This window comes from Lygodium microphyllum, chromosome 1, assembly GCF_053477565.2.
Source record: "Lygodium microphyllum isolate KBCC chromosome 1, Lygodium_microphyllum_v1.1.10, whole genome shotgun sequence".
NCBI classification, from domain to species: Eukaryota; Viridiplantae; Streptophyta; class Polypodiopsida; order Schizaeales; family Lygodiaceae; genus Lygodium; species Lygodium microphyllum.
This window is the reverse complement of record NC_141135.1, coordinates 52,605,654-52,677,742: the sequence shown is the minus strand read 5'-3', so window position 1 is coordinate 52,677,742 and position 72,089 is coordinate 52,605,654. Positions and strand designations below refer to the sequence as shown.

Here is a 72,089-nt window from a genome sequence, read left to right as displayed (position 1 = left end):
TGCCTGCTTTTCAAATTGACATGCATGACATACATGGCCAAAGTCATTATACTTGAATTTGGGAAATCCAAGTACCACTTCCTTCTGCTGCATAGATTTCAGCTTTTAAATATTAACATGGTCAATCCTCTTATGCCAAATCTCAACATCCCGTATATAGCACCCTCATCATGTGCAAGCATGGTTGCCTTAAGTTGTGGAATGGATGCATCCAAGGTAAACATCTTGCCATCCCATCTATCTCTAGAAATTAATTTGCAGCCATTACGATATTCTTCAATAAAGTATCCATCTTTGTTAAACCTCACTTGCAGGTTCTGTTCTGCCATCTATCCAACTGACAAAAGATTTTTTCTGATTGACGGTGTTACGTGAGCGGTGATCGAGAGCAAGCCTCACTCACAACCTAATAATGAGACGTTAAGGAGTGCCGGTTGGGGTAATTAACTTTGTCGAATGCACAACACAACTTGAAATATTCAAATATCTGATAATACACCACAAGCCACATATAAAAATAAGACAAAATGCAATGCCTCTTGAAGCTCAAAACAACTAAAAACCCGAATGTGGGTAGAGCATCACACAACCACAACACAACGAAAATACCAACAATTCAAAAATAAACCAAATGAGATATATTTTCGTACCTTAACAACCTTGAGCCAATGCTCGGCACTTTGACACCCCAAAGCTCCAACTTTTAAATTGATATGACAAAAGCTCACTCTAGCATGCGACCCTCCACTCTCCTCTCTCACAAAATACAATTGTAATCAAGGGGGAAGGCCCTTAACTCTTCAATCTCCTCTCCTTATATAGTTTTCTATCCACACTCACACACATTAGGCTTTTTGCTTTCAACTTTTGGCTTTTGCTTTTCTACTACTTTTCACTATTTTCGTTTTTTCGAGCTCTATGCGTGTTTGCAACTTGTTTGGATCATAACTTCGTCATTTGAACTCCAAATATAGTTGTTCGGGTACTCAAAATGATCGGAATACATTTGGTCGACAAGCAAGCGCGGGCAGAATTACAAAAATCTATCAAAATTGAGAAAAAATATTGATTTTCGTAAATCACATTATTTTTTCTTCATATTTTATCTTGGGCCACTTATTCACTTCGTTGACCTATTGTTATTGTAATTACATACACTTTCACCACACATGTCCTCTTTTTCTTCAAGAAATACTCGCTAACGATGTAAAACGTACAACCTTTTTCCTTTGATCCTTAAGTCTTCAAAATGAATATTCTCTGGATATGAACCTGTTTTTTATGCAATGTGCCCTAGCAGGAATATGGTTTTTTGAAATGAACTCCGTGCCCAATCATTCATGATTTGGAAAAATATGCAATGTTGGATCCAAGATGCAATCAACAATCCATGCTCACACAAAAATAATGTATGCATTTGAAGAATTGTGCCTAGCCTATCTAGATGTGATCGTGCATCATGCGAAATGCAAACAAAATTTCTTGATCAATTTAAAATTCCTTATCCTCACCTCTCAACTCTCATAAAAAAGATATAATATACTCCGCTCCACCCATCCAAAATCTCACAATCACTCTAGAAAATGATGGTCCTCAAGATATTGACTAGATAAGAATAACCCATCTCACAATTGGTGACGTCCTTTACGACCCTCTAACTCACCCAACCTCCTTACACACTCAACCAAAGGTTCCTAACTTTGTGATGAGCATCCCAAACATCGTGTGTGCAAGAAATGTGTGTGCTCAATGATAGGTGTTCACTCATGTGTGTGTGCATCTAAAACTTACTGCATATAGTTGCAGTGGACCTCATGCTGTGCAAGTGCTCAACGATGGTGCAAAGTGTGCATAATCTCAATCCATGGCATGGAAGTATTTGATAAGAATAGGAGACGACTCCCGAGTGCAGTGCATCAACAAGTGCAATGTGAAGTACTCGTGAACCCATAATCCCTGTGATGTGTAAAAGTCTCGACAAGAAAACATACCTAGCTCCTCAATGTTTGGTAGCTATTAGCAAACACAAGTTTCATCCTGTCCAAAAAAAATACCAAGCTCGACCAAGGCTATCAAGTTTCACACTCAACAACTCAAACAAAATGACAGAAGCAAATCCTAGGCCAAACAAACACAAGAAATCCAACTACGAAATAACAAAACAAACTGTCACGCAAATAACTAAGCTAGCAAAAATCAAACCTAACTACAGTTTGACTAGGGGTTTGAGTTTTCAGAAAAATGCTTGACAACGGTACATGCAATACATCATGCACACTCTTTTTCTTGCCATCAGGAATCATCAATGGAACAATTCGTGTGTGCTAAATGTCATGCTGGGTGTCATCCCCAGTACACCCATAACCATGTGAACCTTACGACCAACTCATCGAACCATTCTCTGTGGGGTATCATATAGTTACAAGCCCCAGATTCAATGTACCATCTCTCATCTTTGTTCTGCCTAGATGCATTCTTGGTCACATGTTGCATGGCAAACAACCTGTGTCACTGTGCTCATCATGAGCACCCTTAGAAGATGCATAATTACCATGTTGTTTGCCCTTAGCCTTCATATTTACCTACTTCTTATGAGATTCCTTTGCAATGTGCTCATATCTGCCCTAATAATGGCAATCCTTGTCCTTGTTGGATTGATCATTCGACTACCAAGATCTACCACCTCTGCCTCGGGGTGATCCCCCATGCATCTGAAGCCACCACATCCACGCTGGCCCTGTGTATTTGTGCCATGCCAACCACTCTGATGTTGTTTTTGTTAACCCTCAAACGAACGAAGGTGAAAAATCCAAAAAAGCTAAAGCAGAAGACAAAGACAAAGGCCAAGGCAAAGAGAAACGGAAGACAAAGACGCACAAGGAGAAAGGTCCTAAATAAGGGAGAAAGGCGCGCAAGGAAAAGCGCAAGTCAATACTTTAGTAAAAGAGTGCAAGCGCATCATGGTTTGATTCAAGGAGTGCCGGCCTCTCACCCGTGCAATTTGTAAATGTAGACGGGCGGTGGAAAGGAAGCTAGGAAGATAGAAGGACAATGGGAGAAAGCGCCTAGGCCACGACGCCATGTAAAAAAGGGAAAAAGGGGATGACTGCCCAAAAGGGATTTAGGGTTTTGTATATAAAGTTGAAAAGTGAATGAGAAGCTCATTCTTGTGTGTGGCAAAAAGTGGCTCTCCTCTTCTTCTTCTTCTTCTTGTTCTTGCTTGCTTGAGCTTGTGCTTGAGAGAGGGAGTGTGAGAGTGTGAGGGAGTGAGTGTGTGAGGGTGAGGGACCAGGGAGGAGAAGCTCTTCATCTTCTCCTATCTTCTTCTCTTCTCTTCTCTTCTCTTGTCTTGCTCACGGCAATGAAGCTTAGAGCGTGGAGCTTGAGGATGGAGCTTGCTTGAGGCTTGCACTTGGATCGTGGAGCTATCGGAGTGCGCGGGAGAGGAGGTAACTCGATCGGCATGGAGGTAAGCTCACTACACCCATAGATATGGACAGCACGTTGGCTATGTGAGAGGTAGCCATTAGTGCTCGGCTTGGAACGCTTGAAACAATAAGCGGTCCGAGGGTCTTGGTGGTTGAGCGAAAGCTCCCACATTTTGGTTCCGTTGCCGGGACCAACGGATTCAAGCCTTGAGCACTTGCGCGCTTCGAATTGAGCATTGGAGTAGGGTTTTCCTCGAACCGGTGCTTGAGGTAGATAGGTAGGAAGTGAGGGAGTTTGAAGAGGTATTCTATCTCCTTAGCAAGTAGGTTTTTGATTTGTTGTTGAATATTAGAGTAGGACCATTCATCTCCATCTCTGGTTTTGATTTTTGTTGATTAGGGTAAGGTTAGGATAGGAAAAAAGAAGGAAAACAGTAGGGTACTATAGGTTGAAACAGGAAAATAGGGACACAGATCCAGATTTTTGACTGGAAGAGTATGAGGGACTAACCTCTGAGGTCACAGTAGGTTGGAATGGGGCAATAAGAGGCCCAGGGAACCAGGAAAGGCCACATTTGACATCCTGCCCTGTGAGAAGAGAGTAAGCTTGAGAGCCATGGAGAGAGAGAGAGAGAAAGAGAGACCTGCGGGGAGATTGTCAGCATGCTGGTCGATTCGAGTGCCACACCATTTTCAGGTACGACAGGCATTTCCCCCTGTTGCTTTGTATCTAATTTGACGGCACGGCACAATTTGGTGAAGTAGACGTCAGCCTAGAGGCGTCGCGTGCAATTCGCGGGCCGTCGGCCGCGCAGTCGGACGAGTTTGTCCGAGTCCCAGATAGGATTGCCCTATCTTTGGAGTCGGATCGTCCGACTCTGAAAATTGGACCTCTCCAAAAAACCGTCCAACTCTGAAATTCGGACCACCCTCCCGATCCGATTCCCAGAATCGGACCACTTTTTCGATCCGATTCCAAAAATCGAACGTGATCAAAATCGGACCACTGGGCCAATCGGACCAATCCAAAATTGGATGTCCGATTCTGATAATCGGACATCTGAGAATCGAACAGAAAACTATCAAAATTGGACAGGTATCTAGAACACAAATTTTGACTCATCTAAACCCCGAAATTGACCCCAAAGGCCATGCAGAGCTAATGGCACATCACAGATCCATCATTGGGCTGAAACTTAGAGCAAGTAGTTTAAAATTTGGCTATAAATGGTCCTCCAAATTGCGCATGGTGTTTACCGTAACGGCCCTATGAGCCGGGGGGACTGTCCCCCCGGACCCCGGTAGAGGGGGCCCCCCTCCGCACCTCCCCCAAGTAGATTGGAGAGAAAACTCACGCCGTTGACAAGTCCTCCAAATTAGATCCCAGTGTAGTAATGGCTCTACACGAGCATGGATTCTCACTTGCAAAAGAACAACAAAAAGCCCATACCCAAGAACAGAGATCCTAGAACCTTAATGGGCCAATCTAGCCAACAAGGGAAAAAGGGCCACACTACAAAAACACATACGTGTTGCATTCAGACTGCAACTAGTCAAAGCGGAAAGCAACAAGATCAAGCTACAACAACGATAATGACTAGATATTATGACAGTCCTGATGATAGATGCTCCTTGAATAGCACTGCACTGACGATCCAAGACATCAGTGGAGAATCCACATCTGGTCATGCAGTTGGGGACTCAAGGGCATTTTTTAGAAGGCTTAAATTTACAAGCCAAGACTTGGAAGATGAAGACATAGTACCACTTGCTTATCTTAGGGTCACACTCACCGCGAAAAGAGAGCATACTATTGATGCTCTGATTGATGAAGGAACAGATTTTAATATCTTGACCTATGAGGCATGGACCCTACTAGGCCAACTAGAGCTCACACCGACTAATGCAACTCTTAACCCTTACGGGGGACATCCACAAGCACTCATAGGAAAGTGCAAAATCCTTGCGACAATTGAAACTGAAAGCTTTCCTATCCTATTTTATGTTCCTCCAAATAGTGCTAATTACGGGAAGGAAACCCTCCTAGGAAGACCCTTCAAAACGGAAACCAAGTGTGAGTCTGACTATGTAGCACAGAGGGTACATCTGACACTACCGGGTGTGAGGATAGTCACAACCTTTACCAAGGGTGACCTCATCAAACCTCGAGGAAAAGCCAAGGAAGGTACTGACATAACAGTCAAGCCTACTAACGAGAGCAAGGACTTGTTGGAAAAACTGATACAAGCATAGGTCGAGCAATGAGAACCAGTGAGTGAGGCCATGCCAGAAACAAGAAGGTCAAGAGACAATACCAAGGACGGGCTTTGGACTTACAAATATCGTAGAATACCCCAAAAGAAGCCCAAGCCTTATAGACGAAGGCATTGATAGAGAGCTAGCACAACACAGCGATGGATATCCAAGGCATTGATTCGTGCTCAAGGGTATTACACAAGTAACCGATGGATTTGGATACCAAAACCCCCTGCTAAACCACCTCTATCAACTGAAGGCCAGGTTGCATTAGAAGCAATGAAGCATAGGAGGGAATCTAAGAGAAACTCTAGGTCTCGAGGTAAGAAACCAAACATGAGTATTCGAAAGAAAGAGCCTCAGCCTAACATGCTTAATAAGCAGATGTCATACGTAGCCATTGAGCGTGCACAAAGGGCATTAGTGCCCAAAGAGCCTTTGATTTCCCAAGAGGATAACAGGTATCAAAGGCACAACCTTACTCATGGCAAGGCTAATCGCTCAACAAAGCAAATGGCACGATCGTCTAATAGCCTCGAGCAAATCATTCAACCAATGCTAAGTCCACCTAAGAGTCCTAGATCTCCTACACTCTCTTTTTCCAAGTGGACACATGAAGCACTACAACAGTCATCAAGGGCGACTGCTCAATCCCAATCTCTATCTCCATCTAAGCTTCCAAATGTCCAAGAGGTGGGACATGACACTAGCCATAGCTCTCGGCCCAAGGATATGCCTATGCAACCTAATGTGACTAGATCAAATCATGCTGGATCTACACAAATGAATGCTCAAAGGGCAACAAAAGACACGACCACTTTCGATTGCCCTAGGGACCTCACACCGCAATCCACTAAGAGTAGCCATCCCACTGGACTAGGCGTTACTACTTCCAATCAGGGATAACAGCCCTTGGCCGTGACAATGCCCCTTGCAGAGCGTGTCCTTAGTAGTCTACCTATGGAGGAGGTGTCGCAACCAACTTCCTTGACAACTCCAGCACTTCCAAAGTGCCTAAAGCCTAGGCTGGAGGAGTTAAATACAAGGGAATTGGCTGAAGAGCTGGACTCTCCAAAAAGGGAGGCAGTTGTACCCTCACAACCTGGCAAGGCTATTCAGCAGGCCATGGCTATGTCCCATAAGGACACGCTAGAGAAAGAGAATGCTAAGGCCCAAACAAGCACATCAACAATTGACCTGGTCCAGGGTCCTGAGTCATTGAGAGATATACCTTCATTGACCAAGAAAAAGAGGAGAAAACAACGAAAACAATAGCAGCTGTAGGTGGTTGTGGACCCCAAGAACATTGAGATGAAGAGCGCTGGAGAGCTGAGGAATAAAGCATCGAGTCCATCGTCCACTGAACCAGTCGATGCCTCTCCTAATAGTGGTGAAACCTCATACACATCCGTGTGCTATGAAAAATCAAAGCAGTCATTACCATCAACAACTGCTTGCAACACTCAATCCACCAACAATAGAACTCGCATTGACCAATCAAGAATGGACACAACGCTATCACAACAGGGTGACAAATCTATACCAGTCACATCCAAGGAGAACCATGATGCAATAATGAAGCCTCAGGAGAAATATGGAAACTGCAAGAGCATAAGAAATCCTAGTGCTGGCCAAACCTGCTCGTCTAAGCCTGAGCCCCTAGCTATGCTAAAGCCTAGGCAAACTTCTAGAACCTTGCATGAGATAGCAACCGAGCAAGCCCTCATTGAACATAAAAGTGTCATAGAATGCTTAACCAAGTTGGATACTAAGCTCAAAGTGTTCGCACGTGTCTATGTCCTGGCAGACATGGGCGCATTCCCTAAAGAGCAGCTTGAAGAATACTTGCCATTTCCCTTGTCCTAGGAAGAGCAAGAACATCTTGATGAGCACTATAATAGGCTCATATATGAACGCATGCTACTCATCTCTGACAAGGAAGCCGACGAACTACGCTTAACTGTAACATTCAATGATGTGCTCTGCCAACCAAATCTCTTAGAGATCGAGCAACTAAAGCGACAGTCGGAGGGTCAAGTCAATTTGAACAACGTTGGTGTGAAAAAGCCACATTGCAATGGCCGAACTAGGAGCCCAAATCATGACAGTCTCCGAGGAGCGATTTGCCAAATGGCGGTCTCAAAGAGACCCAACCTATGTGGCACCAATTTCCCTTCGAGTGCTAACTACCATTCAGGGTATGGACTTAGCTAAAACTAGCCAAGTGAACTCTCTTTTTGATAAGGTTCTCACTGAGGAGTAGTCGATGTTGCAAAATATCTATCGGTATTGAGTAAGCTGCCACGAGTACTAGATGTGTGTGCCACGCTCCAGTACAATCCAGAGTTCTACAATTGGCTTTTACCCTCACGATGTGACAAGGATTTGTAAATATGTACATTAATAAACAATAAATTTTGTGACCCTGTATAGACAATATCAACACACACAAGCAATGATAGTCAAGCGCAGGGAGAAGAGTTGGGTTCAACAGGCTACGCTCCTCAAGTCCTCCTCTCACCACACATTTATAAGTTGGGTGACCATTCCCGCCTCCATGTGGAGGGCATGCAACCCTCATTACCACCATAGGATGCCTTGACCAACATCTCTGAGGGTGTAGATAGGGTATTGTCCCTTTCTGTATACCTTTTCCCTAAAGTTTGATGGAAATGGCCAAATAAAATGTTCACAAGTAGGATCAAGCTTCCAAGTAATTGATAAATAGTAGAAGAAATAAGCAAGTATATCCATGATGAAAGCTTCAAAGGAAAGCTTGAGAAGGGAAATAAAGCCATGCTTCAAAAGGATAAAAGAGAAAATAGCCTTTACCAAGTCGAGTGAGCCCTATTTTGACCTTCTTCCTTCAAAATTTTCTAGTAAAGTGGCCATGACCTACTAAATGTTAGATCTTCTCCATTTCCCTCCAGATCTTGGCCAAAAGATTCAAGATAGCCATGGTTTACTATAGAAAATCTTGTCTAGTCATCACAATCATGCAAAATAACCAAGCAATGACTAGGTCTTCTCAACTATTACAACCAATCTTCCATGTTTGGAACCAAACCTTGTCAATATTGAATTTTCCACTGAAATCTCATCAACATAATAGCTTTTTATGATTATGATTAGCATTCACTGCATCAGTATGGCACATTTTCAAAATGGATGTATCCTATCAATGTTGATTCCCAACTATTGCAATAATGTATTGTAAGGGTCCAAATACATTATTGTTAATAATGACACTTTTTCTATTCTTTTTTTAAAAAAAACTTTGGGGCTCCCAAGAAAAACCAAAATTTTAGGTCTCTCATGATAGGACCTTTTCTTGTAAATCCTAAATTATTAATTGGGCCTCAAGATCAAAGGGTGGAAAAAAAAATCAAAGAACGGATTGGCAAAGCTAGATAAAACCATTGAAACGCTCGAAGACTTCTCTCTCTCTCTCTCTCTCTCTCTCTCTCTCTCTCTCTCTCTCTCTCTCTCTCTCTCTCTCTCTCTCTCTCTCTCTCTCTCTCTCTCTCTCTCTCTCTCTCTCTCTCTCTCTCTCTCTCTCTCTCTCTCTCTCTCTCTCTCTCTCTCAATTGCAAGGATTCAAGCACTTCTTATGTCTTGCACTTCTTCCAATGCATTATCAAGCCTACCATCTATAGGATGGAGGGGAGGGTTGACATGAGTGGTTTCATCTATAGGGAGACTAGAGGGGTCTCCAATGTTCTTGGACAATGGGATCCAAGATTTCATTGACTACATGAAGCATGCATTCCACCACCTTCTACATTGTCTACTCCCTCAAGCACTAGGGAGGCATCCTCTATGGCTTCAATGGTGCAAGTGAAAGAAAATGAGTGACAACTAACAATGATATTAGCTCTCACCCTCCTTATTGTAATGTCATTTCTCTTCCTATTTGGTGTTTTTCAACACCACTATACAAAGAAAATATTTTATCTTGACTCCTCCACAAGATTGAAGTGGGTGGGCATTAAGAATGATGTTTCATGGCTCTATTCAAGTGTTCCTCATTTGTGGACTTTCTCTTCTTGTGGCTTCTCTCTTCCTCCTCTATCCCTTTAGGGTTTCTATATCCACTATCCATGTTCCTTTTGTCTGCCTGCTTGTCATCCTCATTTGAGGTGGCTTTGTTGATCTCTTTTGGAGTCTTCCATTAGTCTCCTTGACCTTTCTAGTCTTGTGGGTCAACACCACATGTTTTTTGGGACTCACCCATGGTTGTAGAAGTGGGGTTAATGATGGCACTTGTCAGTCCCTCAAGAGCAGTCATGATGTTCTTGATAAGGGTATTAATGAATACTATTAATTTAGCACTGCTCTCTATGCTAATCTACTTCACCGTCAATCATTTTAGGATGGCTTGGACCTTGATGATTTATTCCAAATATTTTTTAGCTTATGCTTCTTGATGGCCTTGGTCATTAAATCATTCATAAAGCTCTTGGGGATCCTATTGGTTGAAGCATTGTGGTAGATGTATATAAACAAAGTATGGAAGACTTGAGCGACTACTATGAGATATTCATTAGCAATCTTCATCAATAATGGTAGAGAACAGGAGCCCATCATTATTCAATTCCTTACTATCTCCCTAGGTGGCTTTCACCACCATGGTCTTCTTTGGCCTACCATACATTTTAGCCTATCTTTTTAATCCCAGGGATGAATCACCAACGTTGAACCCAACCCAAACATTTGTGACATCTACATGAGTGGTCAGAATTGTGATGAAGCATCTACCTAGGCCATGCATGCAATGTAGAAGACCTTAAAAAAACACATGTCAGCTTGAAGTGGGTTCCTAAAGCACACTTGGCAAAAAAACAATACTATGAGGGTAATCATTACAAATAGATACCCAATCATATCTCTCAAGTCACCCAAGCCCAACAGTTGATAGGTTGTAAACCATGACATAGGACCTCATAGAAACACCCCACAATTGCCCAACCACCTAGGCCTCCTATAGAGAAAAACTAGCCTAAAGTAAGCTATCTAGATGTATAGACCCTAGCCAACCCAATCTCCACCCAAGTAGAGTCAATCTTGTGCACCTTCATGGCCCATGCCCACACCAACGTGATAGGATGCAACCTACCCAACCATCAACTCACATTGAAGAGTGAGAGCTAGATTTTGGGACCCGTTTTTGAAGTGTTTAAGCCCATTCTTAGAGCGAAAAAGTGGCCGGGAGGCTTCAAGGACCAAATTTTCATACAAAATTGAACAATGGCGAATGGTCAAGCTAAACTTTTCTTAAGTAGATTTCAATGCCAGGAATCCAACACAAGTCTCCGTTTGTCGATCAGAGGTCATTTGACCCCCCATTTAATCCCTACAAGGTTTAGGACTCTAAAGTAGCTATGTGATTCGAGAGCCCAAAAGTACGCGATCAGATCGTGGATTATAGATTTCGACATTACGAAGTGAGCCGTCCAATCAAATCGCAATTCCGAGTCCATTCGCCCCTCCAAACAGGTCGAAAACCCTTGCAAAGCAATGTGAAAGTGGTTTTTTCAAAGTAGACATTTAATAAATGACATGAAATAAAATGTAAATGAAAAAAAAAACATGCCAATTCTTGCTCAATAGGAGGAGGGGGCCTTTTTTGTTTTGCATCCCATTTTTGGATGGATTTGTGCCTCTTCAATACACCCCGATCAAGAGAGAGAGAGATGGAAGCCTAATTTACATGCCAAGAGCAAGATTTTGACTATAAGCATGTGAAATATGATCAAGGAAATGAAATTCTAATTTCTTAGTCTTTCTCTCTCCTCTCTCCTCTCTTATGAGAGAAGGGGGTGGGGTTTGATAAAAGATGCTGATGGAATGATGGTGTTGGAGCTCAAAGGATCATAGATCGGGCTATGGAAGAGTGTCAATGGTCAAGAAAGAGCGTTAGCAACCTCCCAACCTTGAAATATGAGTCTCAAAAAGCATGTTTTTATGCGTAAGTAATCGTTCTACTTGTTTTATAATAGATTTTAGTTGAAATTGTTGTCTTTGGTTGTTAATGTTGTAATCTATGAGAGATGCTAAAATAAGAAAATTTAGTCACATAATAATTTATACATAAATTTGGAAAACTTGCAACTACGCAATTTTAAGAAAAATTGTCAATTGTGGAGTTTTATGGTGTCTATGAGGTTCATGTGGAATAAAAAATGATATAAAATTAATTCTCAATATACATGATTGGTCCAAACCAAAAAATCAAGAAAATATCATATTTTATGCATAAATAATTAAGAGAAAATAAAAAATGAAACAAATAATTTTTTTACATTTGAAAATTGAGAAAAAATAAGATTTATTAGTGTGGATGTGTGACATGGCTAAAGCATGAGGGATGAGCCTCAATTCAGCCTTTTCTTTATGTTAAAGTGGAGTCTTTATCACTTTTATAAAGAAAAACACATAAAAAAATGATTCCTACACATTTCAACACATGCATAACCTAAACAGTAGGGAGAATGAGGGGTTTTGAGGGTGAGTAATTGTTGATAAGATTCTAAATTTTGATCTTTTGCTTATGCATGGCATATAGGACGTTTATGGTTTAAGTTTAAGGGGGTCTAGCAGTACAAGAATGCTTGGTGCTAACCCTCAGCAACACAGCATTACATGTAGATTAAAATCATTGAAAGAAATGTCTTTCACCTCACAACGTTGATTTCTAAATGATCCAATGATTGACCATTGTAGTTCATATACAATTGCATTACACACAACTCATGGTATCATTACTGGGTGGATGCATTGCAATTGTATTCATCCATATGACCTACATTGAGTATGTGAGATATCCTAAGGTGTAGGTTTAGATGATCAGTTTCCTTAGGGACTATTTAGCGAGGAAAATATATATATCTCCTAGAACATTTGAAAACAAGAGTGGAGTTTGTGACGTACATGTTATTTGTGTTAGCGGCGCATTGAGAGGCCAATCCTCGAGGTGTAGGAGAGCCACAATGGGGCAGCGGCACTCAACCAAGGGGTGCCTCCTCTATCTATGCTTACGTGGTGTTTTACACCGATATGTGTAGGGACTCCCTCTGAGGAGTATGGGGAAGGCTTAACCATTGGATTACAATCCAAAACAAACACAAAAATTATGATAGAAGTTAGGGCAGTGTGTCTCTTAGACCCTCTTGGCCATGTGGCCAAGAGGGTGTGTTCTTTGAGTGTAGAGAGGCCCGGCTAGTGCCTAGAGAGTCAGTGTTGGGCCCATTTTGGGTCCAAAAAAAGAGCCAACAAAGAAGCCTATAAACAATGGGGTTGAATGCATGGCCCTCACTCTTGAAGCATGCTCTTAGGACTCTCATGAGTTTGGCATACAAGGTTGCAAGTCCTTGAATGATAGGGCCCACCCCTAACTAGTTGGCCACAATTGCCAACTCAGTTGAATGCTAACACAATCGGTGTCAATGATGTATCTATTAGATTGCCATCTCTTCAGCTAAGTAAACTAATCTCCTATCACCTAACTCATTTGCCCAAAGGGACAAATGTTTGAAACACTTGCTTGGGCCTATGAGATGACTGATTTAGGAATCATGAAACACCAAATGGCCATGTACATAGATGATTGTTTCCACATTCATATCACTTATGTGGTTGGTACTTGCATCAGCATATCGTTCTAGTGATACTTTACAATTGGACATCAATTAGTCCATCTACTTGAGTTATGGAATATCTATCTAGTCATATTTCTACTCAGTGTGTTCATAGTATGGATTGCTTGTATCTTCTGTATGTTGTAATATCTTTTTATTTGGTAGAGACTATTATAGTTCCCATTCCAAAATCCATGAAATTGTAAGAAAGAGTTTATCTTGGTCTACCAAGATCTGGGGTCTTACTTCAGTCCATGCAAAGACTTCCTTAGTTTCCATACCATGTATAGATGGTTGACATCTACATATCCTGGTTGTTGTTGAATGTAAACTTCTTCATGCAAGTCTCCATTTTAAAATGCATTTTTACATCCATTTGGTATATGGGCTATCCATAATGAGTAGCATAAATAGGCTCATCAAGAAGTGTCTAAGAGTGATGTGAGCCAATTGGGCCACAATCAAAAAATAGCACAGCCTGATTGAACTAATTGAGCTAGATCCAAAGTGTTAAATATAAAAAGCAATGTTAAAGTGCAACAACATGGCACAAATGGAGCATACTATTTGCATCGTGCCATGAAAATTTAGAGATCATTGTTTGCAATGTGCACATAGTAGTCACAAAATTAAATCACCCAGCAATTACATGACTTGTATTAACTTCCCATATAAATCCACTAGCCGATGGTGGCTCGATCCCGTGCAATTTGTGATATTAGTATAGATTCCCATGGCAAAACTAAAAAGATTCTATTTTATCTCCATAGGAAATGCATGCAATAACATGTGGCAAGTAATTAGGCCAAAAAGATGGCTAGATGCCCAAGAGGGAGGGGGGAAACCCTAAAAAGGTGTATTTAAAGGATGAGAAATAATAGAATATGCTATTCATGTATGTGCCAACATGATGTACTTTTTTTCTTGTTTCCATTGAGAGAGTGGGTAAAGAGAGTAGGAGATTGAGAGGGAGAGATTGACAGTGAGAGTGAGGGACTAAGCATGTGAAACATTTCATCTCCTCTCCACACTCTCTCTTGCCAAATCTATGCTCCTCTCTTGTGCATGAAGGCCACGGAGAGCCAAGGATCGAAGAACACTAGCTTGGATTGTGGAGTTTGCCATGTGTAATTGGCATGCTCGATGGAATGCCTTACAAACTCACTACAAGTGAATCATTGTATTCCTAGAATGTACAAGGGGCTAGGTGAGAGATAGCTACCATACTTCATGTATTGAGGGCCTTGAATGAATAAGAGGGTGTCCAATGTCCCATTGTTGAGCCCATGGATCTTCTAGTTCTTCAATAATTGTCAACTTGTTGTTTCAATATTGTTGCCTTGAGAATAACACACACCATCCACTTTGCATGCATTCACTTGATAAAATTTGAGAGCACATGCACTCAAATTTAAGAGAATTAAATTTTTGAAAATTCAAAATTTGAACTCAACTTCTCACCACTTATTGCCTTATCAGTTTGTTAGCATAGTGATCTATTATTACTTCCTCCCCACACAAAAATTATTGCAATGCTCCCAAGCATTGCAAGGATGTTGATCCAGTGGTGTGTATGTTTTTTTCTTGAGTTTATTTTAATAGCTTTTATTATGTATAACAATTGGAATGAGGTAATTATTATATACAAGTTAGTGAACTATGATACATTATTACTCCATCGAGGGTTGAGGCATTGGTAGAAGTCAAGATTATAATGAAGTGTAACATAGATATTGACAAGAAGTTGTTATAATGTAATTTAGACTTTGAGGGTTTAGTATGAAAAGGAAAATATGCCAATGTAACAACCTTCTATTCATTTGACAAATGTTGATTTCCTACAATTAGCTCCAGCTTGGCATGTGTGCCAAAAATAATTTATTGTACCTTTCTTCTATGTAGTCATGGATACCTTGTGTCAAGGGATCAATGGAAGTTAGATCTATGACATGCCATGATTTTTCACTACTGTGTCTTTTCTCTGTTACTGGTTAGAAGTAGATTAACTAGTTAGAGAAGGTCTCTTTTGCATTTCTTCTTGAAGGATATGAACAAGATCTAGAGCAAAATGGATATCATACCATTTTATTTGGACATCATCAAATCTAGAGAAAATCCTAAAAGCTTGGGGTCAAAAATGAGGTTATAGGAGGTTGGAAGAGACTAAATGTTCCACTACTTTTCAGAGCAAGGTTTTCCCTTTCCCTTAAATCTTCTCTTCAAGCCTCTTCTATGATGGAACTTGTTGATTTCTCTCTTCTAAAGCCTCTATGGCTTTAATAGCATCTTGATCCTCCTTTCTTTTTATCATCGTATGAAGCATTTTGGTTACCATTCTGGCTTGGATCTAAGTCCTAGTTCCCTACTAGAAACTAGCACATTTTGCACTAACACACAAGTCTAATATGTAATTAATATGTCTTCTTCTGCATCATTTAGTTATTGTTGAATCCTAAGCTTTGCTATTGGTCATGAAGAGCTTCTATTGACCACATTGAAGGACATATTACTATTTTTAAGCAAGAAGCTTCATCCTTCAAGTTGTAATGAATAGGGAACATCAACCATTATTCTCTGAATTGTCCATTATTCTCATCTATTTGTGGTCGTATGGCTTGGTACTAATCATTGCAAGCATTTATGTTCTACAGTGAATGCTATTCGATGGCATTATCTACTCCATGAGCATTATACTTTTCCTTCCCAAGATTTTCAATAGGGGTAGCCATGGATTCTTAGTAAAAGCTTGTAGGATCTTGAAGACTTCTTGAATCTTTGATTCTATTTTCACTCCTCTACACTCAAGGCTAGTCACTAATCATGGATTGACCATTTCCCCTCTTATTTAGAACCATCTTATTCATCTAAACTCTATGGATAGTAGGGTACTCTCAAGTATTGCTTGAATATTAAAGAAATTTTGAAGAAAAGCATACAATCTTGTCACGAGAAGTCTCTTATAGTAGTCAATTACAAGCATCCAGTAAGACTCAAGCTTGAAATCATTATGAGATGATTTTTTTCCTTCAAATGTCACCCTAATTTGTGGATTTTGCTCCCAAAATCTTAATCTCGTAATTTTAAGCAACTTGGAGTATGGAGGTCTAGGAGAAAGGAAGTCTTCATTAGTGTTGATCACTCATTGTGCCACTGAAATCAAAGCTTCAAGTCATCAGCAAATATTGGTAGAGGTAAGTTTCAAATTCTTGATTCCTCCTTGCTATCCAATTGTTGAGCCATATTACATTTTCTTGGAGGTTTAAGAATTTGGCCTTTCAATGCTTGAAATGCAACTTCTTCATTTGAATGCTTGATTCATACAAATTAGTAGCCAAAATAACCTTTCTTAGCCTCTTACTGAGTGCCTGTTAATCTAGAAATTCTTAGCATCATTGGTCCATTTTTCTTTGCTTCAAACAATCATTGGTTTTCTTGAAAATTTGAAGAGATACTATCGAATGTAAAAGAGGTAAGAGATGAATTTGTAAGTCATTGATTATCCTAGCAAATCGCTCTTACACGAAGCATTTAATCTCTTCAACTTCAACCCTTTTGTATTTCATGAAAGATTGAAATGGCTATTTCCGGCACATACATCTCATAACTATTTGATTAGCCTAGTATGACCCTTGCCATGTTCAATACTGTGTGAGGAAAAAGTGAATGCCATGCAAGATAGCAAGACAAAAGAGAGGTGACCCTCCCTACTATTTATGATCCTAAAGGGCTACACAATCCTGGCCCAAGAAGTGCTTTGCTAACCCCCCATGATCCAAAGCCCAAAAAAATAATTGTAAGTGCAAATATATCATCTACTTGAACATTGGGGCTAATTCAATCATCACTATAGTAGTAAATCAATTACCCACAGGGATTAGAAGCATAAACATGGCACAAAAGTAGAGTATTACAAGTTGGGGCTATGTACATATATTACCAGAGCCTTGTAGGGATATTATAGTAATAATTTGGCAATTGCAAGTTTAATACCCCTTCCCCGCAGGTGCCTACAATCCTCTCAATAGGTACTTCAATGCTATTACAAGATATTTGCAGGTTACAAGGGTTTACAGGTTGAAACATGGCTAAAACAGAGATCTAACCTATTTTGGACAGACTTGAACATTTGGTTCCAAAATAGGGTAGAATCATTCTAATAGAAATTAGAGGTTATAGTTTACTAGAGGGCTCATCACCATCATTTTGAGACAAAATCTCTTTGTTTGAGTATTGAAATCAAAATTTATTGGCAATTACTAAGCTACAAACCACTAATACAACTCACTATGGCACCATCATTTTTAGGCCTAAACAAAAGGGACAAAGCAATTCGAAGGTACATGATCAATTTGAAGAAGTGTATGTGAGTCTAAGATAAGAAGAAGACTATCATGGGTGTGATCCTTTCTATAAATATTTCTATGGACTAGTAGGGGTAAAGGCGTATGTGTCTACACCACTCTATATTTACTACACAAATCGTGACCACACACCTATACACTACAGAATGTGGGCTCCCATAACTATCACTTTATTCTTTATTCTTTCAATAATAATTGAATAAGGGAAGGTTAGCCACACGTTGTGACTATTGGAGTTCCAACATATGGTATTCTTTATTCTTTCAATGACTATTGAATAAGAAAAGGCTAGTCACACATTATGACTGTTGGAGTTCCCACATACGATATCTCTCTATCTTTCTCTCTTGCTCCATCCACCATAGCTCTTGCTTTTGCTATTATGCTTCAACTTGGACTCTACCTTTCAACTAGTATTAGAGTGAGTGTTTGAGGAGCTTCTTCATCCTTTGCTTTAGCTCGGACTCAAAGCTTTAGCTCAAGGTTTCATGGTAGCCATTGTTTCTTCCTCTCAAGGTATATATTGAGTCTTTTCTTCTCCTAGCTTGTTCTAGCTTGCTCTCAGCTTGTCAACGAGATTTCTAGGGCTTAATTGAGCCTTGTAAGAGCTTATTCAGCTAAGGAGTAGCCATTCTATCCATTTTTTAGTGGTTATAGAGCATGTTGTAAAAGTTGTGGATAGTTTAGTAGTAGCTTGATAGCACTTTCACATTTTGGCCATAATTTTTGCTTATGATATCAAATACAAGTTTTCTATAGATAGAAATAAAGAGATAAAGGAGAGCTATAGATTTGAGTACTCATGGAGTTGATTCTATATAAAGTTTGGTTCATTGTTTTACATAGAACAAAAAAGTTCTAATTTGAAAAGCAAATAGTAAATTCCCTAATATATGTTTGATGCTTCATGGATTCTATCTTGGTATCCAAATGGTATGGTCATGCTTTGGGATGCTACTTGGATTGTTTAGAGGTTAATTAGCTCAACTTTGTAGAGGTCTATTACTATCATAAAGGTTTGAACAACAAGTATATAACATTGAGCTTCATGCTTTGAATGTCTATTGTATCTACATGACATTTTGAGTTTGCTACCCATACTTGGATTGACATATACTATTGTCTTTCTTTTAGCATTGTCTTGGAGAGCAAGCATTGTACGTTGGTAGTCTATTGCTTGCAGTTGGTGGACAGCTCTATACTTTGGTATTCCCTCCTATTTTACCCTTTTACAACAGTCCATTCTCTTAGATTTTGCATGGGTATATTGTCATTATGGCTAGTTCTTCAAATGATAGTGCTATTTTCAATATTGTAGAGGCTTGACAATACAAATTTCACCTCTTGGAATGTGTAGACATAGCAAGTATTGGTTTAAAAGAAGTAGGTTAGACCCTTGAAAACTAAGAGTGTAAAGCCCAAAGGCATGGATAAGGATGACTAGGATGAGTTGGATGAGCTATGTAAATCCACCCTTATACTCTCATTGTCTAAACAAGTTTACTTCAACATTGTTGCACCTTTTGAGGATAATGCCTAGCAATTATGGGAAAATATATGCAATCTTTATGACAAGCAAAGTTCTACATCGTAGATATATTGGCCAAAAGAGCTTATGGACCTTTGCATGAAGAAAGGGACTAGTTTATCCTCTAATTTAAATGAATCACGTTCGATTTTTCAACCAGTTGACTTCACAAGACATGGAGTTCAAGGATAGTCTATTTCCATTATTCTTGCTTGTAACACTTCTCGAGTCATGGAACACTTTCCATACAGCCATGTGTGCTAATATACCTCAAGATGGCTTGAAACTCTAGAATTTTGAGGGTGCTTTACTCACAGAGAAAATAAATAGAAAGAATGTGAATGAATCATGTACTTCTCATGCATTGACTGTTAGGGGTAGATGTGATGGTAAGAGCGGTAATGACCACTGTGATAGAGACTTACAGAGGTCTCAGTCTTGCACATACTCTTGCACTAAGTTCCATCTTTGTAGGTCTTCTTTAAGATATCATTATTGCCGGAAGAAGGGTCATCTTCAACTGCAGTGTCATAAGATATGTGATGATAAGTGAAAAGGGAAAGCCCATGGAAAAGTGCATGAAAAGTCAGATGATTGTAGCATTGTTCCTAGTAAGTCTAGTGTAAAGATTGAAGAGATAAATATAATGCAACTGATTCAGCTAATGAGTACATCTTAGCATCTTCCTCTCTTAATGCTTCTCAATTGACCAATGCTTCGCCTACCTATTCTCAATGTTGGTTGCTTGGTTAAATGGCTTCCTTTTATGTTACCCTACATAGGGATTGATTTTAGTCATATCGCAGCATGACAAGTTCTATGCAACAAACTTGATATTAGATATTATTGGCATTGAGGATGTCAAACTACAAATTCCTTCAAGCGGCTCTTTTACTCTACATAATGTGCATCATGCACAGACTTTGATCAAAAGCCTTCTATCTACTAAATAGTTCGATGGTGTAGGCCATTATGTATCTTTTGGTGATTGTGTATGGAAGATTACCCATGGGAATCTGATCAAGCAATCTATACTTTTGGATATCTATAATATTGTCGACCACCCAATAGGGAGTTAAGTCAAGTTTGAGTAATTAACTCCGTTACTTTAGCATTAAAAATTTGGAAATTTGAAAGGTTGTCCCTGATCCCCATTGGCCCTCACCACTTGTTATCACTCTTGACATATGGTTAGCCATGTAATGCTACTTTCCATTCCTCACAACTATGTTGAAATTGAATTCTAGGAGAGACAACGACCATCTTGTGATGTGGCATGTGGCACATGGTTTGTTTGATAAGTATACTAAGGCTTGATGATTCATAAAGAAGGTGAAGGGGTTGGCTAGTGTAGTAATGATGGAACTTATTCACAATGTATACAATGACAAGCCCCTTGTGTTCTATCATGGATTAGTTCATATCCATGTTTGTGAATTGTCAGCTCATGAAGCTCATTGGAAAATCCATATTGCATTTTAGGCTAGCAAAGCACTGCTCCAATTTTGATTTACATACATTCATGTGCACATGGAATGCAAGTTCCTAGTCTGGGGTTTGGAAGATAGATGAATAAAATAAGTTCCTTCTTAAGGGCCTCATAGCATTGTTTATTGACACTCTTAACTCCATTCCCAACTTACTAAGAGCTTGTATAGCAACATGGAAATTGTTTCATAGCTAAGCACAAAAGCATTTACACTAATTGGTGTTTTTGAGAAAGCATTGCACACCCTTGATGTTTTTAGGGGGTGGCAGCTCCAAGATGACTCAAAATTTTAATGTCTTTGAAGTAATACCATTCTTGGAAATGACATGGCCTAGAATGATGCTATGTTTCATTCAAAATCGGAACTTGAGAGGATTCAATTAGAGAAATGTCATTGTCAATACAACACTATCACATTGTCCCCATCACTATAGCCCTTTCGCATTGTCCTTATCACTACAGCCCTACCTTCCCTTTGCCATTGCTCTTTTCCTCATCATTATAACCTTATCGCAATGTCTTTGTTAATTGCAGTTGTCTCCCACCACAACATCAATAGGGATGTCTTGCACACCATACACAACAATGCATCCATGTGCACATGTGCAATGTACTTACCTTGCATGCCATAGTACATGCGGTTGCATTTCACCAGTAAGCATTTCAACTAGTTGATTTTGGCTAAAATTTTGACCTATCGAGCCTAAACCTTCTGTCTTTTTTGACGTGCCTCATCCTTCTCTTGTATGAGGGTGTACCTTTTGTCTCTTACATCTCCCCCATTGTTATTTGGGATTCACCCTAATTTGAGCACACTGACATTAGCATTGCAATTGCCTTTCCTCTATCAGTGGTGATCACACCTTGAATGTTGAATATTTGCAAACCAAAGTTCATGTTGCCAAGCACTTGTGATCACCATACTCTCACATCTAGCTTGATCTCTAGCTACTCACACTCTCTAGGAAGCATAATCTCTATTGCACAAGAGCTAGAGGATTACCCATGCACGTAATACTAGACTTCTTATGAGAATTGTTGGTTTGCTAGCCATAAAGACAATGGTCACAAGAATAAAAAGATTAGTAATCAAGAGGTAGAAGATACTGCAAACAAGTAAGTATTTTCATTCCCTTTAATGACATGTACCCAAGGCATCAATGCCATAAAGATACATATGTTATATTAGCCATAACCAAAAACATGGCCAAGATCCAAATACAAATAGAGGATAGAGGTTGCAAACCTTGGCACCTGAAGCAAAAAGCCTAAATTTCATGCCTTCTCATCAAGACTAGGCCCTATAAATTGATTGTGGGATGGTCACACAAACTCGGACAAGATGATCTATTAAGAAGATGTGTTTCTGAGCATGAAATCGAAGTCCTACATGAGGCACATGGGGAATAACACAAGGCCACTTTGAAACTAGCACTATAGCTCAAAAAGTGCTTCAATCGTAGCTTTGGTGGCCAAGCATAGTCAAAGATACAACTCGATTTGTGAAACATTACGATGAGTGCTAGCAACTAAAGTACCCATCAAGAAAGATAAAATGGAGCTAGTAGTGGTTGTCTTAACACATTAACTCTTTGAGAAGAGGGTAATTGGCTTTAGGGGACTCATTACACCTATATCCCAGTACTCACAAGTATGATATGTTATAGTCACTATAGACTATGTGAAAAAATATGATGAAGTGGGTAATTGGCTTCAGGGGACTCATTACACCTATATCCCAGTACTCACAAGTATGATATGTTATAGTCACTATAGACTATTACCCAATTTGAGAAGAGGGTAATTGGCTTTAGGGGACTCATTACACCTATATCCCAGTACTCACAAGTATGATATGTTATAGTCACTATAGACTATGTGAAAAAATATGATGAAGTGGGTAATTGGCTTCAGGGGACTCATTACGCCTATAGCCTAGTACTCACAAGTATGATATATTATAATTGCTATAGACTATGTGAAAAAATGTGATGAAGCAAGAGTAGCACAATGATGCTAGAACTATAGCCAATCTCTTGTGGGGATAGGTCATTTCTTGGTTTGGTTGTCCCATAGAAATTACTAATAATAAAGGCATATACTTCATTAATGAAGTTTTGGTGAGCCTACTCTCTCCATTCCTCCATTATCCACTACAAGTCGGCTCCTTACTACCCACAAGCCAATGGTGGCCAAGCCGAGTCAACCAATGATAGAGGAATAAACTTTATTAATCAAGTTGTGGAGAATCTACTCTCTACATTCCTCCATTATTCACCAAAAGTTGGCTCCTTACTGTCCACAAGACACTGGTCAAGCTGAGTCAACTAATGATATTATAATTAATGTGTTGACCAAGGCAATTTTGGATCATGGGACAATTAGGAAAATAAATTCATGGTAGTATTAGGGGCTCATTGAATAGTGTATAATATCACCATGGACAATATATATGCTAACTTCTAGCATAAAGACCATCATTCTCATATGTTTCCTTATTCTTAGCCTATGCATAGCAATCCAAGAATGATTGGAAGGAATCAAAGGGCTTCAATTGAGCACCTTTTCATGTAAGAATGCCTTCTAGAAACAATGCTTCTAGCCTCCCATGTCTTAATTATTGAGAAAGCCTATAGAAAAGCTTAATTTGAAAAACATGTGAAATGCAAGACCTTTGCACAAGGGCACTTAGTTCTCCTTTATTTGCTTATGGACACAAAGAACAGCTTAAATTTAGAGGGTTGGGACTTTGGTGGTGGGTGGGATCATGTTGCATGGTTTTGTGACAACACATCATTGCTCTATGTTGGTCATAAGTTTACTAACATTGTAGGTAACATCAAGATGATGAGTGTCCTAGTTCTATAAAAATTGATCATGAGAGGCATACTTTGTGTTAACTACAAAAAGAAATGTTGGAGCGCAATAACTTGGTGCAAATGGAGATATTATATAGATCGTGCCATGACAATTCAAAGACCATATGAATGTTGGTATGATCATGTCTTGGTATCTGCATGTGTTGGTATATGTATGCTATGATTTGAGAAGCTTTTGAGCTTGTATTGCCCTTGTTTTGGCTGCGTATTGGCTGATTGTTATTAGCAGCTAGAAAGATATTTGGTTGATTGTTATTAGCAGCTAGAAATATCTTTGGCATTTGTACTTGCTGTACATATACTATAGTGTGCCTGAAAGGTCATGTATGGACTCCTGCATATAGTGGCAAATGTTTAGGATGTTTTGGGGCATGTTTGACACAAAGCAATCACATAAATAAATCACCAAGTGATTACATGAGTTGTATTAAGTTGCAATGTAAATTCTCAAGTTGGTATCAATCCCCTACAATTTGTAATTAGTGTAAACTCCTAGGGAAAAATTGAAAAGATTCTACTCTATTCTCACCATAAGGAAAAGCATGCAATATAAGATGATTGGTCATTGGACCCAAAAGATGGTTGGATGCCCAAAAGGGAGGGGGGAAACCCTAACCCTGAAAATGTGTAAAAGAATGTGAAAGACTAGAAGAAGCTATTCATGTGTCTACAACCAAATTGGTATACTTGATTTCTTATTTCCATTAAGAGAGTGTGTGAGAGATTTGAAAGGAGAGATTGAGAGTGAGAGTGAGGGACTAAGTGAGAGAAAGTCTTTATATCCTCTTTCACATTCTCTCTTTCCAAATCCATGCTCCTCTCTTGCATGTGGAGAACATAGAGGATCAAGGACCAAAGGGCACTAGCTTGGATTGTGCAGTTCGCCATTTGCAATTATTGTGCTCGATGGAGTGCCTTGCGAGCTTGCTATAAGTGCATCATTGTATTCTTGGAACTTGCGAGAGGCTAGGTGAGAGATAGCTATCGTACTTTGTGGATCAAGCCTCTCGAACAAACAGAAGAGTGTCCAATGTCCTATCATTGAGCTTTTGGAGTGTAAGATTTTGATTTTGTTGCCAAAACAAGGGACATGATGACCATGTAGTTGGTTGCATGCATTGCATAGCAAAATAGGATGAGTGCACATGTGCCTAATACAAAACATTGCAAATAGTTAGATTTCATTTGTGGTTGACATTGAATGTTGGACTTTGTTTTTTCTATTAGAGGAAATGCAATTTTTGTTTACTTTAATTTTGGGACTATCAACCTCTAGAGAACAATAAATTGCACATGTCTATACTTACCCTCACGCAATGCCTATCAACTCGCTACAATGTGCAAACTTTGATAAGACCAACTCACTTGTCCTCAAGCACCTAATTATGAAGTGATATCTTACTTCTATGTGCTTGGTTTTCACATGAAACACAGGATGCTTTGCCATTATGATGGCACTTTAACTATCATTATGCATCAAGGCCCAAGTCTCCCCCTAGACAAGTAAGCCATATGGCTTCTTTGCATGCTTTTATAAGTACAATATACTCAGCTTTAGTAATAGATAATGCCACGTGCAAATGATACACCCATGAGATTGCACCACCATAAAAGGTAAAACATATATTGTGGTTGACTTTCTATTGTTAATATTCTTTCCATAGTCTGCATTTGTGTATCCAAGTACACCAATACTACTACTCCCAAAGGATATGCACATATCTCTTGTAATACTCAAGTACCTCAAGATGGCTTTCACTATTTTCCAATGCTTCTTGCTAGAATTTGACATCTCCTTAAGTACCTCAAGATGCCTTTCATTGTTTCCCAATGCTTCTTGCCAGGATTTGACATATATCACCTTTCTACTCCCACTCCAAAGGCAATGTCCAAGTGAATGATAATCATAGCATACATGAGATTGCCTCCACATGATGCATATAGAACCTTTTCCATTTCTGTCCTCTCCTCATCAGATTTGTGATAATCATCATTACTAAGTTTCACATATGGACATAATGGATTACTAAACTGCCTTCCCTCCTCCATATTGAAACACTACAACACTTTGCCAATATAATCCATTTGTGACAAATAGAGAAATCTCTTTGTTCTATCCCTAATTGTGTGCATGCCAATAGCATGATTTGCATGTCCCAAATCATTCATTTCAAAGGTTCCCATTAACCTTTTCTTCAGGGCATCAATCTCATGCTTGTTTATCATCCACATAAATGTAAGCACTTTCAAGTTGCCATCTTTAGCCTTTCTAGTGTATAAGCAATAGTTTGACTCACTTCTCTTAAAGCCATTAGACTTCATGCACAAAGGCATCAAACTTATTGTACCATTCCTTAAGGGCCTACTTTAACTCATAAAGATTATTTTTAGCTTACAAACAATATTTTATTTGTTGTTTTCCCCCTCTAGCTACTACATGTAGATCTCATCATAAAGATCAATGTGTAGAAATGTGTGTCTTGATATTCAATTATACAAGAACCCTATCATCCTTAGCCAACAAGGCAAGCATAGTGCAAAGAGTAGTCAAATTTTCCATAGGTGAAAAGATCTCATCAAAGTCCACACCTTTTCCTTGCTTAAATCCTTTGCTTGTTATGGTAGGCCCACCATTCTGTACTGTGCATTGTGCACCCATCGTGCACTAATAATGTAGCATCACATCGTCAACCTCTTACTTTGTAACATCTACATTCAACCAAGAAACCACATCTAAATGTACATGATTTCTTCCTAATCCAAAGAACAGGTCCCCAACATGGCCTATATGTGTATCGATTACATTGTGGCCCAAAACCCCAAATAGAATGCATGGCACATACTGATTGTTCTTTTAGCATTACTAATTAGTTCCAACAACTTGTTTAAAGAGCCTCACAATTTTTCCTCTATCATGTGAAGGATGTAAATTGGAAAGAATGTATGTTGTTGAAAGTTGTGATCCATGCACCACAAGTGAATACTCTTGAAACAATAAGACTATTCCCAATGTCCAATTATTGAGCTCCTAAAGTCCAACAACAACTCATTTCACATTGCTCGAGTTATCTTCATGTTTTCTTTGTGTCATGTGTATAGATTACTAGAATCAAATAATAAATATTAGCTAAGTCCTAATCCATTTCTTACTAGTGTTGAGGCTCAAATTACACTCTTAACCTTTGTATGTATGTAGGTGCCTTATTTAGTATATATGAAATAGCTTGTGAATGTCATGTGGAGGGTGGATGTCCTGGTTGTAACTCCTTGTATGCATCTTTTCAGATCTATCTTAGATATGTAGTTGAAATCCTTCAGGATGGCACCCTATTAGGGCTATAGATGTTGTAACTTGAATGTCTATCTCTGTTTCTTGAAAATCTAATGTCATTTAATATGGTTTCTTCATTCGAGAATATATATGATTAGTAATATTCAAGATAGTGGTTGTTGTTGGTTGTCTATGATGTGACTTGAAATCTTGTACTAGTTTCTTGAAAATTCATTTTCTATCATTTTCTCATTCAAGAAGAATGTTGACTACAATATTTTCAAGAAAGCATTTTCCTTCTACTGTCTACAATGTAACTTGAATTTTTACACTATTTTCGTAAAGAATATTTGTTGTTTTCTATCATATTTTGATTCAAGAATCTATGGGTTGAATTACGAGTATTTAGGCAGATTTTGCTATTGGCTATTATTCTTGTTTTGTTGTAGTAGAATAGGCCAACACACTTTGTCGATCCTATGTGGTTCATGTTGCATTACACTCATGATTTAGGTGTCAGGGCTGGAACAAATAAATTTGCAGGAGCAACATCTAAAAGCACAATATTGTAACATCTAAAGATTTGGTGCAGCAGAGGATTCAGATCTATTCAAAAAATATTTTAGACATGCATATAAGACAAATTAGTCAAGTTTCCTCCTTCTTGAAGTTCTTGCAGTAAGTTCTATTTTGATGCTCTAATTTCAAGATTCATGCAATGGAAACAACACTGTGCTACACTAGTTTAGTTAATAGCTTGAATATCTCAATCTATTCAAGAGTTCTTAACGCTGTGGATTTAAAGCAATCTAGTCCAAGTTGAAATCTCAGATTTGTGAGACAGCCACCAGTAGTTTCAAGGGTTCATTTTGGGAGTTTAGGCAGATTCTTGCAAGTCATGTAGTTTCCTACAATTTAGGTAGATTCATGCAATTCAAGTAGATTCATGTAATTCAGATGTTTAGGAGATGGCAAAAAAGAATATGAAGGAGACTCATAAGAAAAGTGCTACCAACACAGAAGGAGATTAGAAGAAACTTCAAGAAAATGCAATAATAATGAATGGATTGGCAAGAAATACTTCTCATTCTAAGATGATGAATAAGAAGATGTAAAAGAAGATAAGATAAAGAATAAGGAGAAGAAAGGATTTTGCTTTACCAAAATCAACCCTAAGGGAGTAATCTAAAGTGCAAAAGTGTCACGGATTTGCAAAGATGACAAAAATAACCTAAATTGTTGTAGTTTCAGGTATATATATATTAAAAGAAAGAACCTGACTTAGACTCTGAACCACCAAAATGTAATTGATCGTAGATGGAAGTTTCACAATATTTCTCCAATTTTCTTATTGTAGAAATACTAATATCACCATCTAACAAATATTGAGCAAAAAAATCTATTGGCAAGTTAATGGTGTTAATGAATGTGTTGTCACTCACTCACTCACACACACTCTTTCATGTGCATCAAGGGATATGTATGAGTTCTATCTCTCTCTACAACTCTCTCTCTCTCTCTCTCTCTCTCTCTCTCTCTCTCTCTCTCTCTCTCTCTTTGGTGATGAAAGAAGAGGGCACTTCAATGTTGATGAGTAGAAGCTTCAAGGGATGCAGCATGCACCGAGGGCTAGGTATGGTCTTTACCTCTCTCTACAACACACACACACACACACACACACACACACACACACACACACTCTCTCTCTCTCTCTCTCTCTCTCTCTCTCTCTCTCTCTCTCTCTCTCTCTCTCTCTCTCTCTCTCTAGCAATGAAGGAAGAGGGCATCTCAATGTTGACAACTAGAAGCTCCAACATCCCTTGAAGAGCTTTGGTACTCCTTTGCCTTCCATATCCCTTCAAATATTGTACTTTTTAAATGCTACCAACCTCTTGATAGTAAAACACCCACAAAAAAGTTCTGCTTTTTACGCCCAAGTTTGTATGTGTGTGCATCTCTCTCTTCATGGAATGGTAGGAGGGCATTTGACTATCTAAGGAAGGCATAGTGGCACATGATGACAATATAAAATCTACAAGGGTTGCTATCACCTATTTAATCACACAAGCTTGGGTGGAAGTCATGTGATAATCATCACACAAACATATACTCACGGTCCTCCCTCGTTCACTTAGTCACTCACTCACTCTGTGTGCGTGCCCCTACACCTTCAAGGCATATAGCAATTGACTTGAACTAAGCCAATTCTTTTTCCCTTTATCCAAGTTGTAGATAGCTATGTGAAACCTTGTCTTTATGTTGGCAGGGGTCTTCGTATCCCATGGAGATCCTTGTGGCATCAAGAGCATGAAGGTAGCAACATTTCATCTATCATAGAATCTTATACATGTCATCATCAACATGGACACCTTGGATGTCATCATGGACATGGGTGCACAAGGCGAGGTGGATATAATAATTGAACAAATAATTGATGTATCTCTCATGTATCCAACATTACATAAGAGCTCCCCTAACATGACATGAATATTGAAGTCAAACTTAGTATTGTGTCTTCATTGCAAGCAAAACCTTTGGATATCCCTTTTCTTAAATGAAGAAAATGGATTCGTGAGGCTGAGATAGTTTTTAATACATGGAAGGGAACAACCTATGATAATGCCTCCATGGTTTGAGCTTTCACAACAGTTATCTCCACCAATGATACAATCCTCTTCATATTGGGTTTCTTCATCTTGGGTGATGGGTCATCAGGTTCCACAAACCTTCACAATGCCTAGCACTCCATGTTAACATCTACAAATGCCAATCGGCAATGTTGCTACACCCTAACCAAGGTAGCTAAGGCAGATTCATAGTTTGCTCATTGATTCTACTACTACATGAACTTTGATGGGGCTCATGTTTTTTTTACTTTAGATTTTGATGGGCTTATATGTTTCTCATTTTAGCTTATATATTATTGCTTGACATTGCTCGGTGCCATAGGAAAGGAAGGAAAGAGAAAGAGAAGCCAAATTATTTATAATTTGCGGTATGTTGGAAGCAAGAGAATTTGGGATGAAATTAATGAGATGTGTCTTTTAGACCTAGTAATGTGAAGCAAGGCCTACTTCCATCTAAAGTATCTTCATAAGTATATGTGTGAGCAAAGTGTTTAATGTGATATGAGAGAGAGAGAGAGAGAGAGAGAGAGAGAGAGAGAGAGAGAGAGAGAGAGAGAGAGAGAGAGAGAGAGAGAGAGAGAGAGAGAGAGAGAGAGAGAGAGAGAGAGAGAGAGAGAGAGAGAGAGAGAGAGAGAGAGAGAGAGAGAGAGAGAGAGAGAGAGAGAGAGAGAGAGAGAGAGGTGTAAATGCAAGGTTGACTAGCTAGTGCTATGTTTGATGTTTAGTGTACTCATATGATGTTGACATGCATTGCTTTCACAAGTTCACTACATAATGACGGGTAGGTGATGCACAAAATGGTTAGCATGATTGACATTGTGTTTGTGCAAAAAACATCTTAATTGGAGGGTTGTGAATGCAAATACTTAGTATATCCTTCAAGTTATTTTTAATGTGACTGCTGTAAAGGTATTGCTCTCAATAAAGTTGCTAATGTAGCCCATCAATCCCATCCTTTTTGCTTAAACTTGGTTGACATTGTGTTTGTGCATAAAACCTCTTCATTGGAGAGTTTGCAAATGCAGATACTTAGTATATTCTTCAAGTAATTTTCAATGTGGTTGCTCCAAAGGTATTGCTCTCAATAAAAATACTAAAGTAGCTCATCAATCCCTTCTTTTTTGCTTAAAATTGGTGGATTATTTTTCTTATATTTATATTTATGGCATACCATGTTTTCTTGGTGATTTTATGGGCCTCACGCACGTGTTGATTTAAACAAATTTAAGTTTGAGTAAGCCTTGCATATAATTTCATGTCATTAAAGGTGGAATGAGAGAGAGGGGGAACCTATATTAGATAAAGTTGTCAAAACATGGTAGAAGAAGTTTATTAGGCTTAATTGATTATTAAATGCACATCTCATCACACCTAGGGCTCATTATATGAAATAGAAAAAAATGCATGCAAAAGAGCTTCTACACTTCGAGGGCCTTGACCTGGTGACAATGGGGGTTTGTGGAACTATAGTATAAGTTTAATATAGTGTCAAACAATCGAGCCATGTAATTAGGCCATCTAAAATTCTTTATACGAGTGTGGTTGTCCGTCTTTTGTGAGCCGATTACTTCTTATAAGTGGGTCAACTTGATAGAAATATGGAAATGCCAAACCTTGAAGTTGAGTGTTATAGGATGCATACAGCTCAATTACTAAGTAAAAGAAAGATGATGTTAGGTAGCTCATTGGAAAATAAAAGATAGAAGGGGTGACAGCATATAAGGTGTCATCCCTTTTACAGGGCGACTCATTAAAAAAAGGGCCGTAGGAAGAGCGACGCAGCGCACAATCGATTGGATACAGCGATAACAAGCATTTTGTAATACGATTGAAAACACTCTCGGCGTGCAAAACCGCCTTAAGAAGAAAAGATAAAGCGCGTGAAGGTCGCTAGGAGAATTCATGAGGCCCCTCTGACGCAGACGCCCTCGGACCTCCTTCGCTCAGAGTAGGTCCAATGGCGACGCAAGTTCTCCTTCGCTCTCAGTCTCGGGTTTGACGCCCTTATGCCTGCCAGTCCAGTTGAATCTACCACTGCCGCCGGCCGTAGCCATAGACTCGGTCAGGATCGCCACGCGAGTAAAAACAATAGTAAGATTGCAGAGCTACCTCATCGAGCTAAAAGTTCTCCAAAAGACAAACCCTATGCTGCCAACAGAAATTCAGCTTTACTCTACAGAAACCTGTTAACGGCAAGACAAATCATATGCTGCAAACACAACTTCTGGTTTATTCGACAGAAAACCTGTTAATGGCACTGCTTGGAGGTAGATTTCAAGCCATATACCATCGCTTGGAGGTAGATAGAGCCATAGATCGCAGGGGACCTTGATCATTTGTTAGCTATATGGTAGGTAGACTCAGATCATTGTCTGCAAAAGAGATGACATGGCTTTTCCATAGAGCATACCATGTGTGAACTCAGATCATCGTGCAAGAAAGATGACATGACATTTGCATAGAGCCTCAGTGTCTGGCTTCCCATGCTAGGCCAATGCAGGGTGGTAGTGCGTTCCGCGGTGGGGTCGGCAATGTGGTGCTGGCCCCTGTCTCAGAAGCGCTTTCTCGCCTCATTGTCCAGATTTTCCAAACTGCCATTGCTGCTAAGGATGTCCTGATTGAGAAGTCGAGCTTTACGGACCTCGCCAGGTATTTAGAACGAATTGTGCCTGTCTTTAGGGAGTTGCAGGACAAGAATGTACAGGAAATCACACCGATGATGGTGGCCTTGGATTCCCTGGAGAAAGCAATCCGATCAGCTGATGAACTGATTAGAGAATGCTCCACCAAGAGTCGGATCTACTTGTTATACAACTGTCGTGACATAGTTAAAAGATTGCAAGAGATTACACAGGAAATTGGTCGATGTCTTAGTCTCATTCCAATGGCCACACTGGATGTCTCACTGAGTATCCAAGAGAAGACTATCCAGTTGTGCAAGCATATGCAGACTGTTCAGTTCAAGGCAGCCATTGCTGAGGAGGAAATTATTGAGAAGATCGATGTGGGTATAAGAGACAGGCATGCAGACAGTGATCAAGTCAAAGACTTGCTTTTACAGATTGCGAAGGTAGTTGGTGTATCCAATGACCCGGCATCCTTCAGGCAGGAAATGGACAAGCTCACAGAAGAGAAAAATGACGCATTGCTTCGTAAAAGTCAGGCAGAGGCAATACAACTTGAGCAGATCATTGCTTTTCTCAGCCGGGCAGACAGTCTACATTCCGCCACTGATAAAGAAAGTGATTATCAGGAAAGGCGAATTCCTACTGCTCAACCCATACCTCCTTTGCAGTCATTCTATTGCCTCATCACACAAAAAGTGATGGAGGATCCAGTAGAGATTAATTCAGGTCATACCTTTGAGCGTACTGCGATAGAAAGATGGTTTAATGAGGGGAATAGAACTTGTCCAATCACTAAAGTGGAGCTAGCTAATTTGAGGATGGTGCCTAACATTTCTCTTCGCAATTCTATCAAGGAATGGAAGGAGCGGAATGCTTTCATCAGTATTGGTGCCATAGGATCAAAGCTCCGCTCAGACAATGAGGATGAAATTTTGAGTGCTATGCTAGAGTTGAGCAGATTATGCGTGGAAAGATCTATTCACAGGGATTGGATACGTGCAGAGGGGCTCATTCCAGTTATTACACAGCTGCTATCGTGTAATAAAAGAAACATCAGGAAGGCCACATTGCATACTCTTCGTAGTTTGGCTGTTGACAATCCTGACAATAAGGTTTGGTGATCTATGCATATCCAGATGGAGGTTTTGTACAGTTTATTGACTGAATCTTATCTGCATGCTGTACTGTGTTCCTGGAATGGACAGGCTTAAAATGGTAATCTCAGGTTTTTGCATGTGGATCAGGAAAAAATTGCTGATGCTGGTGGTATACCACATATAGTGCGATTGCTTTCTCGTGATGAAAAGGAAGGCAGGATGGCTGTTGCTTTGCTTCTGGAGCTCTCTAAGGAGGCAAAGATTTGTGAGCAAATCGGCAAAGTTCAAGGTTGTATTCTTCTGTTGGTCACCATGTCAAACAGTGGAAATCAAGTGGGAGCTGAAGATGCAAGAAACATTTTAAGCAGCCTTTCCAGTAACAACCAAAATGTGGTACAAATGGCAGAAGCAAACCATTTTAAGCCACTTGTGCAGCAACTTCTTGAAGGTGTGTTGGGTTTTCGATTGCTTTAGAAATTCATGAAACATGAAAGTGATGCTTTTCCATGACATTAGTTTAGACATGATATAGCAGAAATCACAGAGCCTGGCCATTGTATTCACTAGGAATAAAATTTCAGCTTTTGCATGAGTACCCAGAAAGAGAATTGCCAGGAAAGATATAAAAATATATAGTCGCAGCTTACCGTGTAAAACTGACAGTCACTTATAAAACAAAACACGAAGGATCCCATAGACATTGAAACAGCTGGTGGCAATGCAGCTGGATGTATGACTTGCAAATACCACAAAGCCCATTTGTTAGCATAGCTAATCATTACATATTTGACTGCACTGGTTAACACTGTGACTAACCCCGGGCCACTTTCCCTATTTTGGCCATTTATATCTAAGATCAGCATAAGCAGTTTTAGCCCCTTAGGCTGACCTGAAATACAACATTTTTAGAACTTCAGGGTGACATGTTCCACTCCCTCTGTTGTACACTTCTGTTTGCAGAACACACTTGTAATCTGATGCTTAGTCATTGTTTCTCTCCTCCCTTACCTCTTATATGTTGCTGCATATGGGATTGTGTGATTTGAGAGCAGTAGTCAGTGTCTTTCAATAAGATAAGATACCTCTGCTTTGGGAATACATGCACATTCACCAACAAGTCCTTAACGTAGGTGGAATATGTTTAGCTCAGTTCCTTTCAGATTCAGGGTTTTATAGGCCACCTTATTTCTAGACTGCTTCCACACCATTTGTGCTTGCATCACAAATTACTACTGTGGTAGTAGGTTGCTGTCAGTCCTTGAAAGCTTTCCATCTCCATCCATGCGTGTTGAAAATCTTGTTTGATGTCAATTCTAAGAGCTAGTGCCTCCCATACATAGTGCTCCACATGCCACCTACAGAACATTGTCAAGGCCAAGCACACATCCATCTCTCAAAGCGACCTTAGGCAAAGGCCAATTAGTCTCTGATTTATCTTTGGAAGTCACTTTTGGCTGGTCCAGCAGATTGAGTTGTGTTGGACATGGAGGTCCATCAATTGCGAACATTAGATGAATTAACAAGGAATTCACCCATGTGTTAGTTTGTGCACAACATTTGATTAATTCGAATTAAATGAACCGTAATGTGAAATTTGTTTAAATTGTTAAATATGGGTATGGGCCAAAGCTTTGGGTTGGGAGACTTATGGTTAATAAATTAATGGCAGAGTAATCACATTTTAATGACAACTTTTATCATTAAATTGAAAAGCCAACAAAATGCTGGAAAAGCAAGATAAACACATGCAAGGCGCAAGATTGCAGCTTTCTCCACACATTTTACTAAATGAACGGCTGAGTAATTCAATATTGACAGCAACTTTTATAATTGAGTTGAAAAGCTGACAAGATGCAAGAGAAACACATGAAAGGTGCAAGAATGCAGCTTTCTCCACACATAAAGGCTATATTTGGGTAGATTATGGGTGCCAATGACATGTCCATCTCCTCCTATCATTGGTTGTGTGTCAACCAAGTGAGAAATGAATTTGATGATTTGATTAAAAGGAACTCTATTCTAATAGCCCTAGCTCTTGGCATAGCGACCATTGCACTGATAGTGAAGGATTTGACATCTGGTGTGGAGTGAACACGTGTATGGGCTGTGGTACAAGGACAGGACAAAAGGAACTTGGGAAATGTGCATCTCCAAATGAACCTTGAAATGTGTAGTTTTACCAAGGTTTAATTATCATTTCAAAGTTTCCCCTAGTAAGCAGCTCAAATAAGTTGTAAAGCAAGAGAGGTGCTTAAGTTTGGGCCAATGAGCAGCTTAGAAGTTGATCATTGGTATTTGAGGTTGTAAAGAAATGGTATGGCAAACACAGACAACACAAAGTGTACAACACACAGCACAATTTGTAGAATGCGGAAATATAATGAATACATGGGAATGAAGATGATACAATTGGAGGGCCTTGAATCTTTGTGTCCTTAGGACCAGGGCAGTGGTGGTTGAAGGAGTGGGTGTTGGAGCGTACTTGAATGGATCCCAAAACGCAGCAGCAGTCCAAAGTTCTTTGATGAAGAAGGTGGTACCAGTCTAGTCCCCCAGGAAGGTTGAACAACACAGATCAGTCTAGAGAGAGGATGACAGCAGCTATCTGCCCAGCCCAGTGCTGCATCCCTTGTTTTGCAGCTTCCATCAGTTTAAGCCATCAGCCCTCCTCCATCACATGGCTGTCCAAGCTTCACTCGACTGCTGCCACTACTCCTTCAGCCCAAGGTGCTCTGTCTCCAGCTGCTACCACATTGTCAGGTGCCCTGTTCATCAGCTGCTGGCTTGTCTTCTGCTGTTCCAGACTACTATCTTCTCATTCAGCAAGCTGCCCTACAGTCTTGTGTCAGCCACATCAGTATTCAGGCTGCATTTTGGAGTGGTGTAGGCCACCCAACATCTGGCATCACTCTACCAATCGTCGCCCAATGGCATGTTGCTATATGTAAGCAATACATTGCTGTATTTACCAGCTCTGACATCAAAGACTGTTGCGTTTTGGTTTGCAGCTTGCTATCCTTACATTTTCAGCGTATCTCAGCTCCAACTAGTGGTTTAGACACTTGAGATCCGTCCTTGGTGGATGGCACATTTCGACTCCTTCCTTTCAACCCGGTCCCACAAGAGCCATCGAGTATTGGACAGCTTTGCCATTGAGCATTTTGTACACTTTCATTCATTATTCATTCGTTTTCATACATTTAGTTATCTTCTCTCTTGTGTTTTGTGTTTTTGCGTTAGTGTTCGAGTTTTCCGTGTTTTAGTCATGGTCATACACTTTGTGTTTTCTTTTGCAAACCCTAGCATATCTCCACAGATTTGGCAGCGGTAGAAGATTCCCAAATCAACAAGGCAGCAGCTGAGATTTGTAAATGTAGCAGTAGGATGGCTGGAGATAGGTCAGTGAGCTATCACGTGTCTTACTTATGGTTGCAAAAATGCACATACATAACCTAGAGAAGAAGGAGCTTGGGAGAGCACAACTGAAAGTGTATTGACAGGTATCAATGGAGAAGATTTAGAAGTCTCAATATACCCTAAAGTGAATAGGTATATATACAAGGCCAAGGGAAAACAAGACCTCATTGAGAGGGGGAAAAAAATGCTTAGGCAGTCCTAATTGTGTTCATGTATAGCACTACTAAAATATGGACAAATCCCCCTTGGGAGTGATGTGGTGAACAACAGTTGGCTCTCATGCATAGGGAAGTGCCAAACATAGTGGACTACAATCGATCAACAAAGAGGAGTAAAGCCCAATGAAACTAGCCTTCCTTCTTGGAGAGGGTGGTAAAATCCAATCAAGTACTTAATTACAATAATTAATAAATTTAAAAAAATGAAATGCACAGTTTCGCATAACATTCTTGGACATTGGACACCCTATTGGCTCCAAAATTGGCTCCCCTTGTGGTCTTTCTTTAACTTGTATTGCAATTGGATGGAGTGCAATTGAGATTTCTTAATCTCCTCCGCTAATCCAAAAGCCGCTTGTTGTCTCAAACAATCAGCAAGCCTTTCGGGCGGTTTGCCCCTTGATCTTCACCTTGGACATGTACAAATTGGACCTTTGATTGGCCAAATGCTACTCCAAATCAAATGGGATGGGTCGACATATGAAATTTGTGGTAGTTCCTTGAATTCTAGCTGTTGATTTTAGTGTACAATGCCCTTAACCGTTGGCACGGGTCCTAAGGTTGTTGCTAAATCCTAATTTTTGCTGAGGATTAGGGTTTACCATAGAAATTCCTTTCATGTTCACCAAATTTGATTGAGAAGTGTTGAGAATGGCTGAAATTTGCTGAGATAATTAGAGAATGGATTGGAGAAAGTGAGAGAATGTTGAGGAGAGAGAAAATTCTTAGTTTTCACATGGGAAAACCCTTGAAAATGATTGCTTCTTGCTCTAATCAATCATAAATGCAATCGCCTGCTATTTGGAGCCACAAAAATGCAGACAGCAGCCTTCAATTGTGTCTCTAGCCCCAGGGGAACACCAAATTGCTGTTGCCTACTCCCTGATGTCTCCAGGCTGTTGTCGCCTACTGCCAATGGCCTGCAGATGCTTCAAAATCTGATTAATAGTCTTCTCTTCCTCTCTCTCATAGCTAGAATGGACTGAATGAGTCTCTAGCCCCCAAATAGCCTTCTCCCCCCCACTGCATGGGCATTTTTGCCTAGTGGCAGCCTTCTAATCCCATTTTTCAGCAATTTTCAGAATTAATTAATTATGAAAATTAATTATAGTCCTTTTGACTCTACCTAAAATTAGATGTGCCCATCCACAATTTAATTGGCTAGGCCATTTTTAACCTCAAGGGTCCTCAGCCTTAATCGACCCTTGGATAGGTACAAATTAATTAATTAGTACCTAGTCCCTAGTGTTATCACTGACATCCAAAATCTAGCTTCCATAGCTTGTCACAACTTTTTCATTTGACACCCATTGCTTCCTTCGGTTCCTTAGCCTGTTACCATCAAATAATCGTCATGTGCATTGCATTTGCCTTACAAAATTGCATATTAGATTATAAAATCAATCAAATGTTACTAGCAAGAGCAAAGCATCTCAAAAATTTCATGTCCTCGCGACACTTGAAGCTTTGTGGAAAGCTTTGAACTTCTTACGTGGCAAAGTCTTTGTGAAAAGATTTACAAGGTTGTCTTTTGTTTGGCACATAGACCAAGCTAATCACCTCCATAAAGAGTCTCTCCTTGAAATAATAATAATGCACCTCAATGTGCTTAGTATATGCATGGAACATTAAATTCAATGTAAGTACCAAAGTGCTTTGATTGTCAGTGAAAATGGCGACAAATGATTATCAAATACCCAAATCAATCAAAAGGCGTCTGAGCCAAACGCACTAAATATGTCAAGTGGGAGCAAAAGTCAAGCTTTGTAGCAATAAACACTACCATGTGGCTTGCGCTTTAACTTGTAAATTGACTTAGTATCAAGCCCTTTTTTACTAGGAGGCAAATCATATAAGAAGCAAGTACCATTTTTGGCAATAGTATCATAGATTTTGCATAACAACTGTCTAATTTTTTGAATTTTGTGTCTCTTCAAAAGACACATATTCATCCTCATCACACTAACCAAAAATAGCTAATGCATAATAATATGATGCATAAGAGCCACTGTGAGAGCCTGAACAAGTATGACTAGTCAACAGTGCAACCATTTACTATTACATAATGTTTGCATCAGCCATTTTGGCATAGTCTTAAATTGTCTAATCTCTGCCTCAAGAGTTGGGAAAGAAGACACCATATTACTTTTGACAGATGTAGCAAACGAGCAAAATTCAGATGATCAAAAGGTGTATGCCAAAGTTTTGTATCTAAAATACTTGTGAATCAGTAAGTGCATATGTCATGTTTTCCATACATTTATTGTCATGAGGATGTAAATTTAATTAGCATTTGATTAAAAATCAATCAAATGTGCAAATGTGACTTGCACATGAGAGATGCAAGTCAATTATTTTGCAATGGGAGACCCAAGACCTTGAGATATCAGTTGGTGCCAAAGGTAAAAGTTGTAATAAGTTATGCTTGATAGGTACTTGCACAATGTGGGGATAAAAAGTTGTACCACTCTTATGTTTTTGTGGTAGTTATATGTAAAAGTACAAAGTACAATTGCTAAGGGTGTGTTCACACCCAAGCACGTATAAAAGGCACGGTGGTCCTTTATTCCAAACAACCTCCCACCTAAAGGCAGTATTCTTGAAGGTTGAGAAAATAATAAGCTAAGTCTAACTATATACAAAGCTGAAATACATATACTATCCAACTCCCATTATCTGTCAGCAATGAGCAAACCGCTCTAATGGAAGTCCCTTCGTGAGAAGATTTGCAGGATTATCATCTGTATGTACCTTCACAAGCTCAATGCTTTTGTTGTCAAGTACATCCCTGATAAAGTGATTTTTTACTTGTATGTGCTTCGTGTTTGAATGAAAGATGGGATTCCGTGCTAGCATAATAGCACTCTGACTATCACAATGGAGGACAGGAGTCTTAGTAATGCCAAGCCCTCCCACCAAACGTGAAAGCTATAAAGCTTTCTTGCATGCCTCAGTGGTAGCCACATACTCTACCTTTGTAGTAGACAATGCAACACACTTCTGTAGCCTAGAGATTTGGGAAATTGCTCCCCCTGTGAAGGTGAGTACATATCCTAGAAGTTTGTACATATCCTAAAGTAGACTTCTTATAGTCAACATGACCGGCATAGTCTACATCGGTAAAGCCAATGATAGATGCCTTTTGCTTTCCAAAGTAGATGCATGAATCCATTGTGCCCTTAAGATATCTCACGATACCTTTCACTGCTTCCCAATACTTTCTACCATGATGTGCCATGTATCTTCTAACCACTCCCATTGCAAATGCTATGTCAGGATGTGTAGCAACCATTGGATACATCAAGCTACCCACAACTAAAGCATATGGGATCTTGGCCATTTCAGCCTTTTCATCATCAGATGTAAGGTCTTTGATAGCATAGTTTTGTGCCATTTCTTACTGTCCTCTTTGTCCATTGCTTTCTTGAAGCATGATGGTTTACCACAATCTGTCATCATCACATGATCAACAACATAATTCGCACTAGGAACAAACCTATCTGGTTGTTTGGTATTTCTAATTGACTTATGGACCCATTGATCAATGTTTGTTGGTTGTTCAGCCTGCAAATCTGCATTAACAGCTTGCTGTTCAAAAGGTTCAGCATGCTGTCTTGCCTGTTCCGGTTGTTCCAATGGCACATTTTCTTGCTGAAACTATGGTATATCATGGGCAACTTCTTGTTGATCAATTTCAGCATCATTTCCTGCATTTATAATGTCATTTACAGCAGGTATTTGCTACTATACAATAGGCACTCTTTGTTGTCCTACAGGTATTTTTTCTTGAAACACAACCCTTCTCACTTCCTTTGTCTTTTCGGGCTGTTTATGCATGCGATTTTCACGGAAGATTACATCATTGCTACGTACAATTTTCCTTTTTTCGGAATCCCATAACTTATATTTCATTTCTCCCTCGTCACCATATCCTAGGAAAATGCATTTAGTGGACTTTGGCTCCAATTTGCTGGATTATTCTTTGCGTATGCGCACAAATGCCTTGTAGATAAACAATCTCAAGTGTGTATACTAAGGTGACTTGCCTGACCACACTTCTTGAGGGACTCTTCTCCCCCAAAGACTTGTTTGGTGATTGATTTATCAAGTGTACGACTGTCATAACAGCCTTTGCCTAAAATCCATGAGGTAATGGAGCACGAGACAACATGGTACGGATCTTCTCCTAAATAGTCTTGTTCATACGCTTTGCGACATCATTTTGGGGCGGATTATAAGGGGCAATGAGCTTTCTTTTTATCCCTTTGCTGTCACAAAAGGCTTGAAAGGCTTTGGATACATATTTCCCACCATTGTTAGAGTAAAGACACTTTAATGTCTTGCTAGTCATATTTTCAGTACGTGCCAAGAGTTTTTTAAACTTATCCAAAGCCTTGTCTTTACGACAAATTGGATAAACCCATGCTTTGCGTGTGGCATCATCAACAAAGTGATAAAATATTTCTTTATTCGTAGGCACAACCATGGTATCTCACATACATCTGAATGTACCAACTCTAAGGGTGAAGATTTTAATGAAAGAGACTTTTTATGTGATGTTTGAGCATGCTTGCTAAAAATACAATGAGTATAATGTTCAAAATCAGCATATCTCAAACATGGCAAATAACCCAAATGAGAAAACACTTTCATTCTAGTTTGACTCATGTGCCCCAACCAGCTATGCCGTAAATAGATACTTGGCTACTCGTTTATGGCAACAATATGGCCATACACACTAGATACATGCAATGGATACAGAGTATCACTTTTAGAGCCTTTAGCAACAATTCTAGAGTCCTTACATATCTTCCATTTGCCATCCCCAAAAGTGGTATGGTAGCCTTCATCATCTAGCTGCCTTGTGCTTATCAAGCTCTTCTTGAGCTGGGGTACATGCCTCACATTATGCAAAGTGAACACTAAACCATGTTGAAATGCCAACTGCACACTGTCAATTTGTGCAATGTTACATGTATAATTGTCCTCTAAGTGGACAACACCATGTCTACCACCACTGTAGTCAGAGAGCCACTTATGGTGTGGTGTTACATGGAATGAAGCACTTGAATCAAGAATCCAGGTATGCATATCATCATCAGAATCTTCAATCAATGACTGTGCACTAAAAGAATAAGCAAAGAGTACATTACTACCAATGTCACTCTCATGACTGACTACATTGACTTCCTCTATCTTCACACAGCTCTTCTTTGCATGTTGGTTGTTCTTTTTGTAATCTTTGTTATCATCAGTGTTTTTATCTTTGCCCTTTTTTTTCTTCCACTTAAAACAATCGTGCTTGAAGTGTCATTTCTTGCCACAATGATGGCACTCCACATTTTTATGACGAGACTTGCTGCATGCTTTGTTGTCAGAGTTGCCTTGCTGTCACAAAAGGCTTGAAAGGCTTTGGACACATATTTCCCACCATTGTTAGAGCAAAGACACTTTAATGTCTTGCTAGTCATATTTTCAGTACGTGCCAAGAGTTTTTTAAACTTATCCAAAGCCTCGTCTTTACGACAGATTGGATAAACCCATGCTTTGCGTGTGGCATCATCAACAAAGTGATAAAATATTTCTTTATTCGTAGGCACAACCATGGTATCTCACATACATCTGAATGTACCAACTCTAAGGGTGAAGATTTTAATGAAAGAGACTTTTTATGTGATGTTTGAGCATGCTTGCTAAAAATACAATGAGCATAATGTTTAAAATCAGCATATCTCAAACATGGCAAATAACCCAAATGAGAAAACACTTTCATTCTAGTTTGACTCATGTGCCCCAACCAGCTATGCCGTAAATAGATACTTGGCTACTCGTTTATGGCAACAATATGGCCATACACACTAGATACATGCAATGGATACAGAGTATCACTTTTAGAGTCTTTAGCAACAATTCTAGAGTCCTTACATATCTTCCATTTGCCATCCCGAAAAGTGGTATGGTAGCCTTCATCATCTAGCTGCCTTGTGCTTATCAAGCTCTTCTTGAGCTGGGATACATGCCTCAAATTATGCAAAGTGAACACTAAACCATGTTGAAATGCCAACTGCACACTGCCAATTTGTGCAATGTTACATGCATAATTGTCCTCTAAGTGGACAACACCATGTGTACCACCACTGTAGTCAGAGAGCCACTTATGGTGTGGTGTTACATGGAATGAGGCACTTGAATCAAGAATCCAGGTGTGCATATCATCATCAGAATCTTCAATCAATGACTGTGTTTTAAAAGAATAAGCAAAGAGTACATTACTACCAATGTCACTCTCATGACTGACTACATTGACTTCCTCTATCTTCACACAGTTCTTCTCTACATGTTGGTTGTTTTTTTTGTAATCTTTGTTATCATCAGTGTTTTTATCTTTGCCCTTTTTTTTTTCCACTTAAAACAATCGTGCTTGAAGTGTCCTTTCTTGCCACAATGATGGCACTCCACATTTTTACCACGAGACTTGTTGCGTGCTTTGTTGTCAGAGTTGCCTTGCGCCCTTCTGTTGGGATCTGCCTCTAGTATGTAGTGCATCGGAAGACTTGTTTGCTAAAATATTTTGCCTATTGAGCTCTTGCATGAGTAAAGAGCTCTCCACATTTGAATATAGCAGCATAGCATTAGAATTACCCATTGTTGTCTTAGAAGTGTCCCAACTTTCAGGCAAAGTGCATTGCAAAAAGGTTGCCTTGAACTCTCATCAATGTGAAATTCCAAAGTAATCAGTTGACTGATAATAGAGTTAAACTCATTCAAATGTATAGACATGGCAGTACGTTCCTTCGTACGAAGGTCCATTAAAATTTTCGACCAATAAACCTTACTGGCTACATTTTTCTGAGCATATAACTCCTCAAGTCGTTGCTACATATCATAAGCAGATTCCAATTTCTTTATGTCGAAGAGCAAAGTGTTTGACATTGAAAGCTCTAAGGAGGAGCATGCAAGCTCATCCAACTCATCCCACTTGTCTGCATCCATGGTTGTTGGTTTTACCCCTTTTGTCTTTATAGGCTTCACTTGTTTCTTCTGCACCTAGACATTATAGCACTGCATTTGCCATATAGCAAAGTTGTGTGTAGTCTCTAGCGTCTTAATGTGTAAAAGATTGCTGCTTTCACTGCTGCCAGCCATGATTTATAGCTTAAAAGTGACTCAAAAGTCAACAAATGTGAGCCCAATTGTCACACAAATGACCAAGGTATGAAGCAAGTACCAACCAACAATGAAAATTCAAGTAATTGCAAAACTTTCAGATCTGCAAATCAATTTTCAGAGGTATGAATTGTATGCTATAGCACACCATAAGTAGTTACAGCCGTATCAGAGGCTAACACATCAATTGCACGAGTAAGCCCCAAATTTCAGCAGCAATTTCTACTCCAAATGCATCCACGGGCATGAATTTGACTCCCATGGTCAAAAGCCCCAAAATTTCTTCTTAGAATTTGCCAATTCTATGGGCAGTGCCTAATGTTTTAGTCTTTAGTTCTTTTTTAGTTCTTAGTATGAACTCAACTAAAGTTATAAGTTGTGTCACCACTCTTAGAGTTAGAGTCAGTTAACTCTAGTTGAGTTAGAGCTAGGTCTATCTTAGATCTATCTTGCACCTTTCATTCTCATTCTTTTTAGTTCAGCAAGTACACTCTACTCTTTTGCTTCAGCACATTCTGATTGTCTCTCTTTTCTCTTCTGGATTAATAGCTGTCATTTTCCAACATTTGGTATCAGATCTAGTTCTATGCACGGACTCTATTCAGCCAGCGTTAGCCGGTGATGCCTTGCCTAAGGTCCTGTTGTTGTTAGCCAGCTCTCAGCCCGAGGAAGAGAAGGACGAGTTGCTGCTGTTTTCAGCCTGCGTGCAGCCCTATGTGCAGTCCCATATGCAACCCGCATGCAGCTCGAGGAGCTGCCGCTGTTTTCATGCCTGCGATTTTCTATAAACCCTAAGAAGTGCAAAACCCCGATTTTCAGATTTGGGGTTTTTTTTGAAAATTCCGCAATTTCCTATGCATTTTGGCCATCTCTTTTTAAATCTCAACTTGTGTCGGCCAAAATTTGGGGCTTTTGTCAAATTTCACTCCCTGAGTTTAAATTGACAACCAATTCAAAGAAAATTCACAATTTCTTTGACATTCCCACAAAAAATTTTGGGGCTTTTACCCAATTTGTAGTCTCATGTGCAAATGTTCATTGGAAACGTCAACATTGCACAATTTCATCAGTATTTGTGTAAGAAATTTAGGGCTTTTTGTCCTAGAGGTTCCAATATACATCATGAGGCAGACTCCAACTGCTGTTCATTGTCGGCACACACCCACAAGTGGCATTACTGCAGAAATTCAAGCTGTAAGGTATAAATTTCTTCAATTTCTTCGAAATTTTAGGAAGAAATTTGGGGCTTTTTCTTGACACACATTCCAAGGTAGCAAACAAGCAGTATGATAGTATCTAAATGCTGTTACAGTCAGATTGAGTAGAAAATTTTGGGAAAATTCAATAAATTTTGGTAAGAATTGGCATTAAGTTGTAATTTGTACTTTTGAGGATACGCATTACGAGGCAGGTGTGGTACAATAGTGCATTGCTGCTATTTCTTGGTTGGTACTTGTTGCATAATCTTAAGGGGATTTTTGGTACTCTGATGAGTAGAATCTATACTTCAAAAGAAAAGTATTTGGCTGCAGATTTTTGTCCATTACTGACAGCATGGCACATTAAGGGACTAATGATTAGACTAACATCCTTGGTGTCATCACTCTGGAGGACATACTTGATGGATCAAACTACTTGTTGTGGATTTTTATGGTCCGCATCCTTCTTGTAGCGAAGGACTTGTGGGACTATGTTATAGGTGATTTGTAACGACCAGGAGGTCTTGCACCTCAAATACCTCAGTATAACACTAGAGGATAGCCTGCTGGTGTTGCTATCCCTCCTCCCCCTTCTACCAAGGATTAGAGGAGATGGGACTCAAAATATGCACATGCACTTTCTTTGATTGCCTTGTTAGTAAATAGATTGATCATTTTACACATTTGGTCTTGTAAGATCTCAAAATCAGCATGGGATGTTCTTGAGTGTATGTTTGCAGCACATAATGAGACTGAAGTATCTTATCTTTGTAGAGAGTTGGCCAATGTGAATATGGACGAGGATGATAGCATGACAGATCGCCTTACTCACATATAGGATTTGCATGGGTAGTTGCTCAATGTGGATGAAATCATTCAGGATGCTGAATTGGTAAACATCACACCATTTAGGATGCTGAATTGGTAAACATCACACTGAACTCTCTTCCAGAGTCATATCTTGGTTTCCACATCTCTTTGATGTCTTTGAGAGGGGGCTAACAGCCCCTTACATTTGTGGAGTTGCAAGGACTCTTGTTGCGATAGGAATAGACTCAGAAGAATGTTGCATTGTGTTTAGGAGATGTGGCTATGCTTTCCAAGTTCAAAGGCAAAGGTGTGGAGGAGGACTATGCATTTTTGGCTTGCCATTACGATTCTTCAATGGCTGATTCAGTATTTAATGCTGCTGAAACGCAACAAACATGGTATTTTGACAGTGGAGCTTCAAAGCACATTACTTCTAGGAAGTGTTTATTTTTCTCTTTGCATTCAGCCCCTATTGGGAAGCATATTACATGTGTGAACAACAACAGTTATGATGTTTGTGGCATTGGGGCATTCACTATTATTGTTGCAGATGATTCTGAGTTCATGCTTCTAGATGTCTTGTTTGTGCCTGGCATCACAAAGAACTTGGTCCCATCTCTGCTTTTAACAAGCATGGCTTTTAAGTCATCTTTGAGGATGACAAATGCATTGTCAGAGACAGGGAGATGGATTATGCACTCAGGCTGTTTGGGACCTTGTACAAGGGTTTGTTATACATAGTCTCATGATACTCCGGTAGTCACTACTCTATCGCCCGCTATGTAGAATGCGGAGCTATGGCATGCCCGCTATGGACATATGAGTTTTGGAGTTTGATGACCCTTTAGAGGTGTCATATGGTAGATGCATTGCGGCTAGTGGAGACTCTACCTCCTCATACATGTGAGGGATGTATTTTGGGCAAGACGCATTGATTTGTCTTCAAAAAGGGTTGTGCAGTGCATGTTGTCTGAAAATTGCAGCTTGTTCACTTTTGTTTCCTTCCAAGATGGATCGTGTAGCATCTCGTTTGATGCTATCATGGTGGTGACTCCTATCTTGTTCTTCTAGTTGGGATGCTTCCTCACATCATGGTTCTTGGGACCACACGAAGATCAACATTCGGCTCCTCTTTCTTCTTTAGCATCGATATCCAAGGTAGAGAGGGGGTTGCTACCCTTCTTGATATTCTATAGGTTTCGACACTTATCTATAGTTACTTAATTGATCGCAAACCATCTCTTAAACATCTTTTAACAAAAAAAAAAATCCACCACAAAAAAAGAAAGTCTATTGTGGTTGCATTTATATTTTGGGACTTGGTAGGCCACTGGGCAATTGAGAGTACCCTTTGTGTGATGCCGTCTTTTCCGGGGTGACTACTTGGACTCCCTTGGTAAGATAACCATTGCCTTTGTAGTCTTGGTAGGCCATTGGGCAGCCAACGTACACTCTTTATCCAATGCTATGGTTGCTTTGGGATGGGACGCCTTGGACTTCCTTTCCAGTCTTGTTTTGGGCCTGAGAGGGGGATGTTGAGCTAAGAAATGCATAACATATTGATTAGTCTTTTAAATAACACGAAAATATGCTTATTTAATGAAAAATGCAAAAACAGTTTGCGGTTTGAGAGAGTTTTAGTGAAACTCTAATTTGGGAGGGTCCATCCACATCTCTAAATAGATAGATTGCTCCCATTCAGTTCTCATCCCTTCAGTGTAGGTTTCTTACCCTTGCATGCAGATTTCGGCCATTAGTCTCCTACCACATGGCAGTCTAGCCTTTGCGACTGCTACCATCACTTTGTCTCTCCCTCTAGCTGGGTGGCGACTTCCTCCATGCTATCGCCTGTTGCTTGCTGACCATTCACTATTGTGTTTGGACCTCCATTGCCATCGCCAACTGTCCCATACTCTGTTGCTACTTGCATTTGCACTCAGCTGCCTGGGTGATAGGTGCACATCATGAGTTGTAGCTGCTCCATTGCTGTATTTGCAACTTCTGGTTGCCGCTTTTCATCATCACCCCTCTACTGCTTGTGTTTGCAGCTTCTGGTTGTTGCTTGCCTTCTATCTTCTTTGCTGTCACCAGGTTCTCTAGCTTCATTGGGATTTGTGTTTGACATTTTTCTTCACTCTGACATTCTAACTGATGGTCACATTTCTTGGGATCCATCTCAAGTGGATGTCACTCTCCAACACTACTACTTTGCCCTTGGGCCATAGTTACCTGGAACGGGAAACGGGGAACGGGAACGGGACCCCCTGGAACGGGGGGAACGTCCAAGGTTGGGGAACGGAAACGGGGGGAACGACACATGTCTTAAGTGCCCCAAATATGCCCTGCATGACCCAAATTGCCCCAAAGAATGTCCCTCTAATTGCCCCAATACCCGTCAATGCATGAAATTGACCCAAATGTCCCAAAATTGACTCGATTACCCCTATAGCTCCAAATTGCCTTGAATTGCCCTAATTATCCCAGTTTCCCTTGAAATTAGACAATATAAATGGATGAATACCTTGGAATTGAGGATCAGCTGAAATTTGATTCTGATTTGCAAGAGTTGATAATGCATTAAATTTGAACTTTGCATGGACTCCTAATTAGCTTGTGGGTTGTCTTGACACTTTGAATCTTCAACCCGAGAGAGAGAGAGAGAGAGAGAGAGAGAGAGAGAGAGAGAGAGAGAGAGAGAGAGAGAGAGATTAGTGTGTGCACATTAGGTAATGGAGATGGGTGAATATATGGTAGAAGGACTATGACCCAAGCAAAAAGAAAAAAAGAAAAAAAAGAAAAAACGTCAATTTTCAGTAAACAGGCCTGGAACGGCCATTCCAAACAGGGAACGGCAAGGAACGACAGGGAACGTTCCTTGGCCATTTCACCTCCTTGGAGGGTTTGGAACGCGTTAGGCCGTTCCTACAGGCCGGAACGGCCGTTCCCTATTTCTATGCCTTGGGCACTTTGTTCACTCTTCATTCGTTTTTACAATTTTCATTCACTTCAAAGTCGTGTTCTCTCTCTCTCCTTCTGCTTGTGTTTGTTTCCGTGTTTGAGTTTTGCATGTTTGTGTTTGCATCGTTGTGTTTTTGTCATGGTTGTACACTTTGTGTCTCCTCAGTGCAAACCCTAGTAGCTACTCCACAGTTTTCTTCACAAAGTCCACAAGACAAAATGGCACCACATGAATGCAAAGGCTCAATGGCAAAATCTCCTTTGACCAACCTAAACATTTGATACTAGATTAGAAGAGCACAACACACAATAGAATAACGAAAGACACAAGATCGATGAAAGAGACAATGCACAAGATGTAACCGGGAATAGGAATCCACTATGACAAGAGTACAATGGTTGAGCGCCAATTTACAAACTCCACCATTTCCCTCTCTCCGTAGCAAGAATTTGCTAGTATAAGTGTGATCATGGACTATGGCCACACTCCCTCCTTTTATAGACAAAAATAAAGGAGTTTTCTACCATAAAATAGACTGGCCAATTATAAAAATAAAGAATAAAGAGAGTGCACATAAATTAGGCTTTGGGCACTTGTAAAGCTATCACCTATGACATGACCATTTCTTACCAAACACCTTGAGTATGATGTCGCTTGATTGAAACAACCCTCAAATAGTTGTTGTCTACTGTCATAGTCTCTTCTAGGCATGTCATCAATACTTGGAGGGTCTCCTCCTAGCTAGATATTGCTTGTCAACTGTTGCAATAGCAATGATAGCCCTCTCTCTCTCTCTCTCTGTGTCTCTGTGTCTCTCTCATAGCTTGCACAAGGCAGGAATGACCCTCTCTCTCTTCCCTAGCCTCAAAAACGTTTTTTTCACTTACATGGGCAAGTTTTGCCAAGTGGAAACCTTCTAATCTCATTTTCTAGCATTGTTTGGCTTATTATGTTAATTTTTAGAATATCAATTTTGAAAATTTAATAATTATTTTTTGCACCCAAAAAGACAATTCCACTAGCCAATAATTAAATTGGTTAGGTCAATTTGTCTCCCAAGTATCCTTGAGCAGTTATTAGCCCTTAGATTGGCATTAATTAATTAATTAATGCCTAGTCTGTAATGTATGACATTATTGGCTAAGAAATTGGTCCAGGCCAAAATTTGACACTGAGTGCCACCTAGCATTTGTCAAGCATAACTTATTACAAATTTTGCCTTTGGCACCAACTGATATTTTGGGGTCTTGGGTCCCAGATTGTGAAATAACTAACCCACACCTGACATTTGCAAGTCAGATTTGCACATTTGATTATTTTTTAATCAAGTCCTAAGCAAAGCATTAAAATTTCACGTCCTTGTGACACTCCCTCTCATTTCTTAAATACATAGCCTCTCATTTGGTGAATGATTATTATCATGCATCAATTAATTAATTCTCGCATTATTTTTTGCTCTATCAATTAATTGTGCAATTACTTCACACTTGGGCCAATAGGGTTATTAGAGGCACTTACCTCCATGATCATTGCTTGTGAGTGTTGCAAAATTGAAGGTTTTCGTCCAATCCATTCAATCGGGTCTAGATTTCATAAACGAATCAGACATTCAACCTCAATGGCAACATTTGGCACCTTTGGTGACAAATTTGCGAGTAAATTTGGGTCTTTTGACAAATTTGGTCAAATCCATTCGAATTGAGGCCAAACTTAGGAGTGAAATTGAGCATAGCCTGGGTATAAATTTCACAAAATTGTTTATATATCCCTGCAACTTCTTGATAAAATCTGGGCTATGCTGTATAGATGCTTTTTTAGATGAGTCTTGGGTGGAAGCAATGAAGGCAGAACTTGATTCCATCCATCATAATGATGCTTGGGAGCTATATGACTTGCCTTCTGTAAGCGCGCAATAGCTACCAAATGGGTTTTTAAAATTAAAAGAAAATCAGATGGTTCTTTTGACAAGTACAAAGCTCGCCCAGTTGCTAAGGACTATACCTAGTACTAAGGAGTCAGCTTTGAGGAGACATTTGCCCCTACCTTTTCATCACTACCATCAGGAGTAATACTACCCTTGCTACCCACTTTCATTGGGAGATGCATTACCTGGACATCAAGATGATAGTTCTCCATGGGTATCTCATTGAAGAGGTATATGTTTCACAGCCTCAGGATTTGAGGTCAAAGGCTCTGAGCACAAAGTTTGAGTAAACAGCCCAAACAACGTAGTACACTCAACAATTATAATTCATTTATTTTCAATATTAAATATTTCAAGAAATGGCATTGAGGTATGGAGAGGGAGATCAGCTTGAGTATGGTTTTCTTTATTTTCTCCCAATTTTATCAAGAGGGATGGTCATCAATCCCCTTTTTCTCTTTTTTTTTTGCAAATGGAGAAAGGTGAAGCACTAGAAATGTGGGATCAAAAAGAAAAGATTCCAAAGAGTTTCTCTAGACTGGTATCATTTTCTCTAATGGTTGGTGTAAACTCATATTACGATAGATACAAGCCACAACACAAGATGCCTATGCATCAACCATTAATAGATCACCTGCAACAAAGTAAAACCTCCAGTTGTTGAATGTTTCACAAAGCTGCAGACTGCATAAAATTAACAATAGCACACTAGCCTAACCGCAACAGCTGACAATCAATGGAGCTGACCAACCACAGCCCCTGCATTGATTAATGCAATATTAAGATGCTATTGTTAATTTTATGGATATTTAACAATCAGCTCCAGAAATTGTGGATATTAATGTAATATTAAGATGCTATTAAAACTTGCTCTTGATTGACAAATTAGTGAAAACTGTTTAATACTCCAATTTGCCAGAAGCCATCGGTGGCTTTGTGCCACAAAGGTCAGGCATCTGAGTACACACTGACTTGCTCGTGAATTTCAGGATCAGAGATGACCAAGATACTTATGGCGAGTGCATTGGCACGGATGGGTCTAACAGAACAAAGTAAAGCTACCATAGCTATGGAAGGAGCCATACCACCTCTGGTGAAGATGATCTCATCAAGCAAGCTTGAGGCAAAAACTGCAGCACTAGGAGCATTACAGAATCTTTCAACGCACCCTGATAATCGGAGACCAATGATTAGTGCAGGAGTGATACCTGCATTGTTACAACTATTGTTCTCTGTAACATCTGTATTGATGAACTTGAAAGAGCAAGCAGCAGCAACATTGGCGAATCTGGCACTTGCAGCCCCTCCAGGAGCTGTAACTGAAACTTGTATGCTCAATTCAGAGGAAACCATTTGTCATCTCCTTTCATTACTTAATTTGGTAGGTCACAATATCCAAGGGCACCTACTTCGAGCTCTTTATGGGATGTCATCTTCCCCTACAGCGACATTGGTAAGGGCTAAGATGAGGGAAGGAGGTGCGGTTCAGCTGCTATTGCCTTTTTGTGAAGGATATGATTTGGATGTTCGAGCAAATGCAGTAAAGCTATTATTTAGATTGTCTGAAGATGGTGCAGGCCAAGAGCTAGCAGAACACTTTGGACAAACTTACATTCATGCCCTGGTAAGACTTTTGTCATCCGAGAGAGATGATGAAAAGTCTGCTGCTGCAGGCATTATTGGCAATCTTCCGGAGAATGATACAAATATAACAGGAATGCTGTGTGCGGCAAATGCCTTACCTGCTCTTGTTGAGATACTCCAGATTGGGTGCTCGAACTCAAGAAACTCCAGGGATCATTTAGTGGAAAATGCAACACGTGCATTGATTAGGTTTAGCTTGCCTTCAGATATAAGGATGCAGCATTTAACAGCTGATCAGAATGTTATACCACTCTTAGTGCAAGTCCTGAATGTTGGGTCACAGCTTGCTAAAAGACAAGCTGCTACTATACTAGGGAATTTTTCTGAAAACTCCATAAAATTAAGTGCACCAGTGGATAATGGAGGAGGCTGCTGGTGCTTCTGGTCTATGAATGAGCTAGGTTGCAGAGTACACAATGGAAGCTGCTCTGTTACAAGTTCCTTCTGCTTGATTGAGGCAAAGGCTGTGGCTCCACTGGTGCAGATTTTGGATGAAAAAGACGATGAAGCTCATGAAGCTGCCATTTTTGCACTTTCAACTCTTATGAAGGATGAACTTTGGGAGAATGGAATTCACGTGATTGCAGAAGCTCAAGGATTGACACCAATAATCAGACTACTCACAGTTGGAAGTGCCGTGGTCAAAGAGAGATCAGTATGGATGGTGGAGAGGTTTTTCCGTGTTGAGAAGTATAGAGTAGCAGCTGGAAGTCAAGCACAAATGCCACTGATTGACCTAACTCAGAATGGGACCCCTGAAACAAGGTCATTGGCAGCAAAAGGCTTGGCTCATCTGAAAATACTTCACCCTCAATCTACGTACTTCTGATGAGTCGTTACCAAATTTAGGTCAATGGCATTCAAGCTACAAGAATGCTTTATGTATATGTACTTTGTTTCCTTGCTAGCCCGGCTTTTGTAAATGTTGTTACCATCTATATCTATATTAAAAATGAGAATCTTCTTAAACTCACATCTTTTGTTTTATAAGATATTTGATTTTGAACCACAGTAAATTGACATCATACAATTAAGCTATGAGATTTCTGTAGTATAAATCAGATAGCCATGCATTAATGAAGCAGGATGTGCTAAGTTATCTTTTAGTGTATCCTTTACACATGGACAATGTGTCATGTTCTAAGAAAACTTAATTCAGCACCCTTTCCAAGCTCTTTCTTGCTGATCGCCTGCCTGACTTCATCTTCAGTTTAGGTTTGCATGCAAGCACCACCAGCTCTTTCACACGAGATTGTCAACCATATATCCAGTCCACTTGCGTTTGTGACCTTGCCTGTTACGACAATGCTTTAATGGTTGTTCTTGAAGTTTTATAAGAGAAATACTGGTAGTTCATTATCTTGCAGTGTACCATGCTGCTTACGTGGTGATTAGTGGCCTGCTGGATGTGGTGAGGCATTGGTTAGAACTTAATGCAAACCTTCAATCTAGACTGAAAACAGAGGAATTGTGAGTATTGCCTTCACAGGTTTCAATGTAGTGTCTTTGATCATTTCTCAAGGCTCAGATCTCAGAATGCACTTCCGTTTTAATACTAGTTCATGAACTTAAGCATCAAGATACTATAAGGATGCTTCTGATTTTTTTCGGTTTTGTATTGCTAGATGTTGAAATCTACCACTCTTGCTATACATGAGAGGGCATTCCAGTCTCTAAATTGCTGATGGTTTGAGTGACACTCTTGCTTATGGTCCAAGTGCCTAGGTTAGATGTCAGATTAATGATTGGAGCTGCAAATGATCTTTGTGCAGCAAGGTTGGCCGAGAGAGAGAGAGAGAGAGAGAGAGAGAGAGAGAGAGAGAGAGTTGGTAGGTTGAAAGTGGTGATCTGAAGGTCTTGAGTTAATTCATGTATCTGTGTGGTCATATAGATTGTGAGCAGTAGGAATAATAAGAGATTTGATCCTTGCTTTACATATGTGAAAACACACACACACACAGAGGTGTTTATGTCTCCAAGAAGTGAGAATTGCCTATGAGACAAAGAAATGAGTGAGTACATTTGACCATGCCACCTCAAGAACAACAGTATAAATGAAAAACAATGAAATATGCTGATGCTTACGATCCTAATGATTGCAAGTGTAAACTACTATCATGTACAAAATGATCTCTCAATGAACCTTATGTCATCCTATAGGATCCCACCTTGCTCAACAGGGCTCTCTAGAAACATTGCACTCTCCTTGAGGCAAGAATATTTGTTTTCTCTTGGTGTTCAAGGAACTCTAGTTTGGAGGCTTGTATCGTACATGGGCAACCGGTGGCAGAGATGTGAGAAAGATTACAAATGGAGGTACTTGTCTTTGATGGCGAGCGATGATGGCTCAAGTTAAAGTTAAGGATGTAATGCATCACTAGGAGGTGGCGGGTGCCATACTCTACGGAGTGTGGTTACTTGGTTTGCTGTGTTGCCTTTGACTTATGGGTGGTGTGGCAGTGCTGCTATAGTGGTAGCATCAATTGACCTAGCTCTAGAGCTAGTGTTGAAGAAGTTTAGGAGAACTCGCTTGCTCATTGGATCTTCCTCTATTTTTATCTTGCTCCTTAGAAGCTTCTTTCTATGTGTTTGAAGCTCCAATAAGAATAGTCCCAGGCATCTCAGATCCATTCCATCACCATGCAGTGAGAGCCAAACCCCTCTCGAAAAAGGCAATGGAATCTCTCTCTAATCTCATAATATGCAGTACATTTGCAAATAAAGTGCACCTTAGACTCAACTTCCTATTGGCATAGTTGACAAATGCGTGCATCCTCTAATGTTTGTGTATATTGTCTTGTCTCAATTTTGAGTTGGTGTGATGATGTCCGTATTTGTTCATAGCACTACATATTCCGTGGGAGAGGTGGATATTCATGTATCCTGGCTTGACAATGAATCCCTCTATTGACACGTGTAAGAAATTGTGCTATTATTGTGCCATCTTCATGTCTAGGGGCTCTAGGGGATGCAACAATGTATAATCTATATCAATCTTCACAATATTTGACTTGATAACTCAATTCCACTTTGTATGAGTGAGATCAAAGTATGGGTAATCCAAACTATATTGCAGCAGTGGGAGTGCATTAATATCTAGTCCATTTGTCCTGAACCATGATTGCATCTTTGCATACCAACAATGTGTCTCCACAATCCTTGTTAATTGTCAAGATGAAATCAATGCCAATCATGGATATCCATATCTAGGGAGCCCCCATATCCTTTGCAAGCAAGATTTTCTTTCTTGAAACATCTCCAATGCCCTCTTACTATCTCGCCCCAAAAACAATTGGTATATGTTTGCCTCCATTTTAGTCAAACACACTCACTTCTTTCTTCACACTAGGTGTCCAAATGTCATTTGAGCTTGCTTATGTGCAGCATCTCCTATAGAAATCTCACATTGCAATTTTGTTTGTGCCTCGTGATACTCATCATCATACCAATTGTTTTATGGAATTGTACTTTATGGTGGGGTGTTAGTAGCCATAGTATGAAGGAAGGTATGCATCATTGATACATGTAGAACTTCTCCCAACCTTGTTGTGATCTCATCCAATGAGTGATATGGATCCATAATAAACAATCCATCTTATATTGTAGTATTATATACGAGTTATATCGTGCAAAATTGGGCACATAGGGTATCTAGAAATGAAGTGGCAAGTGAGCTCTTGGTGCTCTCACATGTCATTGTAAAACTAAAATATGCATGATCTGCCCCATTAAACCAATAGGTTTACTTTAGAGGGTAAAGTCAATGATATTAGTATCAAAGAGGGTGACCCCATCAAATAGGCTATTATACTGGATCCCCCCTTGGGATTTGGACTTAAATGACATCCCAATGAATCACTAATTGTGCGTGGGTCTTGAAAAGATTAACCTACATTGAAACATTGTAGCTACAATATCCTCATTTGTGTCATTTCTTGTGTTGGATTGGCCTTTGGCACGTCACCTTTTTCTACCATATGTATTGGAAATTACTAGGAGATCTGTGTAAGTTCCATTTGTGTAGGGTAAAGGTGGTGCATTAGAAGTGCTTTTATCTTTGACTCTTATATTTGATATTCGTGGTCATCTTGCTCGCATTATACACTTATTGTTGTGGTTAGTGGCTTCTATTGTAACAACAAGGATTGTCTTCTACAATGTGGGTGCTCCAAGGTTACGGATTATTCGCACTATTTTCATTGCTATGTTTGACAATGCAAGATACGCTTACTATTTGAGAGCTTCAAAAGTTCTCTTTTCTATACAACACTCTTGAACTTTTCTAGAATATTTGTTGCTTCTAGTGGTGAATATGGCTTTCATATGTTGGCCAAATGGCCTCTTGTACATCTAGTTATTCTTTAATTATACCAACCTTTACACATGCACATAAGAGAGAGAGAGAGAGAGAGAGAGAGAGAGAGAGAGAGAGAGAGAGAGAGAGAGAGAGAGAGAGAGAGAGAGAGAGAGAGAGAGAGAGAGAGAGAGAGAGAGATTTGGGATTTTAGTTCTAGGATTTGGACTTAGTGACATCCCAAAAAATCACTTATCACACATGGGTCTTGAGAAGATTAACCTAGATTGGCACATGTAGCTACAACATTCTCATTTGTTTCATTTGTACCTATAACATTCTTTCAATTTCTTGTGTTGGATTGGCCTTTGGCATGCCTAGCATAATAGAAATGCTTTCATCTTCGACTCTTATTTTTGAAGTTCATGGTCATATTGGTCGCATTAGAGTGGCTTCCATGATCATAGTGGGGATTATCTTCTACAATGCGGTTGCTCCATGGTTAGAGATTATTCACATTACTTTGATCACTACTTGTGTGTGATAGTGTAAGATACCCTTACCATTTCAAGGCTTCAATAAGTTTTCTTTTCTATATAATACTTTTGACTTTTTAAAGAATATTTGTTGCTTCTAGTGGTGCATATGGCTTTTGCATGTTGGCCAAATGGCCTCTTGTACATCTAATTATTATGTAAATTTAGTTCTAGGATTTGGACTTAAGTGCCATTGCAAGGAGTTGCTAATCACCATGGGTCTTGGACAGATTAAACTACATTGATACATTGTAGCTACAACATTCTCATTTTGTAATATTTTCACACAATTAAAAATTAGTTGGTTAGTTCAAAAGTTAGTTAGTCAATTAATAAGTTAGTAATATTACTAACTAAAGACTAGCTAAGTAAAAACTAACTAATGTTAAGAATTAACGATTTTTATTTAATTAAAAATATATATTAAAAAATCGAGAGTGATAATCCGATATTTTTCTCAGATTGATAAGGACTGTAGATACCCTTCACGGAAGTTACAATGTGAACGAGAGTTATGAGCCATATTAATCACTAGTATTAATGTGTATAGTATGGATGGTCCAAAAATATTAGATATTTGGACAAAAACTAGCATATTTTAGATATTGTCCTAAAAAGATATGGAGATCTCTAGAACTGGATGTCATTTAAAAAAAAGAGCAAGTGATGTTTTAGTTAGTTTTGGAGATTTAATACAAAAAAAAGAGGGATTTGCAAAATCATGTGCGCCGTGATCGTAGTTTGCAAATAGTAAGCAACACTTCAAATAGGGAGAGAAAGGAGTGATCTGAAAGATTTCTAATCAAATGTCAAGGGTCTTGGGGTTTTACCCCCCTTTCGGAGCCAATGGAACCATAATATTTATGATTTGAGCATCAGATCACTGATTTTTCCAAGATCATCTTCACCAATAGCTCTTTTTCTCAGCCATAGCCCCTCTTCTCTAATTCACTATCAATATGAGGCATGGGGAGGCATAAGAGAGTACAAGGATATCCCAAGAGAGAGAGATAGAGAGAGAGGAGACCTCGAGAGGCTGCAAGGGAGAGAGTTAGCTCAATTCCCCCTATCCCAATCTTCGCCATCGTCTGTTACGCTCTTCCATCTCAAAATCCATTCCTTCCTTATCTCTCGAATCTACTTGCGGATGATGGCCCCCAAGTGAAGAATGCTGCGTGCGGATGGCAATCCTACAACCAACAATGAAGCTTCGGGCGAAGGCATCACTGTCAATCCAACTACGGTACCGGCCCGTTAGTAATGTATTTCCAAATTGATAGATGCTTGCTTTGATTCTCGCATGAGATACGTTAGGCTCCGTACTTTGCCATGCTAGAATAGGTCATTGAAAAGGATAAATCGCACCTCAAATATTCAAAGATGAAGTTGCAAAGTGCTCGTATTAAGGGAAGTTAATTGCACCTAGTTGTTATGCGATGAATCCATGCATAGCATAAGTAGCATATGGGACTCTAAAGTATTAAAGATCGATGAGTTTTCAATTAATCTTTACCTAGGACAATATTGTTTAAGGTTCACAGATGCACATAGACGGTACATACATGGGAGAGATTATGTGAACTTTACATCAATGACACACAACTCCTTGGCTTAGGAGAAAGAAAGATAAAGTCAAGATAAAATGCTGCATAGTAGGGAAAGGCTAAAATATAAATGTCACTTAGAGAAGAGGCATAAATGCTCTTGCTAGATTGATTAACTCACATTGAAATGATAGGACTTACGTCGTGTACAATATTTGAACCCTTAGCATGTGCCTTAGCCGAAAGAAGGGAATGTTAAGTAAATTTTACTCTTTGGTCCCAAGGGGGAGAGAAAATGTGCAATGGAAATGTTATTGCGGCTATTCTTGCAATCCTTGGAAAAGAATACCATTGTTTTGTTGGTTAATCGAAGAACATGCTAAATGCTTTTACAATCAGCTAATTGTTGGATTGTGGTTTGGATGATTATTCCAAGTGGTTGTGTTTGATGGTAAATGCATGCAGGAGTCTATAATGACAAGTTGCCATGGGAATAAATGAATGTTTTTCTTGAAAGATGATATTAGGACTGATTACCTTGATTATGCTTGATTCTTAATTGGACTAATTAAGGAAGGATATTTTACATGGGTGGATTATCTCCAAGATCACACTGTAGATTACCCCGAGAGGGCAATGCTCAATTCATGGGCCGAAGGTCAAGTGGTGAAAATGCCAACCACGAAAGTCATGTCTCACTCCTAGGTTGCTTGGAGTCAGTGGAGCTCTGGACACCCCTTGCCTAGACTAGAATGGAGTTTTAGATTTCTGTGAGCTCAACATCTAGGGCAAGGAGAGAGAGAGAGAGAGAGAGAGAGAGAGAGAGAGAGAGAGAGAGAGAGAGAGAGAGAGAGAGAGAGAGAGAGAGAGAGAGAGAGAGAGAGAGAGATTTGGGATTTTATTTCTAGGATTTGGACTTAAGTGACATCCTAAAGAATCACTTATCACATATGGGTCTTGAAAAGATTAACCTAGATTGGCACATTGTAACTACAACATTCTCATTTGTTTCATTTGTACCTATAACATTCTTTTAATTTCTTGTGTTGGATTGGCCTTTGGCATGCCTAGCATAATAGAAATGCTTTCATCTTTGACTCTTATTTATTTTTGAAGTTCATGGTCATATTGGTTGCATTAGAGTGGCTTCCATGATCATAGTGGGGATGGTCTTTTCTGCAATGCAGTTGCTCCATGGTTAGAGATTATTCACATTACTTTGATCACTACTTGTGTGTGATAGTGTAAGATACCCTTACCATTTAAGGGCTTCAACAAGTTCTCTTTTCTATATAATACTTTTGACTTTTTAAAGATATTTGTTGCTTTTAGTGGTGGATATGGCTTTTGCATGTTGGTCAAATGGCCTCTTGTACATCTAATTATTATGTAATTTTAGTTCTAGGATTTGGACTTGAGTGGCATTGCAAAGAGTTTCTAATCACCATGGGTCTTGGAAATATTAACCTACATTGGCACATTGTAGCTACAACATTCTCATTTATTTCATTTCTTATGTTGGATTGGCCTTTAACATGCTTGGCATAATAGAGATTCTAGTATCTTTGACTCTAATTTTTGAAATCCATGGTCATATTGGTTGCAATAGAGTGGCGTCTATTATCAAAATTGGATCATCTTCCATAATGTCGTTGCTCCATGGTCACTTGGGAGTTGGTACCTAGGCCCATTCATTGCAAGGTGATAGGAATGAAGTGGGTAGACCAAATATCATGGTGATGACTTGTTGGACAAACACAAGGCCTACTTTGTGGCCAAAACATTTTCTCAAAAGCTAGGTGTAGACTTTGATCACACACTCGATCAAAATAACTTGCATTTTCTTGTCATAGATATAGTGGTTCTGTTGAATCCATGATCCACCTATGGGAAGGTAGGATTTAATTAGGTTTCTTTGAAGATGAATAGTTTGAAGATCTTGAGATCTTCCATTCACGTAATCATCTTGAGGTTGTTTTGAATATAGGCGAGGCAATTGACGTTTATGAAGCACCACAAAGAGAGAGAGAGAGAGAGAGAGAGAGAGAGAGAGAGAGAGAGAGAGAGAGAGAGAGAGAGAGAGAGAGAGAGAGAGAGAGAGAGAGAGAGAGAGAGAGAGAGAGAGAGAGAGAGGGAGAGAGGGAGAGAGGGAGAGAGGGAGAGAGAGAGAGAGAGAGAGAGAGAGAGAGAGAGAGAGAGAGAGAGAGAGAGGGAGAGAGAGAGAGAGGGAGAGAGAGAGAGAGAGAGAGAGAGAGAGAGAGAGAGAGAGAGAGAGAGAGAGAGAGAGAGAGAGAGAGAGAGAGAGAGATCTACAAAAGGCCAAATTGGCCTATGAGACCAAAATGTTACATTTGAAAATTCATAGAATTTTCCATGCCCCAAAATAGTTGAAGCCTAATGCTATGGATATCTAAATGGAAAATAAACAGTGAACAATACGCACGATGAATAAAAAATGATGTCTAAGCATGATACAATTTGGAGCTGATGAAGAACCACTCTCATCTTAGGATATCTCTCAAGGGTGTGTTTAGCATAGAGAGGTTGAAGCAATAAGGTATTGTCCCCCTGTAATGGTGTAGTATTCTCTGTATCTGCAAATAATGCCACCTATAGTGGTGTGGATTAGCTAGATGTGGGTGGTGAGCTCTACATCTCTTCATGGCTATGTCCAAGGTGATCCCTCACGATGGGACCATCAGTCCCTTGCCCCTCGGACTCAAGGAGGGCTTTGTGTGGAGGAGGGAGTAGTCGATGATTTATAGAACTTTGTGAGTGCACACTAGTGTGTGCTCTGTGTCTTTGCTACCTGGCCTGTAAGAGATGCTCTCTTTGTGGTGGCGTAGCTCTAGCAAGAAGAGCTTGAGAAATCTCTGATCTTGGAAATCCATAACCTTGGATAGTGGCCCAAATCCCTCTGAACAAGCAATGGAAGTGCCCTCAAATCTTGAACTACAATGGGCATTTGCATAAGTAGTGTTGCTTTGTCTTTGGCTTGAGTTGACAAAGCTAGCAAATCTTGTTCTCTAGGGGGAGGGAGTTTGCACTATATCTACTTCTCTCAATTTGGAGCTAGTGTGAGAATGTATGGAGTTTCTTGATGGCACATCATACACCATGAGATATGTGTTCATCCATGTATATTGCGCAAACAACAAAGTCATCAAGGGATATGTGTAGAAGATGCTTTTGGTAGAAAGCCATCTTCATCCCAAGCTCCTTAGTAGGTGTCACCCATGTCTTGGTTGTTTGCATATGAATAATGTCCATCATCTTGATGATGCGGTTTAGCTCCTCTCGGTTGAGCTCTAGGTGGGGACAGTCCAAGATATATTGTAGTGGTGGGAGGTGATCCATGTGTAATCCATGTAACTATAGCCATGCCTCTATCCAGGCATACCAACACTCAATATCCCCCTATAATGCTAGTTGTTTAGATGACTCTAGTGCGATTCGTTGGTCTCGGCACGGTCCAAAGCCTATTTAGGACAGTCACTGTGTGGAGGAAAGCCTTTGTTAGTATCGATATCAATGCTCCTCCTAGGCAAGCTACTTCCCCTCCAAGTCTATCAATGTAGTCTGATATCTCATCAATGTAGAAGCTGAATAGAGTAGGTAAGAGTGTGCATCCCTATTTCACCCCAATGGTGTTGGTGATCTTCTCTGACAGTCCTTGTGGTGCTTGTACTCACCTTGTAACAGATGCATACATTGTTAATATCCCCCATCTCATTCCCATCAAGACCTCCAGCTCTTTGTCTTTGCATAAGCCTAGTATGTGGTACTATGTCAAAGGCCTTACAAAAATTCACAAAGCAAATAGTATATCTACCTCCCCTGTGCCTTGCTCTCCTTGATGATGGCTTGGAGTGTGAGGATATGATCAAGAGTAGAGCAACCCCTTAGCTACCATGTGGCCAACCATGACCATCCTATAGTTCATAAGAACCATGGAGTCTCCAGCTTTCAAGATTGGTACAATAGTATTAGGTGATCAACTAGCAGGGGAGCCTTCATATAGGGCCTTGTTGAATAGTTGGGCTAGAAGGGGTGCTAGGATGTCTTTGACATGTGATAGGTGTTCTACTACCGATCCATCTTGGTCTTGGGAGCCCGGCCATTTTGGAGTCTATTGATGTCATCATGAACCATCATAATGGTGAAGAATGTAGATGATGTGGGAGTGTACTTTGGTGTTTGGGCCAATGGGGGTTGCCCATGCACCATGTATAATGAGGTAGCATATGCATGCCACTTATCTAGGGAGGTGATGGGTGTATGGGATTGGACGCTAGCAATGCTCTCCATATCTCCTTCAATTTTTTCCCAAGAATAGTTGATAAAACTTATGCTCCAATTTGGATAGAAATGCCCTCTTTTTCTGCCACACTAGATGATGAAAGATTGAGCATGCGTGGTTATGTGTATAGATCCCTAGCGCTTTTCCTTGATGGAGATGAAGATAGGTTTTTTGTGGTACATTCTTGCTTGGGGGGTTGGTATGGGTGCATGTGTGGGGAAAATAGATAGCAACTTAGGTGTAAAGATCTCCTGCAAGCTATGTTGTAAAATCCTCCAGGGGTATGTGAGGGTCCATCTCATGCAAGATCTAATAGAGATGATTTAAGTAAGCACTTGCTGTTAGTTTGGCAAAGTGATATTTGGGGAATCTTAGTTGGTTGCACACTAGAGGGATCACCTCGTGTCTACAGGAGATGGTAAATGTTAACGCTCAAACAAACAAGGTGGAAAATTGGAAAAATCTAAAGCAGAAGATAGATCCAAGGCAAAAGCGGAATGGAGAATGAAGGCACACCAAGAAAAATCAGGAAACACAAGAAGTGTGAAAAAGTCCTAAATCAGGGAGAGACGCTCAAGAAAAAGCACAAGTCAATACTTTTGTAAAAGAGCGCAAGACACACCGTGATTTATTTTAAGAGTGCTGGGATTTGACTTGTGCAAATTGTAAATATAGATGGGTGGTAGGAAGGAAGTTAGGAGAACAATGGAAAAAAGGGCCTAGGCTATGTCCGGCCATGTAAAAAGGAAATGATGGTCTAAATGGGATTTAGGGCTTTGTATATAAAGTTCAAAAGAGGAATGAGAGCTCATTCTTTGGTGTGTGGCAAAGTGGACTCTTCTTCTTCTCTCCTTCTCTTCTCTTGCTTGCTTGTGAGAGCTTGAGGGAGGGAGTGAGCTTGTGAGAGTGAGGGATCTTGCAGGTGAAACTCTCCACCTTCTCCTCTCTTCTTCTTCTCTTCTCTTCTCTTCTCTTGTCTCGCGCGTGGCTATGGAGGATGGAGCTTGGAGGAAGAGGCTTGAGGATGCTTGAGCTTGCATCACAAATCGCGGAGCTATCGGAGTGCTTGAGAGAGGAAGAAACTCAATCGGGCCTCAAGGTAAGCTCACTACACTCGTAGAGAGGGATAGTGCATCAGCTATGTGAGATTACCATTAGTGCGTCAGTGGGTCTTGGCGGTTGAGCTTGTGCTCGCGCCTCTACAAAAAACTATATTTCAACATGGTCGATTGTCACTGCTAGTGGGTGAGGGGACACTCTATGTAGGACTGTATCTCAGAGATGAGAAATAAGGGCCCTAGGAGATAGTCCACCATACTCACTCCTAGTCTATGTATGGATCCTGCAAAGGGGGCTCCTCATGCGTCTACATGCATGCTTATGTGTGTAAAGCATGTGAGAGCATATGATCCAAGCCATTTAGCCAAGCCATTAAGAATAGCTAATCCATGTGTGCCTTCCAAGTCTAGGAGGGGGTCACTATAATCTATGCACTAAGTTGTGTCTTATGATGTCTAATCGAGCCCCATCTCCTCTGGTGGTATCTCTTTGTACATGTGATCCTCACTCTTGAAGAAGGGAACTTGTCTTTGTGTTATGCAAGCATTGAAGTTCCCCACCAACATGACATCTCCAATGCTAGAATAATGCATAATGTCCTTGTTAAAATATTGAGGATGCATGCTAAGGTGGATCACTAATGAGCAAGTAGACAATCATAATGAGACATAAGTGATAACAAAGAAGAACAAGTGGTATTACTCAAGCATAATGCAAGTACAACTGAATGAGAATGTTCGATCAAATGAGTGTGGCGATGAGTGCCTTTTATAGGCTTACAGTAGGTGGTATTGGTAGGTGGAAAAAGGTGGAAAGAGACCATGGTATTCACCAACTATGGTTTTAATAAACCATGCATACATGACCTAGTCTAAGGCTTTATATTGCAATGTGATTCTTTGCCTTGCTGTTCCTTCACCAACTATGGTTTTAATAAACCATGCATACATGACCTAGTCTAAGGCTTTATATTGCAATGTGATTCTTTGCCTTGCTGTTCCTTACAAAGAGGCTATAGTGGGTGTGATTGCATATTTCTCAAGAGTCCTCATATAATGGTAGCTCTTGAGCTATACCCAAATCCTCAGTTTCAACTTTTCATTTCTCCTATAGCTCCTCATACTCCTTACCTTTTTCATTGTTCTCCTTTAGTACAACCAATTCTTCTTCAAACTAAAGATTTACTTGGTCTTTTGTTACCAATATGTTACATGAGTTTCCTTCTCTCTTTCCATTGTGGCTAAGACTACTTTCCTCTCTTCATCTAACTGATGCCATTGCACTTCTAGCTCCTTCAATAGCTCTTCAAAACCTTGTGTCAGGCTCAAGGTGACCATAGGCATGGAAGTTGATGATCCTTCCACCCTAGGTGTTTTTTGTGCCTTTTGCTTGGATTCAACATCTCCAATTGCCAATCGCTTGGTCCCTGTGGTTGTGGCCCCTTCAAATCTTGCTAGAGAAAGTGTGCAACTTGTGTTGCTAGCTTGTAAATCATATTCTCTAGCCTACTTCTAACAATGTCTTTTGCTATAGGAATGAGATGGAAGGTGTGGCTGCCATAATTGGTGGAAGAAGTGTTTCTAGTGGAGCCTTGTCTTTGCCTATGATTGGTGGCCTTGCTAAAGCTCCTATTGTGCTAGTACTTGCTTATAATGGCCTTCCTCAATCGACACTCATTAATGCTAGTTATTTTGGCCTTGAGGGTTTTCAATTGATCATCTAATGGATAGGGCAATGTCCTCCTCTTCTTAATTCCTAAAGTAATCCTCCTACTTCAACCTCCATTTCTCTTCTTCCATCCTTGATTCTTCCTTAGCTCTTTCTAATTCCTTCTCTTCTTTGGATATGGCCTTTCCTTGTTTGATTTGATAATTTCATGAAAACATTTCATCTTCCTTATTTATCTAAGTTAACTGATTTTTGCACTCATGATTATGCTTCTTGATGTTGCTATCAGGTCTCTAGTCATACTTGTTGTTGTGATTTGTGAACAACCTAGTATGTTGATTTTGACCCTTAGGCTAATAAGGCCTTCTTAACGGTCATTCGGCCAACTTTGATCCAAAGTAAGGCCATACTTTATCAAGTCCCATAAATATATTAATGGCCTAGGAGTTGATTATGATCCTTTAGGCTCACTGGGCCTTTATAACGGCAAAAAAGGGCCAATTGTAGATATTAAGGTCCGATAAGCCTTACTTTGGGTAAATATTGCCATAAATGTGATTGCATAATTGATTGATTGAAGGCATAGGACTGCTTAGCCCTTAAATTTGGCTGTGACTTAAAAGCCCTAGTGCAATGGAGTGGTCAATTTGCTTTCACCTAGGCCTTAGTGGCCAATAAGGCTTAAAGGTGGTCAAATAGACCCCCATTAGGGCCCTAGTGGTTGTTTGTCTCCAATTTGGCCAAAATGGTGTGCAAATCGGATGTTGTATGCGCACGTAGTGAATGCCGGGAGGTCCCCATGAACAAAGAAATCTACAAAAGCTTCATAAAAGCAACAAGAGAGTTTGCACAACATGAGACAAAAAGACCAATTGGCTGCAATCTCTCCCCATGCCGTGTGTAAGCGCTTCACAAGGCATGTATTTATAGATTTATTAATCTCCAAGCTAAAAAATAGCCCACTTTACAATTAGCATGGTTTTGGATTTTGTATTTGCTTTTACCCAAATAAAGAATAAAGTATTTGGGGGTTCCAAAAGTTGGGCTATGCTCAAATACAATGTCAAATAATTGAATATTTAACTGAGTGGCTATGTGCATATAAAATAATAAATGTTTATCAAGTGCTTTAATAAATAAGCATTCCTAAATAAATATTGATACCATGCCTTTAGTGATAAGGCACTCACCCATCAAAAATAATAATTCTTCTAGGCATTTTGAATTCATGTCATTGCTCGGTTCCCAATGCCACCGCTGCCTACTCTACACCTCAACTAAAGCATTCACAATTGTTAGAAAATAATAATATAAAATCCATAAACACCTAGCAGTCTTCAACTAACAAATAATTAAATAGGTTGGAACTCCGTCCTAACCTTAATTTAATTCGATTACACTCTAAACTCATAAATATCCATTAATTTAATATGTATTTTGTGAAATCACCCACATGTACATTAAATTAATCTGACATCCGAAAAGGAAAGACGTCCCGTTAACTTCTCGCACAATGAATCCACCTTGTATACAAGCCCCGGAAAATAAATATAGTTTTATGGAATCCATCGAAAAACCTCATGGAATCTACCATGGAATATGCCTCATGGCATCATACCCTCGGGGTGGGATAACAATTGTCCTCAATTGCTATTAGCTCGATGTGGAGCGAGCAGTGAGGGGTAAGTACTTAGGTCGCGGGCATGCATCCATTGGGCTTCTTCAACAAGATGATTTTAAACTTAAACCAAATATCTAGAATATCTACGGCCAATTCTAATGGTCATAAAGTCATGGTCTAGAATAGTTTTAGATTCAAGGATTTTATTTTTTTCTTTTAACAAAGGAGGTATTTTCATAGACAAGCTGGACAGGTAATTGGCCTCTAAAAGGTCGTAACAAATTGATATGAAAAGTATTATGTATCTTCTAGTGTTGAGGTAGTTTTAATTTAAATGCATTGTTATTGATCTTGTGAATTATTTTGAAAGGTCCATAAAATTTAGGTGCTAATTTAACAACAGGGTGTTTCTCAACACTTTGCAATCTTCTTTTTTCAATGTGTAACCAAACATAATCATCAACATTGAAACTCGTGGCTTTTCTTTTCCCTTTGACTTGATGGGCTTTCGCAATCATGTCTGGCAATATCATCAGCAGCTTTAACTTTGTTCGACAATGATGTAATATGTGTAGGAAATCTATGTTCATAAATGATCTCAAAAGGTGCTTTATGAGTAGCTGTATGTGGTGTATTATTGTATGCAAATTGAAGTAGATGCAAATGTATATCCCATGTTTGTGGTTTTGAAATTGTGTATGCATGTAAGAGATCTAGAATTGTACTATTAGTAGCTTCTGTTTGCCCATTGGTTTGATGGAATGTAGATGAGAAATCAATCTTAGTATCCAAATTGGCAAACAAAGTAGTCCAAAAATTGTTACAGAATCTAGAATCATGATCAGAAGTAATAGCTTTTGACAAACCATGGTTAGTGAAAACAACCTTCAAAAATAATTATGAAGCTTAAGATGCAGTTAATATTTTCTTGCATGGTAGAAAATATGCTTGTTTGCTGAATCGATGTACTATAGTCCAAATCATATCATGATTAGCTCGTGTGTTAGACAAACTAGTTATAAAATCCATTGAAATATGTTCCCATGGATGTTCAAGAATTGATAAAGGCATTAACAAACCATATTGCTTACCATGGTGTCGCTTGACTCTTTGACAAATTAAACACTCAGAAACAAAGTTAGAAACATCAAATTCCATTTGTAGCCAATAAAAATCTTCAACCAATGTTCTTAAAGTGGAAATAATACATCTATGGCCTTGATATGGAGGACAATGAATTTCGTGCAACACGAATGATCTAAATTGAAAAGTGACACACACAATCTTTTCTCATTAGACATAAATCCATCAGAATAAGCCAAAGAATCAATTGGAATCTAGTTATTAGCAACCAATTTGTTCCAATCATCTTGAAAATTGGGTTCATGGTCATAGGTATTCTTCATAGGAATAAGGGAATCAAAAGATAGAACGAAAATATTATGGATACTTGGTTTCTACTCAATGCATTGGCAACAACATTCTCTCTTCTGGGTTGATATTGGATAAGTGGATGGAAGAATGAAAGTAGCCCATTTAATATGATGGTAAAAAATTTGTGGTTGACTAAGGAGATGTTTGATACTTTGCTAGTCATTTTTGATCATAAATTCGGATCCCATTAGATAGTGTTTCCATTGACGTAAGGCTTGTACTATATCTAACAAATCTTTATCATAGGTGGAATACTTTAGTTTAGAGGGTTTAAGTTTGCAACTAGAATAGGCTATGGGATGTGAATCTTGCATGAGGACAGCTCTTGTTTCTTATTCGCTAGCATCAATGACTACTAGAAATAATGGTCGATTAAAATCAGGTAATTGCAAAACATGTGCATATGTTAAAGCATATTTCAATAAATCAAAAGACCTTTGCTGGTTGTCAGACCAATGATACATAACACATTTCTTTAACAATTTTGTCGAAGGCAATGCAAGCAATGAAAAAATTCTCACAAATTTTCTATAAAAGTTGGCAAGACTTAAGAAGGAACGTAACTCATGTACATTTTTAGGGATTAGCCAATTCAAAATTGCCTCTATCTTTTTAGGATCAACACGAATACCATCAAAATAAACAATGTGACCTAAGTATTTAATTTGGATTTGAAAAAATTCACTCTTGTCAGGGTTAGCATATAATTGATTCTCTTTCAACAATTTAAAAACCAAAGATAGATGTTCACAATGCTCTTTCTCATTCTTATTAAAAACCAATATATCATCAAAGAAAACAATCACACAATTCTGATACTTCAAAAATATACGATTCATCATACGGTTGAATGTAGTTGGTGCATTGGTCAAACCGAAAGGCATAATAAGAAATTCATAATGACCAGACTGAGTTCTAAATGCAGTCTTGAAAATGTCAAGCGTATCCAATCATACTTGATGATATCCAGATTTGAGATCTATCTTGCTAAAAATAGTGGCTCCTTGTAGTTTATCCATGAGGTCGTCTATCCTAGGGATCAGATATCTATTTTTAACAATGATCTTGTTTAGGGCATGATAGTCAATGCACATCCTATAGGTATTATTTTTCTTCTTAACTAATAGGACAGGTGCACCAAAAGGAGAACTACTTGGCCTAATGAGTCCTTGGTTCAAGAGTTCTTCAACTTGTGCTTGGATTTCTTTTTGCTCAATCTAATCATGTCTATAAGGTGCTTTACATGGTGGTTGAGAACCAAGGATTAAGTCTATTTTATGGTCTTTAAGACGTGCAGGCAATAAACTAGATAGTAAATCAGCAGCAAAATAATCTTTAAATTGTGAAAGAAATTGTGTATGCCTAGGATGCATCTGATTTTTCATAGCTTCAATTTCATTCACCCATACTAAGTATGATCTGCTACATTTTCTCAATGCACGTCTAGCTTGTGTGTGACTAAGTAATGGAAAATTATAAAAATTGTGCGATCCATATAATATGATTTGTTTTTCGTTAGAATGAATTTTCATGGAATGTGTGGAATAATCTATGTCGGGATTATATTTGTGATGCCAAGGCATTCTTAAAATAATATCACTAGCTTGTAAAGGCACAACCAAGAAATTTCTACACTCGACATAATCACCAATTTTAATTTCTAAATCATGAACTTCTTGTGTAGCATTGTATCTAGTGCCTAAGAATACAACCTTTATGCGATAATGAGTTGTAACAGTAGGTAAATTCAAATTTTTTACCAACTTTGTAGAAATAAAATCATGCATATTTCCATCATCATACAAAACAATCTTTTCTTGACCATGCACAAAACATTTCATCGTTAATAATGAATGAGGATTTGGCATACCTGGTAAAGTATCTAAAGCATTGCCGATATCATCATCATCTTTAGTGAAGTCTGGCATATCTTCATAGTCTTCATCTTCAATTGCGCCCAAGTGATTTATTTGAACAGCTTGCTTCTTGGATTGACAGTTTCACTGTTAAGTGTCTAGGTTGATGACAATTGTAACAAACTATAGGCTTTGCTTTGGAGACATTATTGGTAAGGGTTGGAAATTTGGCTGTGTTGGGGTTTGGTTGGAGAGAAGGCTTAGGGTTTGAATTTGTGTTTGATGGTAAAGCAGAAGTCGAGTCTAGGGTTTATGGAAAGAAGAAGGAACAAAGCGATTTTGATTAAAGATTTGGAAGTTAGTATTGAATTGCTTTGTACCAAAGTTACCATTAGTAAAAAATTATTGCAGTCACTTTTCTCATCCACAAATTTTATCTTACGCATCATGCGCTAAAGAAATCGTATCCTCCAAAGTCTTTGGCTTGAACATATTCACTTCCGCATAGAAGTGACCAAGCAAACCAGATATATACTTGCGCTTGTGAATTGCCTCAAGAACATATTTAAGCATTCAAAGTTGTAGTAAGGCACTCCAGAAACGCTCAGTGTATTGTGGGATGGATTCACGATCTTTTTGTTGCAGAAGATCGCACTGTTTGATAGCTTTTTCATGGAATTGAGGTGGAAGGAAATTCTGCAAAAAATTCTTTTGAAAGGCCTCCCAAGTAGAGGGACAATCAGTACTCTTGTAGACAACAATCCACCATAATGATGCTTTGTCTGCTAGATGATTAGTGATGCATTTAAGTTTATATTTTTTAGCATATTGCTCTTTATAAAAATAGTCATCAAACTGACCGATGAAAGTAAGAACAATTTTTCCATCATGTTGCCCATTAAAAGTACGGAATTTAAAATTTATTTTACTCATCTTGGCTTCTTTCCTGAGAGACTGTGCATCGAATGTCGTACCAATCGTACATCGAATAACATCTTTGGGTTGTGCTCTATCTTGATCGACAATGGATCCTTGAAGTGTGGCTAGTTGTGCTTGTAAATTGTGACGTGCTCTTCGCTCTTCTTAAAGTTGCATCATAATTAGATTCAATTTTTGCTCCATAGTTAGCTTTGGCAAATCACCTTCATCCATAAAATCTTCCATGTTTTGATCGGACATCCTGCAAAAATCTCAAGTAACCTTACATACTCAAAATCTCGTTAGAAGGATGAGCGTGGC

General features: G+C 39.4%; 1 protein-coding gene across 1 annotated transcript; it reads left to right on the top strand.

Moving 5' to 3' along the window:
• The first annotated feature begins 31,253 nt into the window (after positions 1–31,253).
• LOC148041113 (U-box domain-containing protein 43-like) lies at positions 31,254–53,532 on the top strand. The gene is made up of 3 exons (XM_087676885.1): positions 31,254–33,215; positions 33,348–33,648; positions 51,884–53,532. Exons 1-3 carry the CDS (start codon positions 31,971–31,973, stop codon positions 53,365–53,367), a joined length of 3,030 nt encoding a protein of 1,009 aa, XP_087533011.1. The 5' UTR covers positions 31,254–31,970; the 3' UTR covers positions 53,368–53,532.
• The last annotated feature ends 18,557 nt before the right edge of the window (positions 53,533–72,089 follow it).

Excerpts from the sequence above, each read along its gene's own strand:
- LOC148041113 (XM_087676885.1), top strand. The coding sequence starts at position 31,971 with ATGCAGGGTGGTAGTGCGTTCCGCGGTGGGGTCGGCAATGTGGTGCTG. Across the intron at positions 33,216-33,347 it reads TTGACAATCCTGACAATAAG|GAAAAAATTGCTGATGCTGG; the intron begins GTTTGGTGATCT and ends CATGTGGATCAG. Across the intron at positions 33,649-51,883 it reads TGTGCAGCAACTTCTTGAAG|GATCAGAGATGACCAAGATA; the intron begins GTGTGTTGGGTT and ends CGTGAATTTCAG.